At 33.9% G+C, this 53,867-nt stretch overlaps 3 protein-coding genes across 5 annotated transcripts; 1 reads left to right on the top strand and 2 right to left on the bottom strand.

The window, feature by feature from the left end:
- Positions 1–14,815: 14,815 nt before the first annotated feature.
- LOC126692654 (CASP-like protein 5B2) lies at positions 14,816–18,859 on the top strand. The gene is made up of 3 exons (XM_050388345.1): positions 14,816–15,361; positions 17,473–17,605; positions 18,495–18,859. The coding sequence occupies exons 1-3, from the start codon at positions 15,231–15,233 to the stop codon at positions 18,687–18,689; spliced, it is 459 nt and encodes a 152-aa protein (XP_050244302.1). The 5' UTR covers positions 14,816–15,230; the 3' UTR covers positions 18,690–18,859.
- Positions 18,860–23,264: 4,405 nt separating this feature from the next.
- LOC126692653 (mannose-1-phosphate guanylyltransferase 1-like) lies at positions 23,265–26,020 on the bottom strand. Its single transcript, XM_050388344.1, has 5 exons — positions 25,805–26,020; positions 24,969–25,104; positions 24,461–24,523; positions 24,103–24,342; positions 23,265–24,019 (listed from the first exon to the last, which is right to left on the bottom strand). The coding sequence occupies exons 2-5, from the start codon at positions 25,077–25,079 to the stop codon at positions 23,348–23,350; spliced, it is 1,086 nt and encodes a 361-aa protein (XP_050244301.1). The 5' UTR covers positions 25,080–25,104; positions 25,805–26,020; the 3' UTR covers positions 23,265–23,347.
- Positions 26,021–32,304: 6,284 nt separating this feature from the next.
- On the bottom strand, positions 32,305–35,593 carry LOC126690860 (wall-associated receptor kinase-like 20). Of its 3 annotated transcripts, none has more exons than XM_050385980.1 (4): positions 34,816–35,593; positions 33,846–33,848; positions 33,707–33,769; positions 32,305–33,465 (listed from the first exon to the last, which is right to left on the bottom strand). In XM_050385980.1, exons 1-4 carry the CDS (start codon positions 35,591–35,593, stop codon positions 32,393–32,395), a joined length of 1,917 nt encoding a protein of 638 aa, XP_050241937.1. In that variant the 3' UTR covers positions 32,305–32,392. The 3 variants fall into 3 exon arrangements, with proteins under 3 accessions (XP_050241937.1, XP_050241939.1, XP_050241938.1); XM_050385982.1 differs by lacking the exon at positions 33,846–33,848 and adding an exon at positions 33,536–33,547 and having other exon boundaries at positions 33,737–33,769; XM_050385981.1 differs by lacking the exon at positions 33,846–33,848.
- Between the last annotated feature and the right edge of the window lie 18,274 nt (positions 35,594–53,867).

The raw sequence follows: 53,867 nt of genomic DNA, 5'->3' as shown, positions 1-53,867 counted from the left end.
ACATTTGGTGGTTTCCTTTTTTTTTTTTTCTCACATTTGACAGTTTCATTATCATATTGTGCAGTTCTAAGATCACATTTGACAATACTTTTTGTCACATTTAGTGGTTTTTTTTTTCCTAACATTTGACGGTTTCATCCTCACATTGTGCAGAACCAATATCACATGTGATTGTACTTTTGTTACATTCAGTGGTTCCTTTATTTTTTTCTCACATTTGACAGTTTCATTCTCACATTGTGCAGTTCCAACATCACACGTGACTGTTCTTTTGTTACATTTGGTGGTTCCCTTATTTTCTTTCTCACATTTGATGGTTCCATTGTCACATTAGGCAGTACCAATATCACATATGACTGTACTTTTCCTCACATTCAATGGTACCCTTTTTTTTCCTCACATTTAACAGTTCCATTATTACTTTAGGCAGCACCAACATCACTTCTGACCGTACATTTGTCACATTCGGTGGTATTCTATTTTTTTTTTTATCATATTTGACAGTTCTATCGTTACATTGGGCAGTACCAATATCACATCTGATCGTACTTTTGTTACATTCAATGGTTTTTTTTTTTACTCACATTTGACAATTCCACCATCATATTAAGCTGTACCAACATTACATATGGGCGTAGCCAACCCAACCTAACCCTACTGAATTACCTAATAATTGACGAATATATATAACAAAAATACTACTAAAATCTCTAAAATTCCCAAAATACCCTCAAATATACTAAAATTACCAAAATGCATCCTAACAATTAAAAATTACCAAATAGCCCCAAAACTCTAAAAAATTATTGGGATATCCTTAAAACCTAAAAAATGACCAAGATGACCCTAAAATCTAAAAAATGACTAAAATACCTTCTAAACCTAAAAAATAATCGAAATACCCTTAGGTACTAAAAAAAAATGACCTAAATGACCATGAAACCTAAAAAATGACTAAAATGACCTTGTAACTTAAAAAGTGACAATAATGCCCTTAAAACCTAAAAATCGACCGTAATGCACCTTAAACCTAAAAAATGACCGCAATACTCATAGAACCTTAAAAATTATTGAAATGACCCTGAAACCTTAAAAAAAATTTGAAATACCCTTGAAACCTATAAAATGACCAAAATACCTCATAAAACTTGAAAATAATCAAAATACCCCCGAAACCCTTGACAATTACCGAAATACCCTTAGAACTTAAAAAATGATCAAAATACCCTTAGAACCTAAAAAATAACTGAATGACCCTAAAACCTTAAAAAAAAAATGACTGAAATTACCCTAAAACATAAAAAAATGATCTAAATAACCAAAAAAACTAAAACAATGACCAAAAATACCCCATAACACTTGAAAATGACCAAAATACCTTTGAAACCCTTTAAAATTACCAAAAGACCCTTAGAACCTAAAAAATAACTTAATGGCAATGAAACCTAAAAAATGTCTGAAATGACCTGTAACCCAAAAAATTACTTAATTACGCTTAGAACAAAAAAAAAATGACCGTAATGCCCCCGAAACCTAGAAACTTACCAAAATAGTTTCACATATGACCATATTTTTGTCACATTCGGTGGTACCCTAATTTTCCATAATTTTTTTTTTCTCACATTTGATAGTTACTAACATCGCATTGGACCGTACTTTTGTCACATTCCATAGGAGTATTATTTTTTATCACATTCAAAATTGTTTTTTCACATTTGACAGTTCCATTGTCACATTAGGCAATATCAATATCACATCTGACCGTACTATTGTCACATTCGGTGGTACCCTAGTTTTTTTTTTTTTTTTTTTTTTTTTTTTTTTTTTTTTCATATTTGACAGTTTCATTGTCACATTGGACAGTACCAATATCACATCTGATAGTACTTTTGTTATATTTAGTGGTACCGTTATTCTTTTCTCACATTTGATAGATTTAATGTCACATTGGGCAATACCAAATCACATATGATCATACTTTTTTTTATATTCAATAGTTATATTATTTTCTTCTAAAAAAAAAATATAGTTTTATTATTTTTTTAGTCACATTAGGTAGTACCAACATCACATATAACTATACTTTTGTCGATTCATAACAATCTTGGTAATAATTAAAATGTTAACAATGAATTTTCCCAAAATAGTTATAAACTTGAAAATTAACAAAAATACCCTGGAAATTAAGGATTTCAAAAGATAGTCCTAAAAATATATAAAATTACTAAAATACCCCAATGCCCCAAATATTACCAAAATACCTCCATTAACCTATAAAATTATTAAAATACATTTTTAAACTTTCAAAATTAATGTAAAAAACATTGAAGATGAACAAAGTAGCACTAAAAATACCTAGAATGATTAAAATACTAAATATTTTGAAAATTACCATAATAGCATGAAAACCACTCAATTTAGCCATGTTAGAGTGATATCTTGGATATTTGTTTTAGTGATTGTAAAGATATTTTGGTCATGTTAGAGGTTTTCAAGACAACTTGGTGATTTTTGACATCTCATGGGTATTTTAATCAAACACATCTCAGCTTTTTTGGTGCCTTTATGAAGTTAAATTTTCTCAATGAAAAAAAAAGGTGACCCAAAGCAAACGTTATTTGTTAGAAAACATTTTCTCCTCTAAATGATTCCAAAGAAGCTATATATTTAGACTATACAATGCTGTAACTATGAACTCTAAAGAAGAAAAAAAAATAGAAACCTAAAACAATTTAGGCCTCAGTGTGTTTTCTTGAAGAACTTGAAATTGAAACCTAAAACAAATTTAGGCCTCAGAGCGTGTTCTTGAAGAACTTAATATCCCAAATATGAAGGGAAAGAGAGTGTAAAATTGAGAAGCAAATAAATTATGCATTCTAATGAAAATAGCTAATGATATCCTTATCAAGAAATAACAAAATGAAGCAACCAAGCAGAAGAAAAAACACACCAAACCAGTAGCAAGCTATAACTACATTTCAAACTAATTTTAGATTTCAAAGTCTGCCAAAATGCAATGTTATCAATAGTTAACAACTACATTCAATATTTCTGCAACAATTTTCTTCTCAACTACTTGGTAATTTTACAAATAAAGATGATAGTTGTAGCCAATTAGCTCAAATAGTTGCTCAGAAGCCATAGAAACTTATAAGGCACTAAGATTTGGCTTGAAGGAAGCTCTCCATTACCAAATTTAGCTTTTGTAAATTGATAAAGCGAAGGACAAAAGATTAAAAATTTTCCAAATAATGTGAATACGGATAGAGTAAACTAATAATGCAAACCTAAAAGAAAAAACAATTGGTTGGATTTATTGCTCATACAAAAGCTTGATGATTGTTTCGGTATGAAAAATTGTTTTGGACCTGTAAGGTACCAATGAATAACCAACATCAGTAATTTAGTATTCTCTTGAGAACTTTGCAAACACTATGTCAAAAGAGAAACAAAGCAAGTGACTTTAGGATATAATTTAAAATAATCATAATGGGACTAAATCCTTTCTACCATACCTCCATTTGTGAATTGAGGAAGGGTGCTTGCCAATGGTAATATAGTGGATGCTGATATGACAAGGAATGAACCAAATTTGATGGCTGGGAACTTGAACTCTGCACATTAAAGAAAAAAGAAAAATTAATATAGCCACTACATGAACAACTAACTATATAGGCAAGAGGAAGGGTATTTAGGGATGGCTAAAGCAAAACCTGGTTGCCAGGAATAGTATTTGGGGTAGACGACTGGTTTGAATATAACAATAAGAAAAATAAAATAAGTGAATATATAATGAATCGCGTGAATCTTACTAATAAATTAAAAATGATCCAAGTGTTCTTTTCGGGGGGCTAAGTTGGAGAGCATCTTGCTCTTCAATGTTCACTCTCCCCATACTCCTATCGCAATATAGCATGAAATAAAAATAAGGTAAGCAATAACATACATTAAAAAGTAAATACATTTCACGGTTGAAAGATCCTAAAAATGTTTTTTCACTCTAAAGTATTTCTTGCCCTACAAGTTTTACCACTCCATCTTTAAATCTCCTTTTACTAAACTTAAACTCCAAGTACTCTATTTTAGACTTGCTTAACCTAAAACATTTACATTCTAAATCCTCCCTCCTGATTTGCAACTTGGGGAAGTTTCATCCAAAAACACTATTGTCTGCAAAAAGTGAAAGTTCAAAAACGTGTACCAATACACTTTTGAACGATTAGACCCCCAAAAATTAACTTAACCAACACAAGCAATATGTTAAACAACAAGTGTGCGGAAACTTAACATATGCTATAATGTGAAATAGGATAAAAACTATCTAAGCCATAACATAATAAAATCACAGCAGATAATATAAAGGCAAAGATAGAGAGGAAGGAAGATGCAAACACAAAGACAACACGCGTTGTGTTATCGAAGAGGAAACCGAAGACCTCGGCGAAAAACCTCTCCGCCGCCCTCCAAGCGGTAATCAATCCACTAGAAAATACAGTTGGGATACAAGGACAACAATAGACCCTCCAAGCCTAATCTACCCAGTGCACCTAAGCCCTCCAAGCTTCTTGCTCCAACGAGGTTGCGCCGAACTTTTTTCTTTTCTAGCTTCCCGGATTCCGCTACTAGACCGTAGCATCAACCAATGAAGATTGGCTCCTTCCTAACTGCTTTCCAGAACTCCAAACAACTGTCTCACAGAGATGATAATGGTGAGAACCAGGTTTGGTATAATGCCTCTCAAGGTTTTGACAATCGAGAGGAAGAGAGTGAGGGAATTTGAAGAAACTCTAAGGTATAGATTGTGGGTAAAACAATCTGGTTTTTCTTTAGAGTTTCTCTCTCAAAATTCTCTCTGGAAGCTCTCTTTCAATCGTGGGTTAAAGGGGTATTTATACTGGAGTGGAGAGGAATGTGAAACGTCAGGTTTTGGCAAAACAGGGGTGGCTCGCGGCTTGACCTCGCGGCTTGACCAAGTCGCGAGATCCAGTCGCGAGTTAACCGTATGGCCAGTTGTCCTGTTTTGTCCTGTAGTGCTCCAGCTAGCATGACTGTTCATCTTCCAGCATGCTTGGCACGTGTGCAGCTTCTGGCGGCTTGCAGCCGCGAGTCCACCCGCGAGTCCCAGCCGCGACACTCTGTTTTCTTGCACACTCTTGAGCAATCTTCACTCTATCTCACTCACTACCCTTACAACAAACCCACCTAAATACAGGGTTACTAAATGCTGAATTACAAGCAAATTTGGCACGGAATAAAGCCAATTAGATGGTTGAATAAATTCAACCTTACAAAAAGCATATATACCAAGAGACTTCATCTTGAATTTATCAAGTAATTCTAAGAGGACTTAGATCTAAAAAGAAAACTCCTACTCCTACATGCAGAGAGCATAGATAAAAACATACAAAAACAATAAATCATGTTATAGAGTTAAAAAAGAAAAAAAAAATACAGAGACAAGCTTCATCCACTCATCTCTTTGCTAATTAGAGAGAAAAAAAAAAAGTGTAAATCGTGAACTTCTCATTGATCAACAGAAACAAACTTCTTAACTCTTCCTGATTATAATGTTATGATAGCTATAGATAATGTTGTCATATTTTCATTGGCTCCGCTTATACTAAGATATTAAAAAAAAAAAAAAAAGTTTAAAAGGATAACTGCAGATGGATTGACCATAGTTCATGCTTCATCCTCTCCAGAGTAAAAAGACAACAGCAAAAAATGATCCCAAGATCATCGTTTAATGCTTTTCTTGAAGTAATAAAAAGTAGACGCTTGCCTTGGGAGGTTTCAGAATTTAATGCAATTCATTCTTTGCAGCTTATTATGAGAGACTCATTTCAGGACACGGAGGACAGCGATTCTAAGGCATTGAAGTTCATTCAGCAGAATGATACTGAGAGGCAGGGGATAGACGAACTCAGTTCAGTGGCATGTGAAATGGTCAGATTGATTGAAACAGCAACAATTCCAATTTTTGGGGTTGATTCAGCCGGTCTCATCAATGGATGGAATGTAAAAATTGCTGAAATGACAGGATTACAAGCTAGTGATGCTATGGTGAAATCCTATTCATTAAATCAACTCCACAGTCGCACATTTTAAGTACATGGAATGGTTGCATGAATAAATTTGTCCATTCTATAGTGACTTGAGACATCGTTTTTCTCAAATTATTGGTTCACTCTCCTTCTGACCCTTTGCAGTGCTTTAAGTGCCAAAGAAGCACTACCAAATGACTCTTATAATTGTGGCAATTATAATTCTTCATTTCCATGCCTAAGCCATCCAAAGAAACTTCCTCTAACTTTATTTTTAAATTCTGTTTATTGAATGCTTTGGGGCACAGAAGAAACTTTTTTTTTTTTGGCTAAATATTTATATTTGCAGAGATATGAGGAGTGACATTATCAGAAATTGATGAAATTGGTGTTCTTTATCAAAAGAGACTAATTAACTAAAACTATAAATCTATAATTGATGGTGAAATTGGTGTTCTTACTGCCAAGGTGGTTGAAAAAAATAATAATCTCCTAAGTCCATAGGTTTTCATAGTATCGTCTATGAAACACGAGTGCATTTCCAGATTCGGGTGCGGGTGCGGGACTCAGCAATTTTTGAAAAAATAGGGTGTGAGTGCAGTAGGGTGCGGTGATTAAAAAATTATTAAAAATATTTTTATTTATATATTTTATATATTGCTAAGCATGCCTTTTTATATAATAATAATAATAATAATAATAATAATAATAAAATAGATAGTAATAAGTACACAAAAGTTTTTGACCCTTGAATTATTGACAGATCTATTGAAATAGATGAGGCTTCCCATGAGTAAATAAATAAATAATAAAAAAAAAAGATGTGGCTTAGTGGCTCACGTATTTGGTTAGCCCAAAAACAAAATAAAGGATATATGTGGTAGGTATTAAAATAGGTGTAGCTTCCCATTAAAAAAGAAAAGAAAAAAGGAAGATGTGGCTTAGTGGCTCACGTGTTTGGTCAGAGAGGCACAAAAAACAAAATAAAGCCTTTTAAGTTGTTAACAGAGGCATTTAACAAAACTTATCAAAAAAAGAAACAGAACAGAAGGTTAGGCCTCTAGCAAAAAAAAAAAAAAAAAAGGAAGAAGAAGACGAAGAAGCAATGAAGAAGAAGAAGAAGAAGAAGAAGAAAGGGGTTAAGGCCAGTGAAATTGTGATGGCGACAGCAACTATCTTGTATCAATATCCACCGGTATTTTCAATTTAAGGTGTTTTTTTTTTTTTTTTTTTTTTCTTTTCTTACTGGCCGATTTCCTTTTTCCGGCTGAAACACATCGATATTCGGCTAATACGATTCGATTTGGATCGAATTAGCACGAACCAGCTAGGTTCGGCGTGAATCGGCATGCGTTAGAGTCAAATCGGCGTCAGTCGGCATGAATCCAGAAAAAAAAAAAAAAAAAAAAAAAAAAAAAAAAAAAAAAAAAAATTCCAACGCGCGGGCAGTGGATTCGCCCACCGCACCCCACGTCAAGCTACATCGGACTCTGGTATGGCGACCTTGTAGCCGTGTCGGTGCTTTCTAGAGTATCGTGTCCTCCCCACACTCCCAACCAAATCTAATCTCATCCCAACTTATGGATAAGGGTTCCCAGGTCTCACTTAAGTTTAAAGTTTGAATATCCCCAAACTCAAAATTTTAAAGATTTAATTGTCACATATATAAGAACTGAAACTCAAACAAAACAATAATAGCATAAACCCACAAAGTTTAGAGAAATATTATAAACCCATATCAGCGTTAATCCTATGTAGAGAGAGAACCTGAAGATTGTGGGTGCGGCGCCACTGAGTTTGATTGGAAGAGTAGAAGCGCCACCGATTTCAGGTCAGGGGCATAGACAGGATTTTCCACTTGGGGGGCTGAATTATATATTTATATACTAGTCATAACTCATAATTAATACGATAATTATATTATCTATAAACTAGCTTTTAACCCCATGCATATGCATGAATATATTTAACAAATACACATTAAGATGCATAATATAATTCTTACATATATAATTTAAATATTATTGATAATCATTCTTATATATTTTTTTTAACTCTTTGAAAAGTCTTGTAAGAATGTTATTAGGTAGAAAATGTAAATTGTCCATTTTTTAAATATTTTTATGTTCATTAATTCTAGACTTTTTGGTTTTTGTACACAATAACTCACTTGAATGGATATTTATGATATAGTCCCACATTTGATTCTAAAATCAAGAAATAAAACTCTGTCTAAAAATAAATAATTTAGGACACATGGCACAAAATTGGACTTCAATTGTAGAATCTAATTTAATTTTCTCTAAACTTTACTTACAGATATATATATATATATATGACTTATAAATTTGAATTGTTTTTAGCTATACAAAAAAAGGCTCATAAATATAAAATCATTCAAACTCTTTCTTCCTCTAATTTTATATATAGTGTTAGATATATGATTATGTTTTTTATGATTTATTTATATTGGAATCCTCATTTTCTACACTAAATTAACTCATCTGGCACAAGAATTAAATTTTTTGATTAGATGGGACAAATATATATATATATATATATAGATGACTTATAAACTTGAATTTTTTTTAGTTCTATAAAAAAAAGACTCATAAATATAAAATCATTCAAAAATTATGTTTTTTTTTTTTTTTTTTTTTTTTTGGTTTACTTATATTGAACTCATCATTTTTTATACTAAATTAACTCATTTGGCACAAAAATTAAAAATTTAGATTAAACGGGACACATGTTACAAAATTAAACTCTAATTGAAATCTAATTTTTACATTGAATTAACTTGGCACAAAAATTTAAAAACTTATATTAGATAGGACGCGTGGTGCAAAATTAGACTTTAATTGAATTCCAATTTTGAAATCTAATTGGATTTTCTCTTAGTTTTACCTATTATTATATATATAGAATAGTCAAATTTAACATTTTATAATATTTTAAAACTCAAATAAGATGAAAAAAGAATTGTTTAATTTGCTATAAACATATAAAAGATTTTTTTTTTTTTTTTAAAGCCTTAGCATCTCCTATTAGAATTGTGCTTGATGATGACCATTCATAAAATAAATTCCATTCATTATCATTTTCATAGTGAAATTCTTAACAATTTTTCCCTTTTTCAAATTGGGAGGGGGTTAAGACTTGAGAATGTTTCTTAACAAATTCCAATGTTGGTACAACTTATAAGGCACCTGGATTCAAAAGGAAAACAAAAAATCAACAAAAAATATATAAAATTGAGATTATGATAATGAGAGAAAAACATATGAGGAAAAAAAATTGGAAATATGAGAAAAGGATCAAATTTTTTGAAAAAATGATGATGATGGGACCAGAATATATGAATTTGAAGGCTAAGAATGAAAAGAAAAACACACTAATTTGAGCAACGCGCATTGCATTTAAAAATTGAAAACAAGAGGAACAACGTTCTTTTTTTATTCCTAGAAAAAATAAAAAGAAAGACACCTAGAGATCAGGGATTTATAAGAATTTAGTAAAAGTCTAGGGATTTATAAGATTTTGGTAAAAGTGTGTGTATTGTTTGAGTGGAGTCCACTTGAGAAACTAACTAAATATTGGAATTGTAAATGACTAAATGCAATCATTGTTATATTTTAAAGGGAAATAACATAAAAACTAACAATGAACAAATCTCTATGACATTTTTTTAAAAGTCATTATCCAAAATCAGAGTAAAGAGAAAACTAAGCAAAACAATAGTAAAAAAAAAAAAAAAAATAGCATGAACTGTTGTTGATACCCATTTTCGCGACACATTTTTTTTACAAGCCTGATTCATGTATTATGTTTTATTTTATTCTTTTAAAGCATGACCCAAGCCCATGCGACTTATTGGGGAAATTGAGGAAGTGTGGTTTGGAGGGTATGGGTCGTTTCCTTTCGGACCTTTTGCATGAGCCTAGCCCATGCGTGCTACCAAGTGGGCAAGGGACACTGGTAGCACCTCAGGCTCATGGAGGAACTCTTGTATCCAAAATTTTCACCTCAAAAGAGCTTTCATGCTCTGGGTGACTGTGCCCCTAATTTTCAGCCTATCTCCATTTTCCACACCAAAACACAACTGACCCTAAGAAAAAGGCTGAACAGCCTAGCCCACTCAGCCGCCCAAATGCAGCTATCAAAAGCCTACAATGACAAGGAAAGAATAGCTAATGGAGTCAGCCATTTTATTTCCAAAATCATGTAAAAAGCAAGCCAACTCTCTTACCCAATTAAAGCAAATCTGACCATAACCTCTTTGATTGAGACCTTGGGGTTCAAAGCCTCTTCTATTGACCATAAACCAGTTACTTAGAGCATCCCAAGTTCAATACAAAAGGCCCCAATCATATTCAAAATAGGGGAACCACGTTCTAATTATGACCTGAAATTTCAGAGCAAAAACCCATTCAGTCAGTCAATAATCTCACAATTCTAAACCTTAGGGGTGGAAATATGGGTATAGGGGAACCTTCCCTCTCTTTCTCACGACCTCCCTCAATTTCCTCTTCTGTGTGATTGTGGGTCGAAGTTTCAGACCTGTTGAAACACGTTTTCCCCATAGAGTTGAAACTTGAGAGCCAAAACCCACTGAACTAGGAAACATTCTCACAATTCCGAAGCTTGGGGGTGGAAATATGGGTACAGGGGAACCTTCCCTCTCTTCCTCATAACCTCTCTCAATTTCCTCTTCTGTGTGACTGTGGGTCGAAATTTCAGACCTGTTATGTTTTTATGCTTTTTCTGAACTTTTGTTGTTAGCATTTTGATTCTTTCTTGTCAAAGCACCATTAGCCTTTGTTTTTTATACATTGTGAATTTTGGGCTTGATTCTCCATAAACAAACACTTCTAAAGAACCCAAGGAGAGATTTGGGCCGTTTTCACATTTTCGGTCCTTGTCGCAAAACGTCTCCGACAACTGTGAAGATGATGAATATTCATAGCTAATTGGAACTTTAAAACCAGAGACTATCTTCTATTCAATAGTTTGGAAACTCCAGGTTCTTGGCATGTTGTGCAAGTAGGTGGGCCACTTGGTTACTTTCTCTTTTATTATGATTTAAATTGAGTTAAGAGTAGTCTAGACAGTATTAGGTGGCCTATCCAACTATACTAGACCAATTTTCTTCAATTGACAGCAAGAAGGTACTGTGAAATTTTTTGGAGGGGGCAATCATTATAATTTGTAGGGGTCCAATTTATTTTTATATAGCACTATAAGAGGATGTCAAAAGTTTTGGGGGGGGCCATGGCCCCCCCAAGACTATATGTACCTCCGCCCCTGTTTGAGGTTGTGGGTGTGCCGCCGAGTTGGATTGAAATTTGTAACTCTGTTTCTTCTCTTGTGGGTATGGTTTTGTTTAGCAACTGTCTGGTTCTTGTGGCTGGATTGGAGGAGAAAAACCTAGAGAGCAAAACCTGGAAGAAGATGAGACAGACTGTGGAGCCGTAAACACAAGAGAGAAAAGCGTGTCTAATTTTTTTTTTTTTTAATAATTTTTTTTGTATATATATATATAACCTACTTAACCGCTAACCAATATATTTTAAAATTATATAAATGGTGAAGATCAAAACAATATTAAATTAATGAGAGGTGCTACATCTACAATATTTTCACAACAAATCACAAGTGGTTAGTTGCTATTAGTTCAAATTTGAATCTAACACTAAGATTACTTTTTTGCCCCAATAATAACTTGTCACTTAAGATTTGTTGTAAAAATATTGTGGACATATCATTTCTCTAAATTAATAGTTCAGATTTAGGTGGTTACCATACCTCCCTTTTTTGGGATACGGTAGAATGAACCATCATTGATATAATAAATATAGATAACAATAATTATTTTATGCGTCCAACATATCATAATCTTTCTTATAATATGTGGATATTATACAATTATGATACTCATATTTTACGAGAAAGGTAACGTATATTCAGGATACACAAAATGTTGGTCCCTGAGTTGGTAGAACATTTTTATATAAGAGCATGGTTGAATTAATAAATGGTCAAGAACAAAACAATATTAAATTAATAGTTCAGATTTAGGTGGGTATCGTACCTCCCTTTTTTGGGGTACGATAGAATGAACCATCATTAATATAATAAATATAGATAACAATAATTATTTTATGCATCCAACATATCATAATCTTTCTTATAATACGTGGACATTATACAATTATGATACCCATATTTTATAAGAAAGAAATGTTGGTCCCTGAGTTGGTAGAACATTTTTATATAAGAGAATGGTTGAATTAATAAATGGTCAAGAGCTTCTCAAAAAAAAAAAAAAAAAAATGGTCAAGAACAAAATAATATTAAATTAATAGTTCAGATTTAGGTGGGTACCGTACCTTCCTTTTTTGGGTATGGTAGAATGAACCATCATTGATATAATAAATATAGATAACAATAATTATTTTATGCATCCAACATATTATAATCTTTCTTATAATACGTAGATGTTATACAATTATGATACCCATATTTTATGAGAAAGATAACGTACATATAGCAGGGGCGGCTGCATTTGTAAGTCTTTGAACCCCCTGACTTGAAAAAAAAATTATATATAAAAAATATTTTTTTTATTATTAATTTAATAACTCTTAAAAATATTTTTGCACAACTTGGCTTAAATCTTGCACACCCTGATCACAAATCAATTTAACACAAATCAAACAACATATATAAGTTCATCCCAAAACTAATTAACATTACAAATCACTCTCCCTTTCTCTCATGAATCTCATCTCATCTCTATTCTCTATCTGACTTTCTATATATCTTCGACTCTAAGAGTAAAATGTGAGTGTTTGTGAGTTCTGAATGTCTCTCTTTATTATAAATTTATATTATATATATGTGAGAGTGTGTGTGTGTGTGTTTGATACTAATTTTGTGCATTATTTTTATTTTTATTTTTTGACAATAAATAATGACAATTGATAATAAACTATTATGTGACGATTTCAAAATATGAAAACTCGTAGAAAGAAATTGTAAAATTTCATGTATGTTTTTTTTTCAATAACACAGTATATTCAAGTTATCTTTTTATTAAAATTTGTTTAATTTAAGTTTCTTAATGACCCCCCTCAAGAAAATTCCTGGAGCTGCCACCACTGATATACAGGATACACAAAATGTTGGTCCCTGAGTTGGTAGAACATTTTTATATAGGACAAAACTTATATATAATTCCTTAGGTGTTGTTCCTTAGGTTCCCCTCTTAAGATTTTGTCATATGGCTAATTAACTTAAAAAATACACTTCCATTCATGAGCAAAATCCACATGGTAGAATTTTAATAGAGGAATTTGAGAAACAGTACCCAAGTATTTTTCCTAAGTCTTGCTCTTTTATATAAAAGTGTGGTTCAACAAGTGGGCTCTTGAAAAGCATTGCAACCCACCGAATCAGACAGCAAGAGAAATTGTAGGCTTTACAAATGAATACGAAGCTTGTGTCTTCTTGAGTAGCCCACAACAACCTCAAACCAAGCATCAATGGAAGCCACCTCAAAAGCTTCTGTTTAAGATAAAAATAATGTGTCCAAATTCCAAAACCAAATGAAAAGTCCTGTTTATAAACACTCACACACCCTTTAGATGAGTAGATATGTTCTATCCAAAAGATGCAGCTCTTCTACATAAACACTAAAGTAACGCCATCCACTAAGAAATGTTTATTATATATATATATATATATATATATGAGATTGTACTATATTATAATGTGTTGCTACCACAAATTACCTTCTACACAAATATGGAATGCTAGATGGACAAGCAAATTCATAGCTAACTTGGATAGGGATGGCAATAAGACAGGATAGGGCGAAGGTCTGAAGGATAAGGTTTTTACCTCCATCCTGCATGGTCGGGCAAACTGCCTTGCCCCATTTTCGTGTGGCCCCGTCAACCACGCAAAACTTTATTTTATGTTAATCTGTCATAGCCCACTCCACACCTATTACAATTTTTCTAAATATAAAACGTTTTTCATTAAAATAAATATACTTAAAATTTCAATTAAATTTATTATTGTAATCAAAGTAATTTTTAATAAAGACTAAATAATAATATTCGAAGTGTTTAATAAGACAGTATCACAATAAAACAAAAAATCCTAATACATACTAAGTCTTCAACACTAATAGAGCAAGTCGAGGTCTCATCCTCATCCCGTCCCAATTGTAGGAAAAATTCTTGCTCCATTTCCACCCTAGGGAACGGCTTGTGTCCAGTGGAACTGGCCACTGGACACAAGCACCACCCCCCACCCTATACCCCCTTTACAAGGCAGGAATGAGGTGGGTCAAGGTGATGAAAAATTGCCTTCCCTAAACTTGGACTTTGCAAGTCTTAGATTGATGTTGGGTTCAAAAAAACTTCGAACTTCTTTGGATTGATTGGGCAAGGTCCAATGTCCACCTTACATATGGTAGTCTTGTCAGCACCTACATAGAACTCCATCGCACTGCAGCCGAAAGTGAAAAAATTTAATAACATTTATTTTTTTATTAGGTGAAAAAGAAAAAGGTCATCCACGTAGGACTATTAGTGAGCCGGCCCTACCAGCCAATTCTAGAGCTACACTCATTCTAGCCATTAAAAAATCAGAATCAAAAAAATTTAATAACATTGAAAGAATCATTTTTTTTTAAGATACGCTAGAAACAGAATCATTTAGTACATTATAAAATTTAAAGCCAAAAAAAAAAAAAAAAAAAGAAGATATAGAGCAGATTATGCATAATAACATAGGGTTTCATTTCTTAATCCCATAAAGAAAAACAGAATCATTTTTAATACATCATAGGTTTTTGTTTTTATAAGGAAGATTTCATTAAACCTTTCTCTCTCTCTCTCGAGTGTCCTCTCACGTTTCACTCATTTGTCGTTTCGAATCCAAAAAAAAAAAAAAAAAAAAAAAAAAAACCTAGATCTTCCCAAAAAAAAATCACAATCACATGCAATTCCTTTAAAAATTTTGAAGCCCCTGAAATTTCAAATTATGGGTATGCCACTGAATTTGAAATACGGGGCTTTCAGTTAATGCAAGGGTTTGTTGAAATATAGGGTTGGTTTCCAATTAAGGCCAATTTGCTTCAAAAAGAAGAAGGCCCAGAGAGAGAGAGAGAGAGAAATGAAGAAGTTGATAGGGAGACCAGGTTCGGTGAGTGGGTTAGCGTTGAGGTTGGGGCAATTTGGATTTGCAGCTGCGGCAATTGGTGTTATGGTAACTTCCCCTGGATTTTCTAGCTTCACTGCTTACTGGTATTTCCTTTTTCTCTCTTTGTTTTTTGGGTTATTTTTGTATTTTTTAGCTTACCATTGTGTTACATTTGGATGATCAATTTTATTTATCAAATGGGGAAAAAAGAAAGATGGGTATTTTATTTATTTATAAGAAAATAGCTGTGTTTATTTCAATAGTTCCATTCAGAGTGTAAGTTTGAATTTGTTTCAGTAATTCCTTTTGATATGTGAAATTAATGACAGTGTTCAAAACAGGAAGAAAGTAGTAAACGTGTAATCCTGGGTTTGCTGATTTTAGCGACACATATGATGTGGCAAATGAAATTAATCCTAGGAGAATGGCTCATTAAGATGTCGATGTAGAGTTGTTGATTCCTAATAAGTATGGAACTTCTGGTGATGTGATAGCATTGCACAGCTAACTTGGTATCTGGTTTCTCAAAAAAAAAAAAAAAAACTTGGTATCTGAGTTCATTGTCATAGTACCCTTTCCTTTGTAGGCCACAAAGAGTCATAAATATAGTGAAGGTTTTTTTTTTTTTTTTTGGGGGGGGTTGTGGGGGGGGGGGGGGGGGGTTGGTGGGGGGAGATAAATATAGTGAAGTTGAACCTAGGGTGCCGTACCCATGTCATACCAGCTGTTTTATGTTATAATTTTTCAGAAATTGTTCATGTCACCGTATCGTACCCATGTCCATATATCCGTGCTTCCTAGAGTAGAAATCCAACTTCAATTGTGTATTTCCTATTTATGATAGTTCACTGTATGTTTTACAGATTAAGGTTCGTAGAAATTAGCAAAATGGGCTCCTTGTTTCTGACAAATAAACTTAATTATTATTTACTTATGCTTATGTTACTTATCAAAAAAAAAAAAACTTATGCTAGCAAAATGGGCTCTGTGGGGTTCAAGTGATAGTCCAGTAGTTATGGCATCCTTTTTGGTGTCTCATGTTTGTGGTTCAAATCTCATCTCCCCTCTTCCACTATCTATCTATCCCCCGCAAAAAAAAGAAGAAAAAAAGCCTTGTTCTAGCTAAGATTGCTTTCTATCCTTGTCAGGTTGTTATGGTATGAGCTTGTTACGACAAAGATATTTCAAATGCGAAATTGTCCGGATGCTAAATGGAATCAAGTGCCCTAAGTTTAGGGATGGCAAAAATTTTCCGCATCGCTCTGCTTTTTCCCATATGGGTTTTTCCTTCCCCGAATGTGTAATTGTGTGTGTGTGCGTGTATAAAAGAATATTTTTTTATACATAACCTATTTATTATTTATTTATTTTGTACATATTCTATTACCATCCCCTAAAATACGCGTTTTCTCTCTTTTAGCACTGCATGATTGTGCCTCCCCCGTTTCTTTCATCTCTACCTTATTAATGTCACAGCCAACTAGTTAGGGATGGAAAATACCTCCAACCGGCCCTGAACCTGACTTGCCCTGCTCACTCCCCATGCAAGTTTTCCCTGCCCCTTAATCCAACCCTGCCTTGCCTTGTTGGCATCCCTACTTAAGTTCTTTAATAGCTTATTAATACTTGCACATTTAAGTTTTGGCTATGTGTAAATGCCAGAGTAACAATTGTGAAATTTTCCTTTAAAAAAAAAAAAAAAATTTATGGTCCTCACTATACTTAGGTTATGTTGGAAGGGTCTTATTAGGAGGCTACATTTTGAATGTAAAATACTCATTTATAATTAATCAGAGTAGATCTATTACGCCTTTTTCTGAGAGAGATGTAGTGTCTAGGTTCACAAGTTAGTGTTTATATCTAGTGCGACTGCTGCAGTAAGTGATGTCTATGCAATCCCTGCATGCATTACATACAGTCATGCAGTGTATCCAGGCACGTTAAACCTGTGAATATGGTATTTTCTACTTAATTCTTGCCCAAATTTTAATTCTCATTTGCATTCCTTAAAGGAGAGGGGAAGGGTGACTGGAGTACACTAATTTTAGTATATTCTGGTGAGCTTGCCCTGTCCTCTCCCACCCTCCATATATAGGGTAAAAGATTATGCTCCTTTTTTTTTTGCGGGGTGGTGGGGGGTTTTAAAGTTTACTAAGATACTTTAGCAACCGTTCTGTTCCACACTTTTAACGGTGATATATGTGCTTTCGCTCAGCTATTTGATTGCATCAATGGGGCTTCAAGTGCTGTGGAGCTTTGGACTTGCATGTCTTGATGTTTATGCTTTGACAAGAAAGAGAGACCTTCAAAATCCAATCCTAGTGAGCCTGTTTGTTGTAGGCGATTGGGTATTCAACTTGTCCCTTAAATTCTTGAAAACATTTTTTCTTGCTATAAAATATGCATGAGCATTGTCACATAAATCCGATGCTTCATATACATGTGTTTGCTAGATACTTGCATTCATCACATATCATATGTTGCTAATTTTTATATTCATTTTGGTCATGATTGTGGCCAATGCTGCCCAATGGACTGGTTAATCATTTTTATGGGCCACAAAAACATTTCCTAAGACACTGTGTTAGCCTTCTCAGTTTAGACCGACAAATTAATGAACAATTGGTGGGTCAGTCTTCATATTATTGTCATATTTGGCCGCCTATTATATGTCAAATAAGCGATGTTTAAAAGAAATTTTGTTTGCTGCTTTCCAATGCCATCCAAGTCTACAGAGATGGTCACATGGGATGGTATGGTCTGTCCTATCAACTTGTTAGTAGGTAAAATTTTTATTGAGAGGCGCATGCCTTGACATGCAGTGATCTTATAATATGTTGTTACATGAGATATTGTTGAGTTCGAATAGAGTTTATCATCCTCAATCTGCGCATGAGCTCTGTCTCTACAAGTTTTATTTCTTGAACTTTCCTGGAATCAGATTTATTGAGCCTTATGTGTAGGGGGAGACCAAAAGCTTTAGAGCACCATGTATATGTGTATATTTTTTTTTATAGAAACACACCCCCAATCTCCCCCCATCCCCAACACACACGCACATTGCTTTTGAAATTTTAAAGAGGCCTCTCTGGTCTCTCAACTTTGGTTCTGAGTTGGCTATTATTTCTGCATGGTTTAGGAGCTGAATTCAGTTGGGAATCAAAACGGCTACTTTCCCACTTTGTCTTGCAATATATGTAACAGTGGGCATACCATGTAATAATTCAAAATTTGCAGGTGACCGCTATTCTATCACTTGCAGCTGCATGCTCATCAGCCGGGATTATAGTTCTGTATTCAAGAGACTTGCATTACTGCAATGATCAAGCCTGCAGCAAGTACCAGACCTCTATAGCTTTTGCTTTCATCAGCTGGGCTCTTAGTGCCATATCATCTCATGTGATGTTTTGGATTTTATTAGCCTCAATTTAGATGGCTCATTCTCTCCAGCCCTGCAGATAACACGTCCACGATACACGATCTTTTATTTCACTTGTAAATGATGTTGTTTCTCCAGCATACCCAATCTATTGGTGATTTTCAGGATCTACCTTTTTTAGTTACATGGAGTAGAGGGCTTTAATCCTCATGTTCTTAATCCAGTATTGGGTTCAAATTTTATTTCCATTTTTTTTTTCAAAAATTTTATTTTGTAAAAAGTTATAAATTTTCTTTCCACTCGACTTGCTTTTATTCTTGAAACCTAATGGCCAAACATGCAAAACCTTAACTAGCTTTTTAGTCAAAACTCTTTGTTGCAAAAACTCTACTATTAAAACTTAAGAATTAGAGGACTACTTCTTAAAGTAACCTCGTACGGTCATCTAATGGGTGCTTAGATTTGCAAACATAACATGCACACCTGTTTGCAAGTAAAACCCTTATGAGTTTCATCCAATCGCAAGTTCACAACGTAAACTTTCGTTTTGAGACTCCGACTCCAACCCATCACAGAGCACTCTTTTATTGATTTAGTGAGATAAGCGTTAAATTATCATCAAGTCTCTTAATCTATTTTTCAGGGTTAGTTTTAAAGAGTTTTTATTTTATTTTATTTTGTAGGCAAACTCTTATAAAAATATCCAAAGCTTGTTCCTTACAAAAAATTAAACAAAATAATTTTTATTTTTCCATTTAAACCCCAGAATTTTATAAGTTATGATAATAAATAAACAACATGTTAATATTTGTTAAGAATCATTACGAAAACTCCTCCAATTACACCTCCTAAATATTGTTTTTACTCTTTGTTATTTATGGCCTTTAAACTCGTGAATTTTAGCCCAGCTAGTGCACCGTTAAGTTGAGCTTCCTTCTACCCATTCAAACACAAATTGATGAGGATGTGCACATTGTGCAGATGCCACCAAATGCTGAATGTCACTTACCAGCACTCAGGTCTCTTAACTAAGGCGCCTAAAAAGGTTCATTGGTTGATTTCATTGCTAAAAGCACAGAATTAGCCACTTCAGTAGATACAATATTAGCCTTCACACATCTCCTATTATATGATATGATATGATATCTTGCTATTGTTGCTACTGCCTTTCCTTTAGGCCAAGTTGCACCAACATTATTTGTAACTAAGGAAGCAGCATTGACTTTTCCTACACTCCCTCCAAAAATAGGAACCTGAGGTCTGCCAATATTATTGACACCCACTGCTTGATCCTAGTAAGAAACATGGATTTTTATGGGACCTTGCCTCTCAAACAATATGTTTCTTATGTTCCAAATTTCATTTGCTGTTACAGAATAAACAAGCTGAATTTGGCTACAAGATAGTCGCTTAAGGCAACTTTTTATTTGACGACATAAATGAGACTTGTTTAAATCATTTAATGAGTTACATGTTTCAATGATCTTATGAACAACCACGTAACAGGTTAAAGGAAAATCATTTAATTTAGTATGGAGGAAAATGTTGTACTTAAAACAAAAATATACTACTAATTAAACTTTTATATTGATTTATACAAATTTGGATCATAAATTAACGTGCAAGGGAGGTAGTACTTAATGCAATTCAACTTTTATTTTTTATTTTTTATTTCCTAAATATTAGATGCACCCTCTCCTATTTTTAATAGATGATGAATGAATGATTAAAGTTTTAATAATTTTTTACCATTAATTTTAGAAATCTACTATAAACTATGGAGATATTTTCATTTTGCTCCATAATTCCCAAACTATTAACTTACAATCATCACTTCAATTATAATAAATTTAGCAATTTACACCAGACAATAAATTTAGCATTTCATCATGAAGATAGTTTTTAGGTTGAAAAAAAACTATCTCTTATCTTCATTTATTTAGTTTGGCGTAAAATAAAATTGTTTATTTCCTGGAAAACAACTCTGTCTCACGTCAAACTAAATAAGAGAAGTTAACAAATAATTTTCCAACTCATTTTGATGTTGTTACCAAAAATAAGAAAAAAAGATAGTTCACTAAAAAATGCTTTTTGAAAAATAATTCATTTTTCAGAAATTTTAATATTGAACTAAATGGAGTGTTCAACTTGATGTTAACTTTAACAATTGCATGCTTTGCACGTGACCTTCAGAACGTAAAATGGCAAAACTACCCTTTTATACTCGGAAATCGGAATAACTAAACCGCCCTCCTCTACTACCGTCATTACCTGAAACTGCAGCAATTTTCCCAAATCCAAAAAATTTCAAGTGTTTGTGAAGTATGAGATCCAAAGCTTTTTATTCACATTAATGTGGGTGAGACAATTCTGCCATTATCCGAAGGGTCCTGGAAACCCATCTTTGGTCTGCCGTAATAGGGCAACTGGGCAACTCACAGTATAAAAATGAACAAGCTCTGAATTAAAATGTTGAGACTGGAGTCCAACACAGCTGCCTTTAAAGACTTTTGGGGAAAAAAGGGAGCAATTTCATGCAACTCAGGCTATAAATACTCCAATCCAATTGTCAACCATAAAAATTTATCCATACGTAGACAAACCACTGATAAAAAAAATATCCCATTGCATGAATCAACCCGAAGATATAATTATAAAATCTCATTCACATAAAGAGTCTTAATGTTCCAAAATTCCAAATAGCAATCAAGGTGCTTTTGATTTCTTAAATTAGTCAAAGTGATACCGGTTGTAAGGGAATACCCAAACTGATCCGATAATGGGAAATATTGGATGGCTGGAATATAATTCGGTAAGGTGGATTGAATCAAATACTTAAGATAATAAAAAGGGATAAATGGCTAACCACTCTATGGGATACAGAAACACCACCCAAAGAGATACAAAACCCAAACTCGCCACCTAAGAAATCCACCAATGGGACAAGAGTTTAAAAGAAGAAATCCATCTTCTGAATTACAAAGGCTATATAATCTGAAAATACACTCTAATCTTATTAAATCCAGCCAAAAGGCTTATATAAATCTTAGAACAACCCTCTAAGCATGAGAGAACGAAATTAGCAATTAAAACATTAAATTTGCAAGACCAAAGTCAGACTTGACTCATAGAAACTAAAAACACAATAAAAGACTTGTCTATCTAGGAGAACTAAAACATAAAGTCTAATGATTCCATAGGAATTACTAATTAAAGACTATATGACTTCTTTAGAAACTATAACTCATTAATGATATTATTATTGAAGGGGAGAAAACGTTCAAAATAATGGGTTGCAATTATGGGCTTCAAGAAAAACATTTGGGCTGGGCTTGCGACACTCTGGTGTCACAAAGTCTCTCTTGCTTACTCTTTATTACCCCCTCTCTGCTCCATTCCACCATACCCAACCTTAATGGTCACCATTACCACCACAACCACTATTCTGCTACCCAACAATACTCCCTAGACCATTGATGAGAATGATAAAAACGTCGCAGAGGTCAAGTTGGACTTCCAAGTGGTAGCTCTATGTCCCGGTCTCATATGCTACATTCTCCTCTTCATAATAGTCTTTATCATTCTCATTGTCAAGTCCCAAATGCTTCTCAGCAGTCAAAATCTGTTACCAGAAAAAAATACCAACAGCTTACACTTTGAAAACATACCATCTTGGCTTTCAGCCACTGTTGTGTCTCACCAGAACTTTCGTCTTGCTATGTTTTGCCTCAGCCTCTGCCCTGTCTCACTGGGATTTCACCTCGCCCTGCTTTGGCCGACTTAAGTCACTGATGGGTGTGAATTGAAAGCAGATTGGGGAAATGGGTTTCGGGTGTGCACAGTAAACTGCTATCGATTTAAGTATCTATGTAAATTATTGATCCATTGGCAAAATCCATTTACTAATTTCAAAATGGATGGATAGGATTTAAGGAACTCCATAGTGAAGTTTAGCATTGACCTGCCACCATTATCCTGTTAGATTAATAGAGGGCTATTTATAATTTGATTATATACAACAAGTTCTACGAACAATCTAGATGTCATCCTAAAGATATGGTAAACTGTTTGCAGACTTTGTGGTTAAAGTCTTTCCTAGCAGCCTACAAGCCTAGACTTTGAAAGTCAACACAGAACTCTAGACATGCTAGCAAATTGAAATCCTTGCAAAGTGCAATTGAACTACCACCAATCCTAAGGTCTAGGTGAACTCTAATGAACCCAAAACAGGAAAACATTTTGACAAAGACATTAATGATGTTTAGAAAAGAAACAATAACATTCCTATCCAGTTAGGTTGTATTAACATTTAGCAGATCATAAAATGCTTAAAAGGAAGTTAAAATATTCTATTCTGTTCAATACTAACACAAATGATAGCTAAGAGAAACTAGAAAACTCATAGCTACAAGATTAAGTATACATTCTTTGTGTGTGAGTGTGTGTTTGTGGCCATAGTATGCTCCTTCAATGGCCTCTTATCTCTATTCCATGAAAGCATCCCCATTAAATTTATATTTTACTCACATAAGATATACAGTCAGTACAAATAACTAATGCTAACTGTTAGTTTAAAGCAGGACTTTGCACTAACAACTGATGGTGGAAAAAAGAGAAAGCAAGGAATATTTAAAAAAGAGTTAAAACTCTTTCAAAATCAAGTTAATATACTGAACATGGTAGATGCCTGAACCATATCTCACATTAATTCTCACATAACAATCTCTGGTTTCAAAATGCTAGATTTAATCTCCTTATGAGGCAGGACAACGCCCCCATTGCTGTAAATCTCATCACCTACATGAACATCTTCTCCTAAGATTGTCATGTTCTCTACTCGAGCCCACCTCCCAACAGTGGAATGCCATCCAATGATACTACTGGAGATGCAAGCATGCTTCTTGATTCGAACTCCACGCATTAAAGTACAGCATGAGAGCCTAACCCCTGGCTCAATTACACATCCTGGACCAATGGCTACATCAGGTCCAATAAGACAACCATCCCCAATTACAGCAGTCTCATCTATAAGGACATTTCCTAAAATGTGAGATCCCTTGGCCAATTTTGGTGAGGATTTTTTCCGCAAGGAATCCAGGTACAGTCTTAGGCCTGTAATGTAATCTTTTGGCTGTCCAATGTCCATCCAAAACCCAGGTAAGAGCATAGCATAAAGCTTTTTCTCTGCTGCAATCTTAGGAAACACCTCCTTTTCAATTGAAGTGGGCCTCAATTCAATCCGATCAAGAACAGAGGGGTTCAACAGGTAGATTCCAGCATTGATCTTGTTGCCCACAAATATTTTTGGTTTCTCTACAAATTTTTCTACTTTCCCGGTTGTTTCTTCTGTAACCACCACACCATATTTTGACGGCTCATGCACCTAACACAAACAAGAGATTTCTCTTTTCAGTACAGACAAAGGGCTTATTATCCAGATATAAAGTAATAATTGAACATAATTACCTTAGTAACCATAATTGAAGCTTCCCCACCATGACTTTTGTGGAATTCAATCATTTCTTTTAGCGGGTACTCACTTATAACATCACTGTTAAGGACAAAGAAAGGCTTGCCAGAGCCATCTATCAATTTATCCCTTGCTAGAGCTAAAGGACCTGCTGTACCAAGGGGCTCAGTCTCCTGTGAGCAGGTGATCTTGATTTCAAGCTTTTTCTCAAATTCTTTTAAGAAATTCAGCATAAGCTGCAGAAGGAGTAAAAGGAATTACATACTTATGGACATTTCAAAATTTGGCAGCAACAATGACAAAATAAAATATAAAGGAAGCTTTATTAATAAATAAAAAATGGAGTGATTTTACCTCTGGTTGGTAATTGATGGCCAAAACCACTTCAGTCACTCCAATAGCTTTGAGAGCTTCAATCTGGTTACAAATTATTTAGCCCATGGTTAAAATAGGGACTATACCGATCAGCCCAGCTAGTCAATTTCATATGATGGAAAAAATTTAATAGGTTGGAAAGATTCATACAACTATTAACTTGGTTTCCTCTTTTCAGAGCAAGAGAATAATTTATGACAAACTCAGATAGATGAACTAATAAATAGAATTTAATTCAAATTATACTTTGAAATTAAAGCAAGTCAGAGATAAAGCCTCAAATTTGATGTCAATCCATAAAAAGAAAAAAAAGGAAAAAAAGAAAGAAAAAAAAAGAGAGGGGGTGGAGGGGTCTTATGCTGGATCTAGCACAACGCCATGGAAAAACTGTAACAAGAAAATGGGAGGGAAGAGAAAACCCAGTGAAGTGTCAAAAGACAACAGCACAAATTATTTCAAGAAAGAAGGGCATGCTGCAAAGACAAACCTGATGCAGTATCATGGGTTTGTTGGCAAATTCAACCAGCGGCTTTGGTGCACTGAGGGTCAAAGGCCTCAACCTTGTTCCAAACCCTCCAACAAGAATTAGTGCTTTCATGGTGACAGCCTAAATCCTTCTTTTCCTGTATTGTTAAACCCTCAGACTCAGTAAGTACCTTATGCCAAATGTACATAATATGTAAGGAAAAAAAAAAGCATAAAAAACGGGTATCAATATCGAATAGACCCTCGTTCTTATTAGCTCTTCCATTAACGTATAGTTGATAAACTCAAACCAACATCCCTTAATTTAAAATTGTGAACAAATTTAAATGGATCTTCAATCTTGACATAATCACTAAATGCAGGTGCAAGTCAGTGTTTTTCATAGAGGGAAATCTTCCAAGTAATAGACTAGTTGTGATTGATATAAACTAACTATGAATTTAATCATTTAACCATTATTCTGATAGCGATAATAAGGAAAACCTATATGTATGCTTCAGCTGAATTAACGATGCAAATTTCCATCCATTGCTGATTTCCTCAAATGTGCAAAACATAAAAATTTAATTCTTAGTTATTTGTACAGGAAACAACATATGATAGAATAGCAACAATAATAAGCACCCAATTCATCAAATTTTGTTTTCCAGACATAAAAGTTCACAAATTTATGAGCAGACAGAACAAATTTGAATCAAAATGTATTTCAGAACATACAATTTATATAGCAGTGACAATTTGTAGATTCCCAGAATGTTTTGGTTAAAATAAAAGATTCCCAATTTACAATCAAAGGTAGATCAAAACGAAGTTAAGGGAGAAAATACTAAAACTCACAAAGAGAGAGAGACAGAGAGAGAGCTGATGATGAACGTTCTGCTGAGACAGACAAAGGTTTCGATATAGGACTCTCTTCGAATTTTAAGAAATTGGAAGCTTCCGAGGTCTAAAGTAAATGTCTAAACTCTCAAACTCAGTTTTGTTTTTGAGGAATAAGAAATAGCGTGGAGCCTGCGTCATATCTCCGAGTTGGCTAATGGTCATTGGGTGCTAGGTCACTTAAGGAAGACGAGTTTTTTTTTTTTTTTTTTTTTATAGATAGACAATAGAAATAGTGATATACGAATATCCATCTATCTATTCTATGATCCTATCTACCGACATATCTAATTAGATTAAAACTTTTCTTTGGATAAAAAATCTGATTATAATTTTTTCGTGTCCATTTTATCAATTGATTTTTGATGTAGACTGAAATAGAACTCCAAATCTGTTATTCAACTATCAAAGATTTTACCAGTTAAGCTAACTGAAACCCACAAAAAATATTGTTGAAATTGAGAAATTTAAATAATTATAAGTCATAGTTTTAAAAATTATATATATCTCTTCTCAAAAAAAAAAAAAAAAAAAAGTTAATTATTACCTTTTTACAAATTTACAAACTTGTGAAAAACCCAAACCTCCCACTACAAAAAAAATTTCAAAAAATTATATATATATCTCAATACACACAAACCTCCCACTAGGCAAATGCGAACTTCCCACTAACCACTATACAAAATCAAACGGAAAATCCATTCAACTCATATTTAAGATTCAGTTTTCACTTCTCATTAAAAGAATTATATATATATATATATATATATATAAAAATATAAAAAAAAAGTTTCAGCTTTCACTTTGCATATGTTAACTTCATTATTCTAAAGAAAAGTTAGAATGAATTTTGCTGATTAATTTGGAACAAATATGGCGACTTGGCAAGAGATGAATCAACTCTAAAAGAGGTACATACTATCCAGTCTATCATTTAGTCAAACAATTTTTAAAAATTTCCTTCTCTATCCCTCAATCAAACAATTGATGATACATCTCTTACATTTTTATTAGTTGCACAGAATGGAAAGGTCAACCACTAGGATGGAGGTAATGCTCTTTCATTCTATTTACTCTTTAAATGATTTTATATATTGGTAGATATTTATTCAATTTGGATTAAAAAAAAAAAAAAAGAGTGCAAAATTGAAGAAGGATAGATAAGAATTTTAATATTTAAAGAGTTTCAGTTTGTCAATTCCCCTCATGTTGCTCCAATATGGTTAACTGACGCCCAAATTTCTGTTGTCAAACTCTCACTCTCTCACACTACCTACTTAAGACCCTCTCTCACTTGTTGACGATGTCACCGTGTAGTCCATAAGTTATTCCTTATTCATTTTTCTTTCCAATTTTTTTTAATACTTAAATTAGATCCCATTATCTTTTGAACCATGTTTTTCATATATTTGTTGAATTGCTTGAGGATTTGTTTAATTTTTTGTAGTTGTATAATTTAATTACATGTAGTTAGGGTTTTAGAATAGTTTGAAGATTTCTTTTCCTTTGTCTATCTTAGAGGTTTATGGGCATTATGATTTGGAAATTCAATCTTCCAAAGTTTTGTGCAAACAATTTTTTAATTTCAATTATTTATGAAAAAAAAATTATTTGTTACTTTCTCAAAATATACAAATTGAAATTACATCCCAATGGTGTAAATTGTGGTTTATTCTTCTTTCTAGTTTTACAGATTCACTAACCATAAAATTCTACAAATCAACAAAGAATTTAAATCTTCTTTTCTTGTGGGTGTTGGAAACTCAATCCACTTTATTAATATCAATATTAAAATAAAGTATAATATGTCTCTTATGTTTTTAAAGGTGAGGCATTAGGACCTTGGATTAAAACCATGGACTTAAATCTCATTCTACTTTGAGTTTGTTAAGTTCTATGTAGCACGGGTGCGTTTCGGGACTCGGGTGCGGGTGCGAGACTCGGTAATTTTTGAAAAAGTAGGGTGCGGGTGCGGCGGGACTCGGTGATTAAAAAATTATTAAAAATATTTTTATTTATATTTTCTATATATTTTACTATTAAAATATTTTTAAAAAACACATTACTATGCTTTGATTCACAAAACAAAGAAATAAGAAGGCAAGAAACACATTAATATGCCGCTGAGGTGAGAATTTCGGATTTGCCAGCCAGATTCAAGGCAGATTTTGGCCTTTTTCGGCCGTATCGGTCGCTGGCCGATACGAACCGATATGGCCGATACGGCTCGATTCTTACAGAATTAGCCCAATTCGGAGCGAATCGAAGCCGATTCGGTTCGATTTGCCGTGAATCGAGTCGCGTCGGCGTGGAAAAAAAAAAAAAAAAAAAAAAAACTCAAACGCGGCACCGACGTGCGGGCAACCGCGTCGGGCCACGTCGGACGCAGGTGCGGCACCCTCCTAGTCGCATCCGTGCTTTCTAGGTTAAGTTATTATAGTTGTTAGATGTCTTTTTAATAAATTTTCTCATTGACTGTATTACATTTTTTGTGTTTCAGTTTCTTTGTCATTGTGAGAAACGAGAGGCCGAGAATATTATTTCTCAAAGTAATAACTCAATTGCTAATATCACACCCCCTAGATCGAGAGTTTTATATTTTGGGTTGCCATTTTTTATATTTATGTTTATGTTTACGTTTATTAAGTTTTTATATAATAATTGTAATTAAAACAAATGGTCCCTTACATTAATAACTCTTTAGGATTTCTTAAGTGGTAAATAAAAGTAAACGAGATATGTTAGAGTAGATTAAGAATCTTCTTAAAATATAATAGCAACAAATTTAGATATGAAAAAAAATAATAAATCATTGAGCACAAATATAATTCAGGTATACTTTAATTTTTCTTTACCTTAGGTTTTGAATATTTGGGTTATTTACAAATTTAATTCTAGCAAATCCAAGCCTTTGAGAATCATATATCTCTGAGAATTATTGCTATTGGTTTGTGTTTTCTGCTTAATTCTGCTGGAATACTGACCAGTGGCTTAGATTCTCTAATATAATTTTTATTTCAGCAAAACTAAGCATGGGAACAAGTCTGTGTTTTATGAGAATCATTGTATTGACATTGTTTGAAAGTGAATATTTTAAGTTGAGTGAGAGCCATGTTCTAATATGGCTTTTATGTGAATTTCAAAATTAAATAAAGACCTGACAGGCTATTAAATAAAGTATTATGTTAGAAAGAACAGCATTTATGATGCTTGAAATTAAATAGCCTATAGCAAATAATAGCCCATATAAATTGATCAGAGATCATCTATGTGAGTTGGAGTGTTCTCACTGATTGATTAAGGAGGAATTATTAAGATTCCCACACTGAGGCCCCACCGAAAAACGTCCCAGTACCAGTATTTCAAAGCTCCAAGCCATAGAGAATATATACATGAACCAAATATGTATAGTGCATTTCCTAATATGAGGGAGAATTTTCTTCCCAAGTATCACAGGTCCAAGCCCCACCTACAATTCCACTCTAAGAAGCAAGTTCTGCAACCAGTTTTGATTTAATTCTAAGAAATCATCCTCCATATATAGAACTGCACGTGGCGAACCCCCACTTGCAATCCCACACTAAGAAGTAAGTTCTACAACCAGTTTTGTTTTAATTCTGAGAAATCATCCTCCTTATATAGAATTGCACCTGGCAAAATCCCTGTTACAAAAAAAAATTTACTGTTTCTCAATTTTTTTTTTTAATCATAATTAGCATGATCTAATATGCTAAACATTAAAAATTATTTTTCGATACTAATAAAGTCTAAAGTGTTTTCAAAAAAACGTTTTATAATAATTGGCATTATCTAATATACATGTATATGTATATGTATATATATTTTTTTGTTGAGAAGAAGATGTGTGTGTGTGTATTTAGAAGAATTTATATGTATATATTTATGTTTATTTTATGAAGTTTTTATATAATAATTGTAATTAAAACATATGGTTCCTTATATTCATAACTCTTTAGGATTTCTTAAGTGGTAAATGAAAGTAAACATGATATGTTAGAGTAGATTAAGAATCTTCTTAAAATATAACAAAAACAAATTTAGATATGAAAAAAAAGTCATTGAGCATAAATATAATTCAGATATACGTTAATTTTTCTTTACCTTAGGTTTTGAGTACTTGGGTTATTTACAAATTTAAGCATTCTAGCAAATCCAAGCCTTTGAGAATTGTTGTATCTCTGAAAATTATTGCTACTGGTTTGTGTTTTCTGCTTAATTCTGTTGGAATACTGACCAGTAGCTTAGATTCTCTAATAAAATCTATATTTCAGCAAAATTAAGCACATTTATAGGTCTGCATTTTATGAGAATCATTGTATCTACATTATTTGTATGTGAAATTTTTAAGTTGGGTGAGAGACATCTTTTAATATGGCTTTTATGTGAATTTCAAAATTAAATAAATTTAAAATATATTCACTAGGAGATTATTTAATCAATAGAGTTTAATGCTTAGTAAATTTAACAATAAATGAAGTACTAAAAGAAAAAAGGATTTGGCTTATCTCGAGTACTTTTTTAACTGAAATCTCTTTTTGTTTTGATGAGAAACTACTACATCACCCACTAACTAAATAAAAGGTGGAGATTAAAACCAACTACCATTTATTATTGTATATTTAAAACAAAATGAGGTATTCAATTAAAAAAATATTGGAGGTAAGCCAAACCCAAGAAAAAAAGGTGTAGACTTTAAATAATTAATGATTTATCAAAGCAAGCATTCATATGTAATTTGTTGGTGGAATTAATAGAACATTAGTTCATATGGTAAGTTTCAAATCATAGTCAACCACAACACTTGTTAGAATTAAAGCTAATAAAAAAAAAGGTTAGATATATTAACCTATCAAAAAGAAAAAGTTAGATATCTTAACAAAATGAAACTAGTGTGTGTATGGGACTATTATATAAATATAATATAATATAAACTTATAACGTTTACTTCATAATAATTGTTCTTTAACTGGAAGAGTGCACATATAAATAAAATATAATATAAACTTATAGCATTTATTTCATGATGATTGCTCTTTAATTGGGAGTGTGCACGAATTGGCATAAAGTGTTGAAACTTGATGACAACAAATGCATTAATGCAATATGACAACAAAGGCAATGTGAGGTTTAGTAAATGCGGCATATTGAAGAGAACCAACCAAACTACGAGATTGAGTAGGATCAGAGAGAGAGGTGAAGTAGTGGAAATGCATAAAGTAGAGGAGGAGGAGATGGGGGATGGAGTGAGGCTTTGAATTAGACATGTGAAATTTAGCCAAGAGTTCGAGAATGTATTTCCATTGATGAACAATAACCAAAGGAACATGTAATCAACTTGAAGACCCAAAAAATACCGGAGAGGCCCTAAGACCTTGAGCTCAAAATGTGTTGAGAGTTGATAGATATGGGCAGTAATAACAGATTGAACATTGCGTGTGATATATAACAATATCATCAACGTAGAGAAGTAGATAGACACACCTTGAATTGCCAAAACACAAAGAGGCTTGGATATAATTATCACCTTTTTTTTGGTCTCACCTTAAAATAAAAAAAAGCTAAACTATTTATTTTTGTATCACATTTTAATAAATAAGTTATAGAAAAGTACAAGATGCCAAATTCACTATCTTTAACATTTTTTTGCAGGTTAAATATGTTACACACAAGTTGTTTTACACATACTCCAAAAAAATAATTGAAATTGTGACTTTATCCCAAAAAGCAATTGCATTCGTAAAATTAATATTTCAATTGCTTTTTAAGGTGTGTGTAAACTGTGTAAAACAACTTGTGTAATAAATACTACTATTTTTTTAACACAATGCACAAAAATGTAATATCCCGTCTTTGTTTGTTTTGTTTTTGTTGTTGTTGTTTTTTTTTTTTTTTCCCTTCAAGGGTTGTCAACCCCACGGTCCAACTCATTCCCTTTTGTGTAAAAAAAAAAATCCTCCTCAAATCATAAGCAATTCATCTTTTACTTATGTTTGCTTCTGAATTTTTTTTTCCTTTGTGTAAAGTTCCTGTAATCAAAGTCAAGCATGCATGTCTTTGTTAATGAACGCCACTTTTATTTTTTTTTATTTTTTTTTTTTTATTTTTGTGGTAATCAAAGCCAAGCATGGTGTACTTAGATCCTCTAAGATTATTATTGTATTCCAATATTTGACGGATGTTTTGAAATACTGAAATTGGTAAAATATAAAGTAAAGCATTTATACTTTTCTAGTAAAACATGAGACTTTAATTTGTTCATGCACAAGTGATAATCAAAATGCGGCATGTTAGACTTCTCCAAGTAAAAAGATACAGATGAACCGGCTCGTCTGTCATTAGATCTCATATATTATCGATGCATTTGTGTAATTGTGCTTACAAATTCTACAGTTTCTTATACATGCTTACTTTTCTTAGAAACTTTAGATTGTCCTACTGACTACGAGACCATATTTATAAAGAGGGAAAATGCTACAAAAATCCTTGTCACAACTCACTAGTTATTAAAGAAGTACCAATATACATCTAGTAAGTAGCAGAAACCTCACTACAAACAATACCAATAATGTACTCAATCTCATCAGCAACTTCTTTCATTGACGGCCGGTTTTGCCTATGCTCATCCAAGCACGCTGCTGCTAGAGATCCCAGTGCCTTCATAGTCTCCAATTCTACCTTCCTAGCGCCTTCTTTAAGCATTGGAGCGATTGCATTCATGAGCTTCTCTTCTCTCAATATCTTCTTCATAAAAACAACCAAGTTCACATCTTCATCTTCTCTGTTGAAATCAATAGCTTTCTTCGAAGTCAACAGCTCCAGCAAAACAACTCCAAAGCTATAAACATCACTCTTATCGGTCAGTTGGAAGTTTAGATAGTATTGGGGGTCAAGATAACCTAAAGTTCCTTGAGCACATGTTGTAATATGACTTGTTTCGTTCACATCCAACCTTGACAGCCCAAAGTCTGAAACTTTAGCATTAGCCTTTTCATCTAGTAAAATGTTGCTTGATTTTATATCCCTGTGGTAAATCCGTGGTATAGCAGAAGTGTGGAGATATGCAAGCCCTTCAGCTACTTGGTGAGCAATGGTAAGCCGCCGGTACCAGGAGAGTGGCACTGGCTTGCTAGAATGAGTCCCATGGAGATGATAAAAAAGGGTTCCATTTGGAATGTACTCATAGATTAGAAGAGGTTGATGAAGCTCAACACAACAGCCCAGAAGTCGGACTAGGCTTCGATGGTTAACCTGGCAAAGAATTCGTACTTCATTGAGAATTTGATCAATACCCTTTGTGTTTCCTGGCTTGGCACGCTTGACGGCTATGGTGGTTCCATCGTCAAGAATGCCTTTGAAGACCTCACCAAAACCGCCGGAGCCAAGGAGTTTGTGCTTGGAGAAGTTGTTGGTTGCTCTTGTTATTTCTTTGCCAGTGAAGGTCCTGGCTGATTTGCCATAACTGTTGTTGGCACTCAACATGTCTATCTGCATCTTGCTTAGACTTGATTGGGCTTTTCTTCTAATGCACTGTCGATGCTTGTACACTATAGCGGAAATTAAGACTCCGAATAGCATTGCACCTCCAGAAAACATTAAGCCTACAAAATATATAATGATCGCAAAGTTGAGTCCTACCGTACAAGAAAATGCAGGAACTATGAAGTCTACATTTGCATTTTTCTTTTACTTTATAGCTTATTGTTTTATACTTTTTAAAATTTTAATTTCTCTAAGTATAACTATATCTTAACGAACTTTCAATAAATAAACATTGTAAATTTTCAACAAAAAAAGTTGAATGCAAACAGAGAGAGAGGTTCTATGAGAATTTGTACATACCTTCAATGAGTGGAGTTAGGCTCTCTCTACCATGGCAACCTCTTCCATGTTGACATTTCACGTCTGCCAAAAGCAAGAGGGCAACATAATCAAAGATTCAAAAGACCACAAGCTTTTTTATGGAAATACTTGAAAAAACTGTCTTTGATTGTGCATCGCAGATTTCAAAAAAGATCGGATTGCTACCAATTTGTATTGGCTTTTGAGAGATCAATTATTCTAGGTGCAAAGTATTTGGGAGTAATGATATAGAGGACCTGAATTGTTTGATAATTTAGTCTTTCCAATTGTATTATGTTTGGAAAAAAGCACACATTTGGGGAGTGATCACAATGGTTATGGTGCCAGTGGAAGACTAAAGTTCCTTTCTAAATTTTGTGATAAAAAAAAAAAAAGAAAAAAAAAGAAAGAGAATGAAATCGAGGGCGACTTTGCACAAAATTACCCCCAAGAATTTTTCATGTTATAAAGCAATGCTTGGTAATTAGCTATTGTAATTTCTTAATGAGAAATAATGGTATATTCATAACATTTTCACAACAAATTTTATGTGACAGGTTATTACTTATTGTTACTAGTAGACAAAAAAAGTAATTTTAGTAATAAATTCAAATTAAAAACCTATAACAATCTACCAATTAAAATTTGATGTAAAAGTGTTGTAAAAATGCTGTGAATGTATCATTCTCTTACTACTTAATTAGTGAAACCCAGATCCTATTCCCAAAACCTTTAACATGACCTTCAGTTGTGTTTCTAACATCGTACTAAACAAGAATACTAGGGAATCAATGGCTTCTACGACTCTAAGCACATGGCCAGGTTAGCATCGTGCATCTCCAAATCACGTTTGTGCCATACATTTACTCACAAATCTAGGTTTTTGCATGGCATTCTGTGGTTTGGTAGCTGCAAGAAGCTAGAAAACTATAATATAATGCACGCATTACATGGTGAAAAATAATATTAGTGTCAGATTATCAAAGAAGATCATTTATGGTGAAAGATCTCCATTCCAAAATTAACAATTATACCACCAAAAATAATTACTATGATAGTAATAATAAGAAAATAAGAAATTAAAAAGCCAATGTAACAGTGCAACTCACTTTTGCAAACTCCATTGATGGGGTCCCATTGAAACCCAGCCTTGCATAAGCACCGTCCAACACTCGCCAAATTAAATAAACATTCCGAATTCGCCAAATCTCTACAATCAACCGGCATTTTGCAGACTAGCTCATGTGGCAATGCCCACTCTATCTCCAATCCTGGCTGTGGCCATTCATTCACAGGCAAAGAAGTATCCAAATTTACAAAACTTACATAGGCTGAGCACCGTTCCTGTCGAATTCTTATCCTATACTCGCTGAAAGACCCACCTGTCTTAAACCAACAGCATAGCACTGGCGAAAATCCACAGGCGGCTGCCACGGCCGCAGTACCTCTAATGTAGTTATGGCACATGCTAGCTGATGAGCAATTCATTGAAAGTTGAAGCATTTCAGTGGAACAGTTCATAAGCATGACTGTGTTGCTGCTAGTGATGTTGAATGGGAGGTTATTGTCTAGCTGTATTCCATTGCTCCAAAGATCGGCTGCCATGCATGTGTTCTTGGCTAAGCCGGGTGGTCGGAGAATTAGCCTTTGGATCTGAGGATTGATGGATGTAATCACGTAGGATGATCCATTGAGTGCATTGAACCAAAGTGTGCCTGCTTTGCACTGAACCTTATAGGATTGGTCACCACAGTTAGGTCCAGTGCTAAGTGGATATGGCACTAGAGTGTGACCACAGTCCTCGCAAAGCTTTGCTGCAATGACACACTCGGTGAAACATAGCAATGTTACTATTAGGACTATAAGAGAGAGCATATTGTACTCCATTAAAGGTTTAGTGGTTTTGAACTTTTGTGGTGGAAGTGCTCTCTAATTGCCCAGGCTAACTCATTTACTGTTCCGTTTTAGGCTTTTAGGCAGTGTATTTCATTTCTTATAAAATAAAATTTCTGCTATGAAACTAAATTAGAAAAATATATTTAGATTATAATTCAACTAGGGGATAGTCCATCTAATCTCGTACGGCACAAATGGGCTGTTGATGTTACCAATGCTTTAGGAGAAAAGAGCACTTGCTCTCTGAATAAAATATGGGGCAAGCAAATCGTAAACTTTTGGGTTTCTTAAAGTTTCCTTAAATGCAGGACTATGTTTACGGCGAAGATTCTTGTGCTCAGAAATTAATGGAATCAAACCCCTGTAGTACTGTACTATATATTTATTATTTATTAGTTACAGTAATTATTTAACTTAGCTAACCTTGTGTGCCTTGAAGTACATGACTGCTCGCTGAGTTTTTTTTTTTTTGGGATGAAAACTAATGTGGTTGTTGCATTAACAAGCCTCACTGATTTGGCTTGGTGAAACCATTCAGCCAGGTTCAATTCAAGAAACAAACGACATTCCCCATTCCCATAAGGATTTGTAGAACTTAGAGAGATCACATAAGTGGGCCTTGACGATTTCCAAAACTTCTGTCTCACCATCTTTAATTTGAGAGATGAAGATACGTTATGTCAATTTTGATCAAAATTATCTAAATTGGTGATTCATCTATTTGGTTAAAATTTTCAAGATCCAAAGCTGCTTCAGCTTGTTTAGCTTCCCATCACCTTGTTTACCTTCCAAAACAAGTTTCATGGGTTTAATTTAACTATTTTCACTTTTCCACTGCCGATGAAATGCAGTGAGGGTGCCCTGATACTAGCTTTCGATGATATCAGAGCGTGTAATTCATGATAGGGTCTGATAATGAGTACCCTAGAGCATTTATTAGTAGACTATTTAAAAAAAAATTTGATATCACTTTTATGGGAAATATAAAAATCTATTAAAAAAATAAGTTATCTCTTAAAACAATTATTAACTTTTTCCTTTTGTGATACTCCTTGTAGAGGGAAGAAAGCACCATAGAAAGCATAAAGAAAAAACCCTGAAGAACACGTTAATTTTACACCTTATCATGACATACAATAGAATACTTGTGTCATTCTTATCAGTAATGACAAACTACTGTGGATCACTTATTTTGAAATTAAGAAAACTGAAAATGTACTATAAACCCATGCCATCAAGATATCAGCCTAATACGCGTAATTGGTGGCCTGCTAATCAAGATGGTAAATTTTCTTTCTTCTTCCACAACTAAAAATTTAAGTTATTGCGGCAGGTTTCTAAAACTGCCACTATATGTCATATATTGCCGCACTTTTTGGAACAGTCCCTACATATGAGATATATTGGTTTTAGCAGCGCTTTTGGAGCGCTGCAATAGACCGTATTTCTTGTAATGCTCTTTTTTTCCCCCTAATTTATGTAATACTAACTGGCCACCCATTGCTTGTTTTATACTCACACACAATTGTCTGTAATACAAACTGATGGTACAGTTTATCAACTATCCAACCCTACCCCAATGCCTACTGAAAAGGGGGATAAAAATAGTAGAGATATATGGGAGTTTGGCTAGCGGAGAAGTCTCCGATGCCTAGGTCAATCCACAGACTTTTAGGAGGACTAGAAAGTGTAGTTTAAGGATTACTTTTTCATACCTTTTTTGACAACTGTCTCCCTATTTATGCTTGTTCAACAGATCAATCCCTCTGAGATATTAGCTAAGTTATCCAACCAAACTTGCCTTCCTGATTTATACTTTATCTTGTGAATATTATCTTGGATGCCAATGGAGTAGGTTGACATGAACACACTTGTATGTAGAGAGAATTGACTTGGTTATTTGTTTCTTAGTAAACAATCTTCTTGTGCTCTGGTAGAGTTGCCACATCATCATTCTCAGCCGTGTCTAAAATGAGGTGACACTTCATTCTCCTTATCACAAATTGCAGTATTTTTACAGTCTCAATGTCTGTAAAAAAATAAGCATACTAACATGACTATGACAAAATTGTAGTTTGTCCTATGATTAAAAAGGAAATTGAAATTTATAATGAATGATAGAATGTGTAATACTAGCATGCTTAGTGATTCATATTTTGTACGTTGTTGTCAATTTCATTCTGTTTCGGTTAGAAAAATTTGCTCACGTTAGTTTATAGATGCGAATCACCCCTGACCCCCTGTTCCAGTACCACAGCCTAAATTCTAACCCCTTTTGTTCCATTCTACTAAATTATAATCGGTATGAAGATTTCGGTTCGAATGTGAACAATTTTTTTTTTTTTAAACTCATTTTACTCAACTTTTTTCATTACTTAACTCACCTATGATTTTTTTTTTTTTTTTCAATTAAGAATTTGTTTTTTCATTTGCTTTACCCATACATGACATTTTTTTTTTCATTCACTTTATCATATTTGACACATTATTCGATATTAAGAATGTGCATTATTTGATTTTAAATTCATAAATAATATGGTAAAATATTATATGTTATAAAGAATGACAAAGTTTAGCTATAAAATTAGTAGTAACCTAAGACTACAACCTTACTCAATAAAATAAATATTACTACATATTTTGAAAATCTAACCGTTAAATTGTATGTTCTTTATGCTTTTAATACACTTGTCAAATTTTGTGTCAATCAAATATCATTTACTATGTCATCTATAAGTCTATATTTTATGCATAATTTTAAATCACAAAAACTTGCAATTTAAATAATTTATTGATGACATAGTCATTGGTTTTTAATTTTCTAGAAATTTTGCAAACATGGAGGATATAAGAAGAAGATGTAACCCAATGGTGGATTTGTCAAAATTCACCTTTAATAAAAAGATATTGAGTAAGGTTGTAACTTTCAGCTACAATCGATTTTGTAGCTATATATATAAACTCCTAATTTTTAGCTAAATTAAAAAAAAAAAAAAATTTTCTCCCACCTCCACATTTTTCTCTCACTTTAGCTATCACAACTTCTTCTTTTTGAAAAAAAAAAATTAGAAATAAAATTGCTTTTTTTTTTCCACAAACATACCATTTTTTATTATCACTAAACTGTTTTTTCCCCACCTTACATTTCTCTCTCATATTAGTAGTCAAGTACTAATACAATTTTTTCTTAAAATAAAAAATAAAATAAAACTGCCATTAGTAAAATGTGTAAACCCAAAAATAAAAAATAAAAAATAAAAAGTCTCATCGCACGTGTGAAGCAAGTGTGATATGGCTTGTGTGTGTATATATATGTGTATAATGATAATAATAATAATAATAATAATAATAATAACCTTGAAACAGTATGCTGAAATCAACTGATATCGGAATATCCCATTTCAATGATAAATTGGAACAATCATCGGAAAAGAATTTGACAATGATTTTTTTACGTCAGAAGGCTCAGAACAATGGTGCACGTTTTAATATCAAAGGCAGTAAACTTCTGTTCATTAAAACCATATTTGTTTTACTTGTGAATCATCATTTTTTGTGAAGGGATTACCCCATATAAAAAGAATTGTATGTTATATGAAATTATGATGGATTGATGGAGCTTTGTGGTGTCCATCGGGACAAAACTTAACTTCGCCAATTATGAGTGCTCGATTTTGCAATTCCAGTCCCTTAATTTTAGGCTGGATACTAATTCAAAGCATGGACCAAATGGAGATATGGTTGGGCATTACAGATAAGGCAACTATCCAAAGTGCAAATGATCGTGTCGAATTCAGCCTAAAAGTTAAAAATTATTGGACCAAAAATATAAAACAAAGTTTAGTCATTATGGATCTCGATCTGCATGTGTTTGACCAACCCTTTGATCTCCATGGAAATTTTTAAATCAAAACATGATGACTAAGTATCTGTTTGAATACAGCGATCACGTCCAGTGTCTATGTTTCACCTTCTTTCTTTTTTTCTTTTTCTTTTTTTGAAAAGAGCGTTTCATGCTTTTTTAATGGATTTTGTGTACTGTTCACGGGACCCACAAACTTCTTTTTTAGCAAAACTTTCATTAAAAATGGGTCTTATGATACTATTCACACATTTAAAAATTATTTTGCTATATTATTTTCAGTTTTCAGTTTTCAATAATAAGCGATATTCACATCCTAAGAAAAAAGAAAACGTCAACCACACCCCATGACCAAGTCCAAAAGAGAGAAAGAAAGGGAAAGAAGAACGAACTACAGAAGCAACTCATATATTCAATTATATAGTTAATTAAGGATAAGGTCTTTTGGCCATGGCTCATCATTTTGTTCAGACATCACAATCCATGTTACGTCCTCACAAACCTCTCTTTTCTCTCTCTCTCTATATTATAATAAAATATAGCGCCGACAGCTTTATAATTGAACTTACACTCTTATTATTTCTAAAGGAGACGTCGAGAGTTAACAGTATATATGAGCTTTTTATTTTATAAGTGATGCATACTTGTAAATGTAAGGATACACAATTTAGGTTGGGATTGTTATATATATCATAAAGATAGTGTGTACGTAATAATACTTTACCAATACAAATATCTACAAATAACATATATCATCTCAAAAGAGGGATTTAGTTTTCAAAAGAATATTTATCATTTTTCAAAGGTCTCTGTTTGTTCTTTTATGTTGTATTCTTTCCTTTAGATTAAAAATGCTTATTTTCTTATTTTCTCCTCTATATATATATATATATATATATATTTATATAATCATAAGTTATATAACTAAAATCTATCTAAAAAAGAAAAAGAAAAAAACATTCCATGTAAAATTATAAAATTGATGAGTGATGATACACTATATAAGGGTTGTAAAATTATATAATAATTAGTCATTTACTTATTGTCACTAAAACATTTACAATAAAATTACATATTTTATAAGTTAATCTCCAAAATATATCATATATATATACTATATAATTAATATTGTGTCCTATGCACTGTGATTGCACCATGCACGTGGATGCCCTCACCTATTTATTTATTTCCCTTATTTCTCTTATGTCATGTGATCCCTATAAGTAAATTAAAGTGAATCACATAATTATTTTAAAATTCTATTGCTAAAGTTTCAAAAATATTATTTTGATTAAAATTCTATTACCAAGAATTTCTAAAAATTAAATTTCAACAAAAAAAATTATTTTTAGTGATCTACTATTGTTTTTTTTGGTTTAATAATAAAAGTGGGATCTCTTACACATCATATCAATACTATAACTAAATCAATATAAGTATTATGAAGAAAATGGGCAAATGCCCTTTTCTCCCAAACTAAGCAGCGTTTTGCTCCATTTTCCAAACTAATTAGGAAAATTTCCTTCTTTTGTAACTCGATTTGAGATAAATCAAGTTTAAAAAAAAAAAAATCTGGAGCCCTATAACGACGTTTTTAAGGATCTATAGTGACGTTTTAAGAACCTATAGTGACGTTTTGTAACTCGACTTCCATGAAATCTAGTTATAGACAATTATTTATTATTATTTTTTTACCTATAACTCGATTTCATAGAGGTCGAGTTACAAAACACCACTAAAGGTCCTGAAAATGTCACTATAGGCTCCTTAAAAACGCCGCTATAGGGCCTAACTCGATTTATCACAAATCGAGTTTTAAAAGAGAGGCATTTTCTTAATTAGTTTGGGAAAGGAGGAAAAGAGCTGTTATTTTTGCCCAAAAAGGGCATTTGGCAATTTTTTCCTAAGTATTATAAGTTGTACAACATAATTATACCATGTGACTCATTATGTGTGTGTGTATATATATATATATATATATATAAGTAATTTCCAATGAAAATTTATTATCTATTAAAAAAATAAAATATTACTCAGATTGACATCCAATTATCAAAAAGTTTCATGAAATTTAAATGGATTATCATTTTTGTTTTGAATTATTTTATAATATATTTTAATTCTTTGTTTTAATAACATATGGTCTTACACTGCTTTTCACCATGTAACTTGAAGTGATTTTTATTATTTCATTTTTATTATCTATTTTATAATTGAATTTTAATGACATTATTGAAATATTTTCTTAATTATGACTTTTAATTAATATGTGCATCGGCATAATACACACAGATAATTATGTTTTGAACTATATAAAGAAGAAATTGATACAAGGAAATCCATCAAGTAAAAAAAAAAAAAAAGGAAGGCAAAAACAACAAACAAAACAAAACTACAAACAAAAATAAAAAGACAAATTATAAGAGTGGGGTGGAGGGTGAAGGTTGGATTTATTGCATAAGTCGAGCAAAATCTTACGGTTGTGTTTGATTGGGTGAAAATTGAGTGGGTGAAAAATATGTGAAAGAAAAGTGGAAGGAAAAAAGAAATTTTCATCCGTTTGGTTCGCAAAAGAAAATGGTGAGGAAAGGTATATATGTGTCTAAGTATTTGCCACCAAGTCCACCAAAACTTTATCTCCCAAAAATTTGGAGAAAATGAGGAGGAAAAATGTCTATCGATCTATTTATTATATATATATATATATATATATATTATAAAATTTGAATCCTCAAATCAAAGGATGCACACAACGATATTTTATTTGAATCCTCAAATCAAGGAAAAATGCATTTTTTTTCAAACATATATATCATGATGACACATCATCTCTTCTTAAAACTAAAAGACTTATAAAGATATTTTATTGAAAATGACTATTCATTTACTACTAAATCATTCTTCTCAACCAAAAAAAAAAAAAAAAAAACTACTAAATCCTTTTATTGCTCTCAACCCTCTTTTTTTAGGAAACAATAATACTTAATTTAAGTATTTTCACGTTTATGTACATTCTAATTAAAGAGCAATCAATTAAAATATTTGAAGAACATACATTTTAATAATTGATAGGACTTTAATACTAACTAAATAAATCCTATCAAAAGAAAAATCATAGCAGAGTAATACTGGAATTAAAATACAAAGAAAATCCCAAAAACATTTCTTCACACAAGAATTATGATTTGGAACCTAAACAAAATTAGCTGGTCAAAAAATAAATTTCTCATAATATATACAATAAGCTTTTCTTAGGGGTTGAACTCACCTACTTAGGAATCTAACAAAAACGCATCAAGATACCCAAAAAAAAAAAAAAAAAAAAAAAAAAAAAAACCCATTCCAAATCAAGTATTAACGTCCAAAAAACCAACCCAAATCCATAAAGGCTGCTTCAGAATCTTCTCTAGGCTCCAGCAATGACTCAATGAAGGTGTGGAGGTCCAGTGCTAAGAAGAGGCGAACAATAGTATAGGTGGAGATTGAATTCTGGACATTTTATTCAACCATCAGAGATTTTATCAAATGAGCTAACTGAGTCCACTAAAATTGAAGTCTAAATGTCTAATTTTGTATCACGTGTCAAATCAATTACTTAATTTTGGTGCGAGTATTTATCACTTATTGTAATAATCAAGAATTTTGTTAGTCTTATATTAAATGTGAACTACTTTCAATAAGAATTATTCATTTTTAAAATATAATAATTTTATAGCATATTAAACTTTTAGTTTTAATTTTTATTTATTCATTTTAATACAACTAGACAAATCTTTATTTTTTATTTTTTATGAGCCTTATCGCTTGAAAGAGGGAGTATTATTTGAATTTGAATTGAGAAAGATAATTAAAAAACAAAACATAATAATTCTATGGTTCAAAGGTGTAGTTTAGTATTTTAATTAAAAATAATAATTCAAACATATTTACAAACATATAAATTTTAAACATGTTGATAAAAACATATAAGAAACAATAATTATTTCAGGTAATTAATTATTACTTCAACTCTAAAGTTTATTTCTTCGAGTTCACCTTTTTTCATATAGGGGATGGTGGGTTATACCTTATGAGAAAGAGTGGGGTTAATGAAAAAAAATTTAAAATAGAAAAAGGTTCATACTTCTTTTCTTCCTTTGAATATTATACCAATCATGTTATGGAAGCATTATTCAATTGCCATTTTTTATTCTATCTTTGTTTTAAAGGAAAATATTACACTAATTTAAAATTCTTTAATACATTAACCTCATTATAAGAGTCAACAACTTTTACTCAAAGGACCTAAATATAATATGAAAACACTATAAAATTATATATATACATATATATAAATATATATGTAATGACTCAATTTGTAACGACCCCAAGATAATATTGGGCTCGTACGTAAAGAGGGCCCAAACAATATCATTTGTAGAGCGTGGGTTTGAAAGGCTAGGCCTTGGTCACCGGACGGTAGTTCAGGTTGGCTCTAGTCAGTGAATCTCGTCCGAGGAGTCTGGGGAGCTCTATGCTCTTCTTATTCTCCATGTTTCTAGAACACCATGGCTAGGAGGACGGGTTGTCCCCCCCCCCCCCCCTTCTCACACTGCCTCTCTTATCCTTTTATACGGGCATTTACCCTATTACCGCGTCCACGTGTAAGCTCAATTTCCTAAGACTTAAGACTTGTCCTGTCAGCCCATACCTAAAGTGGTTGGGGGGAGGTTGCAAAAGCTGAAGAGTATGGTCCTATCAGGTGCAGAAAGCTTTACTGCAATACTGGCAGCCTTTTACTTGCGCGGTTTCCGCACTGTGATCACTCTTCCTTTTAGGGGCATTTATGGCATGCCGAGCAGGAGCTCGTCCTCGGCCATTTCCTCGGCGCAGGCCTTGGACCTTAACATGAAATGGGCTGGGGTCATAAACTCTCTGGCCCCACAATAGCCCCTCAAAATCCTGCTGTCCGACCTCTTGGTCGGAGAGGAGGGTTTTGGTGATGCCACGTCTTTATTGCGGTTTGCTTAGCTCTGCCCTTCATCAATGCGGGTGTCTCTTTATCTATCTAGGAAACACGCCGGACTACGAGACATTCCTCTGAATTCATTCACGATGTGCTCCTGCTGTTTCAGTTGTTCAAGACGCGTCTTTAATGATTTCCCTTTACGAGACCATTTAAATCCGACGGTTATTGACGGCGTGGGGAAGTGAAGTGGGTATATTCTCGTTTACAGATTTTCTTGAAAATTTGGATAGATTAAGTGCCTCCCGTTTTGCCCTTCATATAAGAAGAAAGGCAAGAGGTTACTTCTCTTACACAGAGACCCTTTAATCCTTTTAAAGTCTGAAACCCTTAGCCTCTCCCAGAGTTTCCCTTATCCGCTCGCTTACACCTTGAATTGTGATACGTTTGAGATAGGAGCGGGAATGAAGAGACCATACCCCTCCCAGAAACGCCATGTTCTTCCGAAACTTAAAATGGCTCGGTTAGGGCAGGGATGACAGAGACTCAAGATACCTCTCATCCTCCCTTCAGCCAAAATCCGAAGTAAGGGCTCGTCGTGTCAAACTTTTGGTGCGACTGAGCTGGGGTCACCCATTATCAGTACCAACCGCTCTCTTATGAGCATAGCTAACATGGCATCAGCGTGTTAGGAGTCAGGACTGACGCAGAGACAAAGTGTCCCTACTTCTTTCTCTCTTCCTTCACTGGTGCCTCCTTTTGCCTCCCCTTCTTCTTTCCCATCACCAGATCCATCCTGGTGCTTTTCCTTCTTCCTCTTCTTCTCCTCTTCCACCAAGGGAGGTCCTCCTCTCAATATGGTTGCTATTGGGACAGAATTTGGAAAGACTTCGGAGCAGAGCTTAAAAAGACTTCCGGTTGTTTGTTTGTTTGTTTTTTTATTTTTTATTATTGTTTTTGTAATTTGTTTTCTGTGTAGGCTTGTTTAAGCCCTTCATTGTATGCTGTAATACCTCTTTATATTAATAAAAGTCAACATCGCTTTATTTTGTATATTCCATTTCTTCTTTCTGAAATGGTTATGCCGTGAATAGACGTACTACCATATGACTTCTTTTTTATTTTTATATTCTGAACGATGCTTAGGGCCGAAATCCCAGTTAATAAAAAAACCTTGCTCTACGCTTATTGAAACTATCCGGCACAATGATGCCGACTTGAACAAATGATATTTAGGGGAAAAACCTTTGTTTGAGAGAAAGATGTAATTCTGTACTTATCGGGCTATTCGGCTAGGCCTTGGTCACCGGACGGTAGTTCGGGTTGGCTCTAGTCAGTGAATCTTGTCCGAGGAGTCTGGGGAGCTCTATGCTCTTCTTATTCTCCATGTTTCTAGAACACCATGGCTGGGAGGACAGGTTGTCCCCCCCCCCCCCCCCTTCTCACACTGCCTCTCTTATCCTTTTATACGGGCATTTACCCTCTTACCAGCATCCACGTGTAAGCTCAATTTCCTAGGACTTAAAGACTTGTCCTGTTAGCCCATACCTAAAGTGGTTGGGGGGAGGTTGCAAAAACTGAAGAGTATGGTCCTGTCAGGTGCAGAATGCTTTATTGCAGTACTGGCAGCCTTTTACTTGTGTTGTTTCCGCACTGTGATCACTCTTCCTTTTAGGGGAATTTATGGCATGCCGAGCAGGAGCTCGTCCTCGGCCATTTCCTCGGCGCAGGCCTTGGACCTTAACATGAAATGGGCTGGGGTCATAAATTCTCTGGCCCCACAATATATATATATATATATATATATTTATATGTGTGTGTGTAGGGACGTGTTTGGATCTTGGGCCTAAGTTATAATTGGATCCAAGCCTAGTAAGCCCAATATAATAAATTTGTAGAGAGTGGGTTGGAAAACTAGGTTCTAATGAATGTGACAACAGTTATAATGGAGTTTAAAGAATAATCAAACAGAAATGGATTGGATTTCTCAAAGTAAATTGGCCCTCGGCCCAATTCGAGAAGGTATGTTCTAGTATATATTGATTGGAAATAGTTACAAGTATGGTTCAAGTTGCTACAGTGCTTTCTCCTCCAATTTTCCGATCCCCCCCCATTGTCAAGGGCCCCTTACATTATATATCTCCTTTCTAATGATCTTGACCCTCCATTTGTTGATCATCAAGGCCACTACTTGAGTGCTTGTCGCATCAGACACCCTTTTTGGCCCTCTGTGAGTTGGGATAGCCAATGCAGTACTGTTCAGGGATCTTCTCCACATAATTGCAGCCAGAAAATTAGTTGTAGAGTATTTAATATGGTAGTAGCAACTTTCTCTTAAATATTTCTTGGCTCCCACTCTTCCAGTGTGTTCGTAATGCACGCCCTTATCAGTGGAGTTTCCTAGAAGATCACTTTGAGTAATAGGATATGCATTCGATCTGTGCTTCGTTTATCCGAGGAGACACTCCTCCTCATACCACCTATCCCAAACTTTTTGTCTGCATGTTATTTATGGGGCTCTGAACTTAACACCCTTACTACTATTTATTCGTCCTCGAACCAATCAACGTCCTCAGCCAAGTCCCAAGGCCCAATATATGATTTTGGGCCCTTATCCCTACAATATATATAGACACATTCACACATATATTTATATATACAATGCAATTATATATGTAAATCTATGCGCACATTTATATGTATTTATTTGGTTGGAAAGTATAATGGAAGGTTTTTAATTGAATTTCACATTTAAACTATTTAACATTATAAGTTTTAAATAAATCTTTTTCTATCCTATAAGATTAGATCAAATTTAATAAAATTTGCTATGCACTCTATATTGAATATGTGGGGCCAGAGAGTTTATGACCCCAACCCATTTCATGTTAAGGCCCAAGGCCTGCGCCAAGGAAATGGCCGAGGACGAGCTCCTGCTCGGCATGCCATAAATGCCCCTAAAAGGAAGAGTGATCACAGTGCGGAAACCGCACAAGTAAAAGGATGCCAGTACTGCAATAAAGCATTCTGCACCTGACAGGACTATACTCTTCAGCTTTTGCAACCTCCCCCCAACCACTTTAGGTATGGGCTGACAGGACAAGTCTTAAGTCCTAGGAAATTGAGTTTACACGTGGACGCTGGTAAGAGGGTAAATGCCCGTATAAAAGGATAAGAGAGGCAGTGTGAGAAGGGGGGGGGGGGGGGGGGACAACCCGTCCTCCCAGCCATGGTGTTCTAGAAACATGGAGAATAAGAAGAGCATAGAGCTCCCCAGACTCCTCGGACGAGATTCACTGACTAGAGCCAACCCGAACTACCGTCTGGTGACCAAGGCCTAGCCTTTCAAACCCACGCTCTACAAATGATATTGTTTGGGCCTTCTTTACGTACGAGCCCAATATTATCTTGGGATCGTTACGAATTGAGTCCTTACAATTGGCGCCGTCTGTGGGAAAGGCTTGTGTGTTGGCACAAGCGGTGGGTTGAGACAGTCCCCCTATCATTTCCAACAGCTGGTTGTAGTGTTCTAGCAAAAATCCACTAGGGGCTACGTTTCTTCACTAGGGGCTACGCTTCGAAGCGTCAGTAGCGCGAATGGTTCTAGGGGCTTGGCCGTGGAGCTAATCCCCCTAAACCAATTACCCACGCCATAGCCGAGGGGTTAATTCCCCCAACTACTTAAAAATCAAGTTTTGGACAGAACCAAGGTATTGCATGGTCCTCGGACTCAAACCTATTGGGAAACCAACTACTTAAAAATTAAGTTTTGCATGGTCCTCGGACTCAAACCTATGGGGAAACCAACTACTTAAAAATCAAGTTTTGGACAGAACCAAGGTATTGCATAGTCTTTGGACTCAAACCTATGGGGAAACCAACTACTTAAAAATCAAGTTTTGGATAGAACCAAGGTATTGCATGGTCCTCGGACTCAAACCTATGGGGAAACCAACTACTTAAAAATCAAGTTTTGGACAGAGCCAAGGTATTGCATGGTCCTCGGACTCAAACCTACGGGGAAACCAACTACTTAAAAATCAAGTTTTGGACAGAACCAAGGTATTGCATGGTCCTCGAACTCAAACCTATAGGGAAACCAACTACTTAAAAATCAAGTTTTTGACAGAACCAAGGTATTGCATGGTCCTCGGACTCAAACCTATGGGGAAACCAACTACTTAAGGAGAATGTTAGGTTGTTTAGACCTATAGGAAGATCATTTACTAAAAGTCGGATTAAGTCCTAGGCATAATGAAGATCCCGATCTGTCCTCAGAGCCTCAGTTCTAAGGAAACTGATGCAAACGAGCGTTTGAGCTCGGCATGATTGTACCTCGGTCCTCGGCCTTGATACCAAAAAAGGACCGAGGCTACAAAAGCCATTAGGAAGGCGGCGAAACACTCTAAGTACTTGGCGGCCCACATGGACGGTCCACCTTTTAACCACCCATCCTCGGATGGTTACCTCCTACACACGCGCCGAGCATTCAACTATCGTCTCGACTATTTTGGGGTATGTACCGCTTTCTCAGGTCAGCATTGTTGTGCCGAACAGCTCTAATAAGTTCGTAATAACATCTTTTTCTTAACATCTTTTCCTTAGCCGAGGTTTCAGCCCTAAGTATTGATTTTTTTTTTTTAAGGACGGCATTATCAAGCTGAATAGCTCGATAAGTACAGAATTACATCTTTCTCTCAAACAAAGGTTTTTTCCCTAAATATCATTTGTTCAAGTCGGCATCATTGTGCCGGATAGTTTCAATAAGCGCAGAGCAAGGTCTTTTTATTAACTGGGATTTCGGCTCTAAGCATCGTTCAGAATATAAAAATAAAAAAGAAGTCATATGGTAGTACGTCTATTCACGGCATAACCATTTTAGAAAGAAGAAATAGAATATACAAAATAAAGCGATGTTGACTTTTATTAATATAAAGAGGTATTACAGCGTACAATGAAGGGCTTAAACAAGCCTACACAGAAAACAAATTACAAAAACAATAATAAAAAAAAAACAAACAAACAAACAACCAGAAGTCTTTTTAAGCTCTGCTCCGAAGTCTTTCCAAATTCTGTCCCAATAGCAACCATATTGAGAGGAGGACCTCCCTTGGTGGAAGTGGAGAAGAAGAGGAAGAAGGAAAAGCACCAGGATGGATCTGGTGATGGGAAAGAAGAAGAAGGGAAGGCAAAAGGAGGCACCGGTGAAGGAAGAGAGGAAGAAGCAGGGACACTTTGTCCTTGCGTCAGTCCTGACTCCTAACACGCTGGTGCCTTGTTAGCTATGCTCATAAGAGAGCGGCTGGTACTGATAATGGGTGACCCCAGCTCAGTCGCACCAAAAGTTTGACGCGACGAGCCCCTGCTTCAGATTTTGGCTGAAGGGAGGATGAGAGGTATCTTGAGTCTCTGCCATCTCTGCCCTGACCGAGCCATTTTAAATTTCGGAAGAACATGGCGTTTCTGGGAGGGGTATGGTCTCTTCATTCCCACTCCTATCTCAGACGTATCACAATTCAAGGTGTAAACGAGCGGATAAGGGAAACTCTGGGGGAGGCTAAGGGTTTCAGACTTTAAAAGGATTAAAGGGTCTCTGTGTAAGAGAAGTAACCTCTTGCCTTTCTTCTTATATGAAGGGCAAAACGGGAGGCATTTAATCTATCCAAATTTTCAAGAAAATCTGTAAACGAGAATATACCCACTTCACTTCTCCACGCCGTCAATAACCGTCGGATTTAAATGGTCTCGTAAAGGGAAATCATTAAAGACGCATCTCGAACAACTGAAACGGTAGGAGCGCATCGTGAAGGAATTCAGAGGAATGTCTCGTAGTCCGGCATGTTTCCTAGATAGATAAAGAGACACTCGCATTGATGAAGGGCAGAGTTAAGCAGACCGCAATAAAGACGTGGCATCACCAAAACCCTCCTCTCCGACCAAGAGGTCGGACAGCAGGATTTTGAAGGGCTATTGTGGGGCCAGAGAGTTTATGACCCCAGCCCATTTCATGTTAAGGCCCAAGGCCTGCACCGAGGAAATGGCCGAGGACGAGCTCTCGGCATGCCATAAATGCCCCTAAAAGGAAGAGTGATCACAGTGCGGAAACCGCACAAGTAAAAGGCTGCCAGTACTGCAATAAAGCATTCTGCACCTGACAGGACTATACTCTTCAGCTTTTGCAACCTCCCCCCAACCACTTTAGGTATGGGCTGACAGGACAAGTCTTAAGTCCTAGGAAATTGAGCTTACACGTGGATGCTGGTAAGAGGGTAAATGCCCGTATAAAAGGATAAGAGAGGCAGTGTGAGAAGGGGGGGGGGGGGGGGGGGGACAACCCGTCCTCCCAGCCATGGTGTTCTAGAAACATGGAGAATAAGAAGAGCATAGAGCTCCCCAAACTCCTCGGACGAGATTCACTGACTAGAGCCAACCCGAACTACCGTCCGGTGAACAAGGCCTAACCTTTCAAACCCACGCTCTACAAATGATATTGTTTGGGCCCTCTTTACGTACGAGTCCAATATTATCTTGGGGTCGTTACGAATTGAGTCCTTACAGAATATTTAAAAAATAAATTTTATTACCAATTTGAATATTCTAATTGGACATTTGCATTTTTTAACGTGATATTTTTGTACATTTATTCTAATTTTATGTATAAGTTTTTTTTTGAATTTTTTAACCTCACAAATAGTTTCTTTGGTACTTGGACACATATTATTTTATTTTGTTTTTCTACAAGTTTTTAAATCATTTTATGTGATAATTTTTATTTTGATATAAGTTTAAACCTTATGATTACACCCTATAAATTGGCCATAGTGTAAATTAAATTTTTACCCTTCTTCTAAGTAATTTCAGCCATCTTTTTCGCCAGAATCAGCCATCTCTCTCTCTCTCTCTCTCTCTCTCTCTCTCTCTCTCTCTCTCTCTCTCTCTCTCTCTCTCTCTCTCTCTCTCTCTCATTGGGTTTTTAGTTGTGAAAATGTTGACTCTCTCTAATATGCACAAAAATAAAATAAAGTCTAGTGAAGAAAGCAGTAAAAAAGCATTTTTTTTTAAAAACCTCCAAGAACTCAATAATTTTACACCTTATCATGAGACATTCAATTATATAAATAATATCAATGCTATTGATATAAATTTTAAGTGGGAGGGGGATTTGAATGAAAAAAAAAAATATCAATTTGGAAATATTAAAACAATTGTTCAATTAACATAAAAGCCATTGGCTTGAACCACATATTATAAATTTTATAAAACTGGTAACTTGCTATGCTTATGGCCATTTGTTTATTTTTTATGTGCGTAGCACTTGCATGCAATTGGTTGCATGCTAACCAATACAAGAGATGACCTATTTCTCTTAATCTTTCTAAATCTGTCCCTTAAATTTCTTGTACTCCCAACTATTTAAATAATATTAATGTGTTCTTTCTATCACGGTCAGTCACAATTTCCCTATTAAACTATCTAAAAATGATGTCATTTTTTTAATCCAAAATGACATTGTTTATGGATGGATTAATTAACAGCATGATTTCAAGGTGTTGACAGAAAAAAAAATATATATATATATATATATTTTTTTTTTTTTTTTTCATTTGGAGATTAAATTCTATAAGGATGTGGTGTAAAACTTATGTTTTACCCCTCCAATCCTAACATGTCACATCATCTTATCACATATTTAAGAATAAGTATAACTACACCCAATCAATTCTAATATTCATTACAAATCCAACAAAATTAAGAGTATATTAAGATTTTATTAGGTGTGGTAGGATGTATTGAATTTTAAGTATTATGCAGATGTAACAATCTCCTATTGGATGGTGTAAAACATGGGTTTTACACCTCATCCTTATCAAATCCAGACTCTTTTAATTGTTGTAACACTTTGAGAATATAAATTATAAGTTTTGAGGGTCAATGAAATGATTTAAAAGAGACCACACATTTGATGGGTATAAATTTATTTTCACCCTAAGATTATTTGCAAAACTGTTATTATATGTGTTATATTGGCATGCTTGATCATACATATTTTCTTACCTTCCAAGTTTATAAAATAAAGATGATTGAGACAATGACAATAGGGTACATTACGCTTTGTATCACATTTCTTTTACAAGCCCATAACTCATGGAGAAAGGATGTTTTCCATTTACTTTGGCAATGAAAAAAGAGTTAAACTCAAGGTAAAGATTTGTTGTGTCAGAAATATAGAGAAAAACATAATATTACGCCATTTTAAATTAATTATTATTCAATATTTTAAAGAATATCCTAATCCTAAAGGGCACTTGGAGGAATTGGTCCATATTGAAGCCTTTCGGAAAAAGGAACGGTCCGTTGTTTGTCGGAGATATTAGTGTTGCAATTCTAGTCATTTGTCGCCGGATAGCTTGAAACTGGAAAGCACGTACGTACCAATCGGAGAGAGAGATGCAACTGTGGGACCCATTTTCAAAATGAATTTCTTTTTTTCTTTTTTGACCCTAATAGAAGAAATTTACTGATAATCTTGTTTCCTAAAGCAAGCTCAACCTTTTTTTCTTTTTTGAGATGATTAAAAATATTTACTAATACGTTGCTTCCACAGTTTAAACTCAATTCCTAAGAGTGCTTTTGGTTGGAGATAAAATTGGAAGGACAGAAAAGAAGAGAGAATAAGTTTCAAGATTGTTTGGAAAGGAGAGAAAAGTGGAAGAAATTTTTGTGGGGCTCAATAATTTTCTTTTGAAGCTCACCAAAAACCAATCTCTCTAATTTGGAAAGAAAAGGGGAGAGCAAAGTACAATTTTGCCACATTTAAATTGAGTTCTAGGCTTTAAAAAAGAAAAAAGAAAAAAAAAATCCTTCTACCTTTGTTCTCTCTTTGCTACTATCCTTCTATGATTAACTTCAATTTTTTTTTTTTTTTTTTTTTTTTGTCTTTATTCGAAATCTACACAACATATGCTTTTTTTTATTTTTGGAAAATGTTAGAAATACATTTTTATTTTTTTTACAAAAACTTTTACAAACTGCTGATGTAGTGAGTGATTATTGGTAAATATAAAAATGATGTTATTGGTGGACCTAGGTGATAACTAGTAAAAAGTTGGCAAAAATAACAATTTGTAAAAGTATTGTAAAATAGTTTGTTGCTGTAGTATTACTCTTTGTTTTTTGTTTTTTTAAAAAACAATACCAATGTTCTTCACAATTTTGGAATTTTTTTCTTTATATTTTAATTAATCCTATTTTTTAAGTATAAAAATAAATAGAGAGAAATAAGTTAGAATAAAGTAATAATTATATTGTGTCACCTTCATAATTTGCTTAATTATTTCTTATATACTATGTAATTGGAGCATAAAAGTAAATTCATAAAAACTGCTTTTTAATTCCATCCTCCCACTTTTCTTCTTAACTAAATAAAAGAGTTTTCTATCCCTCCACTTTTCTAGTCC

Source organism: Quercus robur, chromosome 7, assembly GCF_932294415.1.
Source record: "Quercus robur chromosome 7, dhQueRobu3.1, whole genome shotgun sequence".
Taxonomy (NCBI): Eukaryota; Viridiplantae; Streptophyta; class Magnoliopsida; order Fagales; family Fagaceae; genus Quercus; species Quercus robur.
The sequence above is the reverse complement of the archived record's forward strand: the minus strand, read 5'-3'. Positions and strand labels throughout refer to the sequence as shown.

Bases quoted from the DNA above. Each gene is read 5' to 3' on its own strand.
- LOC126692654 (XM_050388345.1), top strand. From the start codon at position 15,231: ATGAAGAAGTTGATAGGGAGACCAGGTTCGGTGAGTGGGTTAGCGTTG. The intron at 15,362-17,472 runs GTATTTCCTTTT...GCTTTCGCTCAG, and splicing joins TCTAGCTTCACTGCTTACTG to CTATTTGATTGCATCAATGG. The intron at 17,606-18,494 runs GTATTCAACTTG...CAAAATTTGCAG, and splicing joins TGTTTGTTGTAGGCGATTGG to GTGACCGCTATTCTATCACT.
- LOC126692653 (XM_050388344.1), bottom strand. From the start codon at position 25,079: ATGAAAGCACTAATTCTTGTTGGAGGGTTTGGAACAAGGTTGAGGCCT. The intron at 24,524-24,968 runs GTTTGTCTTTGC...ATTTGTAACCAG, and splicing joins AACCCATGATACTGCATCAG to ATTGAAGCTCTCAAAGCTAT. The intron at 24,020-24,102 runs GTAATTATGTTC...TGTTTGTGTTAG, and splicing joins CTTCAATTATGGTTACTAAG to GTGCATGAGCCGTCAAAATA.
- LOC126690860 (XM_050385980.1), bottom strand. From the start codon at position 35,593: ATGGAGTACAATATGCTCTCTCTTATAGTCCTAATAGTAACATTGCTA. The intron at 33,466-33,706 runs GTATGTACAAAT...TATATTTTGTAG, and splicing joins CCTAACTCCACTCATTGAAG to GCTTAATGTTTTCTGGAGGT.